The sequence below is a fragment of the Ostrea edulis genome, chromosome 4 (genome assembly GCF_947568905.1).
Source record: "Ostrea edulis chromosome 4, xbOstEdul1.1, whole genome shotgun sequence".
In the NCBI taxonomy this organism is placed as follows: domain Eukaryota; kingdom Metazoa; phylum Mollusca; class Bivalvia; order Ostreida; family Ostreidae; genus Ostrea; species Ostrea edulis.
The window spans coordinates 24094211-24166299 of record NC_079167.1 but is presented as its reverse complement, the minus strand read 5'-3'; the positions used below and the strand labels follow the sequence as shown (position 1 = coordinate 24166299).

Here is a 72089-nt window from a genome sequence, read left to right as displayed (position 1 = left end):
AAGGGGAATTTCATAAATAACATATATTTTCAAATGAATTGTAATTTACTGTACTTAACAGAATTATGATTATCACTTGGGACACGTCAATGACTTGTATTACGAGATGTTTAACACCCTTTGGATAGGAAGATTCGATCTGTTTCTTGGAACTAAGGTGATTTTGAGCTTTGTTTACAACCGATATTTTCGTGTCATCCCTTGTTAGATATTTATATATAGATTGAGAACAAAATGGATAAGAAGCCCCTGTGTTCTGAGGGAAACAGCTGCACAAATTCATTAAAGGGAGACTACTCCACACTAGATAGATTCGTTTAGAAAAAGCTTGTATCGTGTGTTGGGATACTCAATACTCACCACGACTAGACAAACGATTCCACTAACTGTAAAGGAAAACAATGATTCAAATTTACAAATATAGAATACAGACACTTTTATTGATTGATTGATTGATTAATTGATTGATTGATTGAGAGAGAGAGAGAGAGAGAGAGAGAGAGAGAGAGAGAGAGAGAGAGAGAGAGAGAGAGAGAGGGGGGGGGGGGGGGAGAGAGAGAGAGAGAGAGAGAGAATAAAGCGTAAAGGTGTTACTGTTTCGGTTTGTCTCAAATATGAATATTAATAAAAAAAAAATCTCCACAAAGTCTAGCAAAGCAACTAAACTGTATGAACATCTATTCTTTCGTCCAAAGTGTGTATAACTCTTTCGGATATTTTCTAAATTTACGCATTGCAGTATATACCTCCTGTATTCGCTGCTAATAAGTAGTATGTGTTGTTATCTTGACCTTGAACAACACATAAAATCATGGATACCTACAAAATAAAGTATGAACACATCTCGTTCTACAAAATAGGCAGCTTATCACGACAATAGTTTCACGGAGACGAATAAAAAGAAATCTTATCTTTATTTTACAATAAAATGAATTATTCTTTAAACTTTTTTGTTGTCTGTCATTTTCTCAAAGAAATAAATTTCATATGTAACATTCTAGAAAAAGAGCACCAGAAACGGTACTCAATACGCCCGTCACAACTGAATGTAGGTGTTTTTCGACAGGAGTTGTAGAACTTTACTGAAGCTGTGACATATTTTACTTTGCATCGTATGAACAAAAGGCCCAACTTATAAACTGTGACAGGAGGTAAATAAACAAACCAAGAACCCTGTGTGTACAATATTTTCCCAAAATTGACGAAGTTCAACAATCTGCAATTTTTTCAATCATCAAAGAAAATTAGAAAATTGTTGGGAATCAAACAACATGCAATACGCACATCTTCAAGTAATTTACAAAGGCCTCAACTTGAAGCATGTGAAAGAGAAAATGAACTACTACTCACTTTTTAATATTTCCTCAAGACTGACTAATTTCAACAACCTGTACTTTTCTTAAACAAGAGGCCCATGGGCCACATCGCTCATCTGAGTCACCTTGGCCCTGCCGTTGTTCAGCTGTTTTTTAAAAGATTTTTTTTTATCAATTTTTAGTCCCATAAAAATTGTTGGTCCCATATAGTGTCCCCAATCTAGCCCCAAAGGATCACAACATAACTGAAAATAAATTCACATAACACAGAAACGCCTGAACACCAATATGGCTGACATGATCTTGCTATTCTGGATAAGACCAAGGCCATAGATCATGCTATGATATGAAAGACCTTGCCAAAAGAAATCTATATATAAAACATGAAAGCTTCATCTTAAATAGTTCAGGATATATTCAATAGGTCAGATTTATATGAAAAGTATGTCAAACTTCCAGGTCAAGGTCACAAGGTCAAACCCCAAAGTATAACAAGGTCTTAACATACAGAATCTATATATAAAATATGAAAGTCCTGCCTTAAATAGTTCAGGAGATACTGTTTAGGTCAGGGTTTTCTTTAAAAGGAGGTCAAGATCCTAGGTCAAAAGATAAATACCATTGTGCCAAAAGGTCTTGCCATAAAGAATCTATATACAAAATATGAAGGCCCTACCTAAAATAGTTCTGGATACACTTAATAGGCTATGTTTTCTTAAAAGTAGGCCAAATTCCGAGCTCACAAGCTCAAAGATCATGATATCAAATGAAAAGTCTTGCCATAAGAAATTAATATACAAGATATGAAAGATTTACCTTAAATTGTTCAAGACATATTGAATAGGTCAGATTTTTATCAAAAGTAAGTCAAACTTCCAGCCCAAGGTCACAAGATTACACAACATTGCATCATATGAAAGAAATGGATATACAAAATATGAAAGCCCTAGCTTATATTAAAAGTAGGTCAAACTTCCAGGTCAAGGTCACAAGGTTATACACCATTGCATCACATGAAACACTGTGTAGAAACGAACTAGAGTAAAGTGTGTTACCCTAGTCCAAGATGGCGAGAGGCAAATACGCTTCCACTTTACTCGTTAAAATGTTTTCTGAAGATGAAAATTTTGAAAAGTTTACGGACAGACAGATAAAAAGAGATAAGGAACGCTCACTTGAGCTTTCAGCTCAGGCGAACTAAAAATTGAAGAATATCACCATCCTTGCCACATGCAAATCTTCAATACCCATACAAACACCCTGTAAAATAAGAAGGTCCTCACTTGAAAACTGTGGGATCAGGAGTTAGAAATCATGTACCCTCCATATAACATTAGATTCCAAATAAAGGGGCAAAACTCCTGTAAGACAGGTAAAAATGGATTAAAATTGCAACATGATCTAGGGTGACCCACAGAGAAGATAGATAGCAAGTTTCAGCTTTATATGTGGCAGAAAAATGAAAATAGAAACAGAAAACCTCGAACGGACGGACGGACGAACTTACAGATATCGCTGTACCATAATACCAAAGATGTGTGGACAAAAAATTGCATGCTCAAAATAATTATTGACTTTACGCCCAAAAAGACGTGTTATAAAATGCATTTAAAATACGTTATTCAGAATTTCTTGCAAATTCTATCGAATTCGATATGTGACGGTCGATTTACAAACGGATAAGATATAAATTTTATCAAACGGAGTGTTATATAAGTACCAGTGCCATTAAAACCACGATGAAGTTGAACATCCGAAGAAGGATTATCTGAAAAAAATAAAAATGAAGAACACTGCATTAACTTTCACGGTTTCCATGAGTTTACTCTATTTAAACATTAAAAGTATGAACAATCTACTGCTTATAAAAAGAATTGGCATGAACAGTTTCCTGAAATTCAACTAATTCCTGAATTTGGATCCACACTCCCTTTAATTCACCCTTTCTTTTTTAATGTGTAAAGCGAAACTAAAAAGAATCATCTCCTGAAAAATCGTGGATTCTATGTCTATTTAATTTATTTTTCAATTCTCATTGCCATATTTTTCGCTTTTACTTCATTCTTAAGTTACAAAATTTTACTATATATATTAACTGTACATAAAATCTACGATTTCTCTGTTTTGCACCTAATAGGAGGAGGATCTAAGGGAGCGTAGGTTCAACCGTCAGGAGTCTGTGGTTTCTGATTAAAGGGATTTCATTTTATTAAAAGTTTAGTATTAGTATTTAGTACAGTGCATGTTTACAAAGGTATTAATACTTGAATACTTACAATATATGGCGATACTTCATAATATATAGCTTCAACTTCAGTTGATTTCGGATCAGCCATGTTGTCATGTGATAATGAAACGCATATTGATCACATGATAGCGAAATATGGCAGACGATAAAACAAGTTTAGTGGCAGGAAATAAGAAAGATCTGGAGGGAGGAATTTATTACGAACAAACACCCGCAACAGTGTGTATTATCATTATTCATATTTCATTGTATTTTTTTTTTTCATTCTCCTTTTTCTCAAGGCAAATCATGTAGCCTAGCCATAGGTATATACATGTACGACGTTGTAAATGGAAGTTGATAAAGATAAAGATTAATTATGAAGTCGTATTAAGGTTCCCCGTATTTGCCTGTGACGTATATAAATAAACAAAGAGAGAGAGATTTCCTTGTACTTGAGATTATCTTAATCAAACACCTGTATGGGGAATACCGCGTAAAACTGTATACGATACGTGTATCTGAATTTTGATATAGACATGTCATAAATACATATTTATCACATGTTTACTCCTTTATCCAGTGGATATCACCTATATATATTACATACATCCTACGCCGTTTGTAACGTCACGAACAAACGTCAATTTTACGTAGTTTGTTTACAAAATATCAGGAAGCACCTATAATATAGTAACGTAAATGAATAACCAGGGGTGGGGGTTAACATGTCATAAAAAGAATATCCCATGGTTTGTAGTTTGATATGATTTATATCCATATAAAGGCTCGGGAATAGGAAACACACCACTCGTTGAATATAAATCGTATCAAACCATGGGAGATCCTAGATGTTATTTGTTGTTTGTTTATTTACTCTTTAAAACAAGCATGTGAATACAGGGTTGTATTTGTATGCTTGAATGCGTTCCTTTGGAAACATTTTCACTCATACAGAGAGAATTTTGATATACCGGAAGGGGCGTGGCACTTAATGCCGGCCGTCTAGCGAGGAAATAGCCACTATTTATGTCAAACGTCATAGATTTGACTCAATAGAACAAAACAAGCGCCCTAACCACTAGGCTGACATTTTTCAATACCGTACGTAGCCGGATAATGTACCACCGGTAGTTTTGGCTGATATTGAGAACTTAAAAAAAAAAAACACCTCCTTTCAGGACGAAGACTTAATTGTGAATCAATATATTTTAATTGCAAATTAGTTAGTAGAAACAATTTTACGGAAGGGTTATGGATAACGATTTTAAAAGGACTCAACTCCCATTATGATCTCAAGACCACGTGAATATATTACTAGTTGTGTGAATCTTGAATCCTCAAAATACCTTTTTTGTATTTCATGAATGAATAAATAATATAAAGAAAATGAACCTGTTTTAAACAGGTTTTCTTACATAGAAATCCTCTATTGAAAGAATTCTCGAGAAGGACGTTAAACAATATTCAATCAATCTATTGAAAGAAACAGAGGGAATATTGTTGGTCATATTTTAGATAAAAAGTGTTTTAAATGTGATTATAACTGATGATTAGTCTATGATATGTCTTTGGTTAAAATGTTAATCAATAAAAGAGGGGGGAAAAGTATAAAGTAATGAATAAAATGAATTGAACCCAAAACAAACGCAGTACAAATTGACATCTATAACGTTCATTACATTTTTAAAGTTAAGTTACAGATTTGTATGAGATGACTTTCGACAGGATTTTCTTTTATTAAAAATACACAACGGATAGACAGCTGCTATCAGAGGATTTGAACCGTTAAACAATAATAGTCGGGATTCATGGGATTGATTGATTGTATGTTGTAATTTTAGTTTAACGTCCCTCTCAAAAATCTTTCACTCATATGGAGACGCTACGGGATTGATGGGGGCTCGAAATTCTTTTGGTAAGCAGTGTTTACTGGGTTCCATGCTGCAATGTTTACTTTCTCCGCGCATGCGTCTAAATATCGAAAAGGGTGGGCTTTCAAAAAGTATTAATTTTTATGATAAAACGAGAATTTTCAACTTTAAGAAGTATTATTTTCGCAAAGTTCGTACATTTAACTATGTAACAAAATCCGAGAAAGTTGTAAAATTGTCATTTCATGATTTTTACCCGCATAGCCGTGGTTATGTGATTAAAAAATTCCTCGACCTTATGAATATTTATGTTCATATATCAACCAATCAACCTATCTGTAGACTCATTCATTCACTATTGTATAATAACACTTATCTGTTATTATACAATAGTGAATGAATGAGTTTACAGATATTTGTTATTACACAATAGTGAATGAACGAGTTTACAGATATCTGTTATTATACAACAGTGAATGAATGAGTTTACAGATATCTGTTATTACACAATAGTGAATGAATGAGTTTACAGATATCTGTTATTATAGAATAGTGAATGAATGAGTTTACAGATATCTGCTATTATAGATTAGTGAATGAATGAGTATACAGATATCTGCTATTATACAATAGTGAATGAATGAGTTTACAGATATCTGTTATTATACAATAGTGAATGAATGAGTTTACAGATATATGTTATTATACAATAGTGAATGAATGAGTTTACAGATATCTGCTATTATACAATAGTGAATGAATGAGTTTACAGATATATGTTATTATACAATAGTGAATGAATGAGTTTACAGATATCTGTTATTATACAGTAGTGAATGAATGAGTATACATATATCTGCTATTATACAATAGTGAATGAATGAGTATACAGATATCTGTTATTATACAATAGTGAATGAATGAGTATACAGATATCTGCTATTATACAATAGTGAATGAATGAGTTTACAGATATCTGTTATTATACAATAGTGAATGAATGAGTATACAGATATCTGCTATTATACAATAGTGAATGAATGAGTATACAGATATCTGCTATTATACAATAGTGAATGAATGAGTATACAGATATCTGCTATTATACAATAGTGAATGAATGAGTTTACATATATCTGTTATTATACAATAGTGAATGAATGAGTATACAGATATCTGTTATTATACAATAGTGAATGAATGAGTTTACAGATATCTGCTATTATACAATAGTGAATGAATGAGTTTACAGATATCTGCTATTATACAATAGTGAATGAATGAGTTTACAGATATCTGCTATCATACAATAGTGAATGAATGATTGTAATGAGAATTAACTTCACGATTAACAATAGAATTTCTCATCCTATTTTTTTTTTTAATTTCAGAGATGTCTCCAGGTTGGTTTTGTGGCACTTGTTGTTATAATGGTTATAGTAAGTACACATTTAAGTACATCTTTGTTGTTATAATGGTTATAGTAAGTACACATTTAAGTACATCTTTGTTGTTATAATGGTTATAGTAAGTACACATTTAAGTACATCTTTGTTGTTATGATGGTTATAGTAAGTACACATTTAAGTACATCTTTGTTGTTATGATAGTTATAGTAAGTACACATTTAAGTACATCTTTGTTGTTATAATGGTTATAGTAAGTACACATTTAAGTACATCTTTGTTGTTATAATGGTTATAGTAAGTACACATTTAAGTACATCTTTGTTGTTATAATGGTTATAGTAAGTACACATTTAAGTACATCTTTGTTGTTATGATAGTTATAGTAAGTACACATTTAAGTACATCTTTGTTGTTATAATGGTTATAGTAAGTACACATTTAAGTACATCTTTGTTGTTATAATGGTTATAGTAAGTACACATTTAAGTACATCTTTGTTGTTATAATGGTTATAGTAAGTACACATTTAAGTACATCTTTGTTGTTATGATAGTTATAGTAAGTACACATTTAAGTACATCTTTGTTGTTATAATGGTTATAGTAAGTACACATTTAAGTACATCTTTGTTGTTATAATGGTTATAGTAAGTACACATTTAAGTACATCTTTGTTGTTATAATGGTTATAGTAAGTACACATTTAAGTACATCTTTGTTGTTATAATGGTTATAGTAAGTACACATTTAAGTACATCTTTGTTGTTATAATGGTTATAGTAAGTACACATTTAAGTACATCTTTGTTGTTATGATAGTTATAGTAAGTACACATTTAAGTACATCTTTGTTGTTATAATGGTTATAGTAAGTACACATTTAAGTACATCTTTGTTGTTATAATGGTTATAGTAAGTACACATTTAAGTACATCTTTGTTGTTATAATGGTTATAGTAAGTACACATTTAAGTACATCTTTGTTGTTATGATAGTTATAGTAAGTACACATTTAAGTACATCTTTGTTGTTATAATGGTTATAGTAAGTACACATTTAAGTACATCTTTGTTGTTATAATGGTTATAGTAAGTACACATTTAAGTACATCTTTGTTGTTATAATGGTTATAGTAAGTACACATTTAAGTACATCTTTGTTGTTATGATAGTTATAGTAAGTACACATTTAAGTACATCTTTGTTGTTATGATAGTTATAGTAAGTACACATTTAAGTACATCTTTGTTGTTATGATAGTTAGAGTAAGTACACATTTAAGTACATCTTTGTTGTTATGATAGTTAGAGTAAGTACACATTTAAGTACATCTTTGTTGTTATGATAGTTAGAGTAAGTACACATTTAAGTACATCTTTGTTGTTATGATAGTTAGAGTAAGTACATTTTCTGTTACTTCCGATGACGACCGGATGTACTTTTCAATGTGTTTACTGCCTAATTCATAGCGTTTTTCTTTGTTGTTATGATAGTTATAGTAAGTACGTATTATGTAAATCAGTTGATTAATAAGCGAGATTTATGGGAAAATAAAAGACCCCAAAATTATTCAGTTTTTATCTTAAAAATTGAAGTTGCCATTTTGACTTCCGGTCAGTCTCACATCTTTTGAAACTCTAAAAAAAAAAAGAGCTGATTATGACATGCAAGTTTTGTCTCGAAAGAAAGTGAAAATTGTATTTCTTTGATAATTTCCAGTAACGACAGGAAGGGACGGGTGGCATGATTAACCCCGTAGTGCATATCTATTACTCGAGGTCTATCATCCTTCGCCATCAGCATGTAAATTCAGCATTTCGCGAATTATATGGTCGTTATAACGATCTGGTTTGTTAATACAACCTGTCATTGGGTCAAATGCTGTCTAACGTGTCTCATACCGATTGTTAGGCCGATCTTTACATGCCGAGTTTGACTACGGATTACTACGTTTACCTGATTAAGATATAGGGCTCAGTTTTAAGTATGTAGATAGCGTATGTATATATATAACATACCTTCATATACTTATAAGTTATAAACTTCGTGTGGGAAAATATGAAAACCGAGTTTTTTGGCGCGTACACGGACCCAGCTTGCGAGGTCCGTCCGCGACAAAAAACGAGGTCGTCATATTTTCCCATACAAAGTTTATAACCTTTTTATTATATACTTTCAATTTCATTTAGAAATTGTGACGTATTGTTTGCGGGCCGGAATGTTTCCGGGCATATATCGTGTCCGCAAACTTTTAAAGAAAAAAGAAGAGATGAAATTGAAAGTATATAATAATATTTTATATTGTATCTGCATAATCCTGCTGTCTGTATATGTTTTCAGGACCACAATGTAAACTACTTTTTAAAAACTAATTGTGCTATCCTGTTTATATAAAGGAGAGTATTATTTTTATTATTCTTTAAAGATTTTATTTACAAAAAATCATGAAGTTTAGAACCAAAGAGTTTATTTGTTGTAGTTTTTGATTGGTTTAAACCATTCATGTGAGAGTCAGATGAATCTCGGATCAACACTTTTGATATTGAATTCAATTGTAGATCAGCATAATACTCAGTATGGTTCGAGGAACAGATCTTGGAACGTACGGCGGGGGTCATTTTATGCTCGGCATCAGTCTCATCGGGTTCGTGGTTCTGGAAATCTGCATGGTGAAAGAAAATAGATATTTTGAATAGATTATCATGTTTCAAAGTAGAGACACAGTGGTAATAAAACAATTTACACTGAAAATCTGTTCACACTTCCAGAAAAAAGTATGATTTTAAACATTTACGTGCCTTTCATGAATAACGATTTTAGAACGGAAGTGTCACAAGATCGTGTTAATTAGCACTGTCGTGCTAATTATTTTCACTATTCGCACGGCAGTCGTGCTTGTCTGCACGATTTTTTTCCCGATCACAAAATTTCTTCTACTTGCCCATGAGTTAGATATATATATTTATTTTTTGTATGATTATACATCTTATATGCTTCTGACAATTTAAAAAAAAAATTCAAACGCTGAGATGTAGATATAAATCTTTACAAAGGAGTTTAATAAATTTCACTTCTAGTTACAGTATAGGGCCTAACATATGTACATATATTAAAGCTAGATTGTTTTTGGAAATAAAAAAGATAATAATCATAAATCAGCCAATTTAGGTTGTGCACCTCCCCCTCAAAATACCCAATTGTTAGCCAATCCATTTTCAGCAGTCTGATTTAACACCCCCCCCCCCCCCTTTCTTTACGAGTGCAAGAAGGGGGAGGGGGTCAGACTCTAAATTATTCCTGACGTTCGCTAACCATGTAAAAGTGATTTTCAAATTTTGTAGTGCGGATAATTTCAGTTTTCGGCACGATCGTTATGCGGATAAAAACCGCGATCTTTCAGAAGAGCATACATTTGAACATTACCGTGACTTGACATTTTAGTTGTTCGTCATATTGATAAAGTTTACTGTATATTGATGCAAGATATTAGAAAGGAGCCTATTCAAAACATATTCATACTTTACAATAGGAATGTTACATTTTTCTATTCCAGATCGTTTTTATTCGCAGAGGTGATTTGCCCAAAGAGAAGACCTGGTTTTTATACTTCGTTGGAGGGTGTGTTATTCTTGAAGCCATTTTTACTGATATTCTGTTATTTCAATAAAACTTATTGGACTGTACGCTATTTCATAACAGACTTACAAGTATGGTTTCCAAAGCTGAGATGTATGGAGCGCCAAATTAACATAAACTCAAATAATTGAAGATATCTTCAATTATTTGAAGATATCATCAATTCAATTATTGCTCTCTTTAATTGGATTAATGCGCGCATTAAATCAATTATTGCTGTCATCAACTGAATTAATGTGCGCTTCAATTCAATTACTGCTCTCATCTATTAAATTAATGCGCGCATCTATTGAATTAATGAGAGCAATAATTGATTTAATGCGCGTATTAATTCAATTATTGCTCTCTTCAATTCAATTGATGCGCGCATTATTTCAATTAATGAGAGCAATACTAGATTTAATGCGCGCATTAATTCAATTATTGCTCTCTTCAATTCATTTCATGAGAGCGTCAATTTAGTAGAAATATTGCTCGCAATAATTAATTTAGAGCTCGGTATAAATAATTTGATGATCTCTTTAATTCAATTGAAGATATCTTTAAATCATTTACAATGCTTTTGTATAAGGAATTAATGCGCGCATCAATTATTTTAAATAGAGCAACAATTCAATTAAAGATATCATTAATTCAATTGTGGATATGTTGAATTGAAGATATCTTTAATTATATAGTTGCTCTCTCTAAAAGAATTATTGCTCTCTTCAAATGAATTAAAGATATCATTAATTCAATTGAAGAGAGCAACAATTGAATTAATGCGCGCATTAAATCAATTATTGCTCTCGTCAAATGAATTAATGCGCGCATCAATTGATTTAATGCGCACATTATATCAATTATTGCTCTCTTCAATTGAATTGTAGCGCGCATCAATTCAATTGTTGATATCATTATCATTTAAAAATCATTAATTCAATTAAAGCACGCATCAATTCAGCTGAAGAATTAATGCTATCATCAATGCGCGCAATAATTCAGAATTGAAGATATCATTAATTATTTGAAGAGATCTTTAATTCAATTGTTGCGCGCATCAAATGAATTGAATATATCTTCAAATAATTGAAGATATCTTCAATTATTTGAGTTTATGTTAATTTGGCGCTCCATAGAGATGTATCGCGTCTTCGACTATTGTTTTACAAAATACTCCAAATAATTTTAAAAGAAGTTCGCGATTTTTTTGTTTACAAATAATACCAAGTAATGTTATAGGTTCTTTTTCACATTGATGTCGATAATTCTGTCCTGCTTAAACTCTTACAGTCATCAAAAAAGTCTCTATGGCATCTTCCAAGACTCTCTATAAATAAAAACAAAATTAAGACATTTTTTTTTTAAATCGGGACAAATAGATATATGCCATCCTTAGGTCTGATATATTACAATGCTGACTCCCGAACAAGAAACCTATTAAAGGTCTCTTATAATATTCTGTGATATCGGTTCCTGTTTGGTGTTTACCAGGTGACCTATAGATGTATAACAGCTTCCTTAAAGGGCACATTTCATGTTTTCTAAGTATACAAAATTACATGCGTTTTGTCTTCCTTATGCTTATAGTAATTAATTCTAATAGTTCGTTCGCCGAAATATTGCGATAATTATCCACAACACAGACTTGAATCTAAGCCCCGATTTCAGTCTAGTTTAAAATTAGTTAGGTAGTCACGTGGTACAGTGACGTCACATGCGCCCTTCTTCGATCAACTGATTGTGAAAGTAGTGTGAGATATAATTAAAAACTCAGCTTTTGGGGACCTGATTTATTGACTATGGACAACATTTAAATCGATGTTGATAAAGAGGGTGTTGCACCGAAGCGGGAATTTTCCCTAATCGGAGCTCGGTGCCAGCACTCGTGACGTAGAACTGACCTTTATCAATATTTATAATCTTATTGCGTATTTGCAATTTAAATACCTGTAGGATTTCCCAGTACTAAGGACAAGCCTAATACATTTTATGTGTCAATATATTATACATGTAGTCTAAACATAATTTTTGAAATCGTGAAAATGAAATTGTCTTGTTTTTCTTCTGAGTATCAGATACAATGTATACGTTTGCATGTTACGAGTGTATCAAATATTTAATATTCCATACTACTACAGTCTAAAAGCTCTTATACTCGTATGTATTATTTTCTTCAAACAACAGTTGGCAACTGTACATGACTGACCAATAAACAAGCTATGGGAAGCTCAATACGCACTAAAAAAAGTTCTACATAATTCGAAGTACATGATATGCATCTGTCAAAATTGATTCGCCATAGCAGTTTGCTACTGGAATACATATCATCTTCTCCACTCAAACTGTTTAACGGTTATTTACCTTGTTTGGCCTTAAAGTTTTTCTTCCTAAGCTTTGCAAAGTTCACAACGGGTTTTCGTGAAAGACACCATGCCTTTGTCAACAACTTTCACTCAGAAAAACACAAGTTCTCGTTAGCAACCTTGACTATTAAAACACAGGTACCTCATGCTGTATTCGGTGTGTTTGTTGCGAGTCATAATCACGAACTAAACGGTGTCCATGTTGGATATTTCAAACTCGACACATTGTAATAAACAGAGATTTGACATGAAACATTTATGAAAACTAAAATCGTGTTTTAATTAAGAAAATAAAATGTAGATGGAAAACGTAATATGGAAAAAAAAAATGTGTTCAAGAGGGATTCCAACCCGGTCTTTACATATAAAACTCGACGACCTTACCCACTGAACCACTCAGTGGACCATGCATTCCAAAGGAAAATTAACGTATAGGTGAAGTTGAAAGTAATATCAGTGAAGTCGTTTCGATTTTTTTGAAATTTACAAAAAAATGCTCACGTGAAACAAAATTTGAAAGCGACAGTTTTTTAGAGGAAAACTCGAAGAACATGTTCATGCTAATTTTAGTTTGTTTCACGGAGGCAGTTTTTCTGAAATTTTAACGCTAAAAATCATATAAATCGCTTATTGCTTGATTTAAACTCGAAATATTTTGGCTAATTTTTGTCAATACACGTCTTTTAAACTTACAAATGTATTTTCAAAAATGTTTGAATCAAAACATACGTTCCAATTGGTTTTATCATTATTTTAATGACTTTTAAATTTTATCGATCTTTCCTGCAACACCTTTAGGGAAATTAACATGAGACGTGCAACACCTTCTTTTCCGAGTTTTATATGTTTTCCCAGACCGGAAGACGCAATATACATGAGTTCGAAAACCCTGTCATTTATGACTATGCATGGTCAACGGTCACTTCCGTGGACACATCCAATAAGTCACTGATTTTAAAACAAAACGGACAAACTTTACAAATACGTATACGCAATTCTTAGGTATGATATATCACAATACTGACTCCCGAACAAGAATTATAATTTTAGATGATATCGGTTCCTTTTAGGAATTTTCAATGAGTGAAAAGTTGGATTTCCGATTTGAAACTACGTGCAACAAATTTTAATGTTTATGTCTGCGTAACTGGTGTCGCCATGACAACTATATACTAATTATTTGATAAATACTTGGTCGTGAAATTAAAAAAAATGTCGAATTTTTGCACTTTTAAAAGTGCGTTTTTAGACATAAATTCGGCAAGGGCTAAAAGAAATCATTTCGGTAAATTTCACAAGATACCCTTTCTTAAATTAGTTAAACGTTGTGTGTAATGGATTCCGGGGAATCATGGACAGCGCTCACTTCCGTGGACACATCCAATAAGTCACTGATTTATGCCAGCCGCAGAGCTGTAGCTCTCTGGAAAAAAAATATAGGGACAGGCCAGATAGCTACAGATCTACCCCTTATGGCTGAAGTCTTATATCGTTGTATTTTTGCATCGCCGTCTCAAAGTTTAATATAAAAAAATTCCTAACATATTTTCCCCACTATACTTTCAAAGATTCACTAAAAGCCTCATGCGACCCGAAAACTCGCAGCTTCAAATGGCGTAGCCATGGTAGGTACATGCAGCCAGTCAAATCGACCTTGGTTTAAAAGTCCAGTTTTAGCGAAAAGAGAAGGATACTTGTTTGCGGTTGTTTGTCCGCCTGTCTGTAACACTTAGCCTCAGGTGATATCTCTAAAAGTCCTTGAAACCTGCAATGAAATAGATCGCGAATCCTTATGACTCGTTAAAGATTCCTATTGATTAGATGGCCAAAGTAAAATAAAAAGTATTATGGCTTAAGATAATTACTCTTAAAGAAGACACTTCGTGATTTCGAGATCAAGGATCAATGTCACAAATAGGTATTCTTAGGCGGAGGAGGGGGTGTCCCTGAATTACCATCTTTGATTTGTTTCATCAGATTACTAAGAAAATATTTTAGCTGCGTATTTATGTGGTAAATCGTTTCATAGAATTATACAAACGAATTTATACTCTAAAATTCGGTTTCAGTATGACAGCATGACTTATTTTTGAATAACAATCTAGGGCTGTCTTATTTTCTACCGTCATTACTGACTTCAGAACAACAAAAAATAAAAACCTAATTAAATATCTCTTATAATATTATGTGAGGTCGGTTCCGGGGGGGAAGTTGTTTTTTGTTTTTTACCTGTTGACTTATAGACGTATAACAACTTTCTTAAAGCAGTACATGCAAACTTTTACTGACGGCAAATAAATGGGAAAATAAAAGAACATATATTTAACATATTTCTAATTGAATGTATATACATTCATAGAATCAGAGTGAATCTGAAGCAACAAACCCGTCAAATCAACAGAAAATTTGTTTTGAACATATTTTATTGATGAAATCAAAAGGATTGGGAACAAGTTCTGACAACTTACAAGTCCCTCTCCTAAAATATTACAATATGTCATGCAAGGTAAATGTCGATTTATGAATCATTGTCATCCTGTCAGTAATTCCTGCTCGTTATCTCCGATGTGCATTAATCTCGGAGATCATTAGTTCGGCCGTAAAAATCGAAAGAGGCACTGGTCACGTGTCAGATTTGTAAACAATTTAACATGCCAATTTTATAGAGAATTCACTATCAAAATTTCATTTGATGGCACATTTGCGTAATTATTATTTTCTTACACTAAGAATACTTTTTTGTCATTCGCGAAACGATCTAATATTCTAAAACGAACGACACGTATAGTTATACTCGCGTCATTTTGCGTCTTTGTAGATAAATTTCGGCAATCATCGTTGCCATGTCCGTGTATCCGACGCAAAGGCTGTTTATATACGAAACGCTCATTGTACGCATGCTCTCAAACAACATTCCCTTGTTTATTTTGCTGAAATTTTCTTCAGATCTTGGGGATTATATTTACTAGCTATATTGATAGGTATTATTTGGTGCATAATTGGATAGTTGAAAAAATACCGTCAGTTACATCATGCATTGCTTTAATGGATACCGGAAGATGCGAAATACAAGATAGATTATTCAAGATGGACATTGAATAAAGTAAATAAGGCAAGTTACATAGGCCTTGTCAGCCTCAACGAAAAAATCGGTTAAAGGCCTTATTTCTGCCCTTTTGGTTTGTTTTTTTTTTCTCACTCAGATCTTGTCAGCCTATTTAATGGACAAGGTAGGGATTGTGCTTTAAGTGAAAAGTCGGTTTTCCGATTTGCACCTTCGTATAACAGATTTTAATACTTACGTCTGCATAACTGGTGTCGCCATGACAACTATATACTAATACCAATTGTTTGGGAGCATACCTACAATGAGCGTTTCGTATTAACATTTTGATTTAAGAAATGAAACTTGTAATTCTTTATTTGATGCATGTATCAAACGAAAAATTGGACGGAGCGCATTGATGAAAAAGTTTTCCGTCCAATTTTTCGTTTCATACATGCATCAAATAAAGAATTATAGGTTTTATGTCTTATCATTTCATCATGTTTATATAATAGAAAAACAAATAGTTTCTCTCATCAAAAAGCTTGAAATAACGTTTTTGAAATGGCGTGTAGGAATACCTATACGCAACAATAAACTGGCTGTGCGTTCAAGTCAGGTAGAGTAACTGTACAGAATTAAAGAGGTTCGCACCTGACATTTGGAGTAATGACACTTTTTTGGGAAGTGTATTTTTGATTTCTACAGTCTTTCTTTCTTTCTTTATTTCCTCCAGATGGAGATTCTTACAAGTACAATAGTAGTGCATTAATCAAGACATGTGCAAATGTGCAAAATAATATAAGGAATACAAGTGATTACAATGGAAGAGAGGAAGAATACAAAAATTCCTAAAGAACATGTTAGAAGCATACAATATTTAGTTACAGTGTAACTCGAAGTTTGTTATAATACATTGCTGCTGCATCTCTTATAAAACGAAAGTTCAGAAGATGTAGTTCTGGAATGTTAAAATCAGGCAAGCTTGAGATTATGCTTCTTGCGCCGAGGATAAATAAATACAAGTCATATTGGGACAGCCCACATAGGTCGGCAGTCAGAGAAATATCAAAGTCTTCAATTAGAGTTTCCCACCAGGCGTCGCGATATAGGGTTGTTTCAGAACAGGTAGTTGATACATGTACTTGCTCAAACATATTCGTGAAAGGTCTCGCGCACAGTGAGCAAATTTCGGGTGGTGTATCCAGAAGAGTCCATAATTTTAAAATAAACTTGCACAGAAGAATCTCGTAATTATTGTGCGGAATATTCCATAACAGAGTTGGTGATTTTCCATCGCAAAGAATGATAAATCGGGTAAAGTCAGGATCAGCACGCATGCGTTGTCGTCTGGAATCGGAATGGTAAGTGATGACAGAGGATTTAACAGTTCTTTTCCACTCTGATTTTGAGGAGAAAGAACCACTTTCAAGATATCGAGTTAAAGCGGGATACAAATTGTATTTGGTCAATAAAGGCATACTGTCCTGAATAAATCCGCGATGTTTGGCACAGGGGTTCATCATATACGAGAATAGACGAGTGATGAATATGCGCTTTGTGAGATAATTAGTGTCCAGTTCACAAAGACGTCCAAAAAATTGCAGTTTCTTGATGTCAATCTCCGCAGTAATAGGAAGCAGACCCAGGAGGCTTTCACACATATCCGATCTTGTTTGCTGATGAAGACCCATTGCGTGTTTTGCAATAAAATGTTGGAATGTATTGAGGGTTTCGACATCTTTTCGTCATAGGTCGCACCAGAGTTCGCATCCATATAATACAGAGGGGAGAACTACCTTCTTATATAGCTTGGAGATCGTGATTGGGTTAAGCTGTTCGGATGCTTTTAGTGCAAAATATGTTTGGCATCCTTTCATGCAAGCATTCGAAGTTCTGCTACTGGGATCAAATGTGGAATTCAGTAAAATTCCCAGGTGCGTGTATTTCTTGGAAGAATGAATAACATTCTTGCCTAGGTGCCAGGATAATGTGTCCGTATGATTTGCCCTTTTTGGATGAAAATAGAGTACATTGGAATTGTTTTCATTGAATATAAAACGACATTTTGTTGAATACTCGTATATTTTGCGTAGAATTTTCTGTAATCCATGAGGGGTGAGGGCAACACAACAAATGTCATCCGCAAGCGTTGGATTAGAGCTTGTGATACTGAAAATACCGGTATTTGTACACAGATTTTGAATTTCGTGCAGAAAGTCGTCGATAAATACAAGGTAGGGAAAGGTTGACAAAACACCACCATGTCTAACGCCTTGTGAAATTAGAAACCTAACTCTAATCGTTTCATACTTAAATTTTCGCAAGCATTCAGTATTACCATAAAGGGGGGTGGGGATAAATTAAAATTCGCATGTAAAATTTATGGAAAAACTACATTCTCAAAACAAAAGAATGTGTGGGCCAAATTCCCCTGTTGCTACGTCGCTGTAATAATTATTTGTTTATAAAATTGCCTTACATTTGTTGATAACTGACGCACATGTTCTGTGATATAGTCTTATTTAAAAATACATGATAGCTAGTCATTGGTTACTATTTTCATCATTAAATCGTGGAACGCGATTTTCACACATAAGGAATACTTTCTTTTCCTGCATTTACACTTTAACCATCCCACTCACCGTCGGTCACTTAACATTTAGTGACATGTGCACAAAACACCGCTTAATGACTATATCCGAATCATGCGCGGATCTAGAGTGGAGGTCCGGACACCCCCTCCCCTCTGGAATTAAAGTTGCATGTAATTTGTGCACAAAGTAATGAGGACTAAACCAGAGCACAATATTATCATTTGTATAAAACTGGAACGATTGTTTGATATCCTTTTCCCAATATACATAATTACCGGTGATTAATGTAAACATTCTAACCAAGCAGTGTTCTTGGCTTTTTTCAATTTAAATTTCACTAGAAATCTTTGTGGAAATAATATAAGTTCTCAGCAAAGCACAGGAATTTGAATACAGCGCAGTAATAATATATTAATTTTAGCAAAGCATGATATTATGTAGCATTAAAGTTTGAACAGTCGATATTTTCTTTGTTGAAACTTCAAATAATTCAAATAGCCGACGTTATAGAAATAAAGTAAAAATATTGAACAATTGTTCAATGTGTTGTAATCGTACACTACCATTATTTGGAGACGGTAGTGAAATGAAGAATTCAAACAACTCTCCGATATTTCGCTGCATTTAGATAGATGAAGTACGTCAGTCGCATGTCATTTACTACAAAAGAAAATCACATATTCCCAGATCCATGGAAATCGTGCAGCATGCAGAAAGTACCCTGAATAGGTGTCTGACAAAATCAAGTGACGAGGTCCTTGTACACAACGATGGCTTCGAAAAACGTGTGCCGGTGTAGCGGTGATCGCGGTCGCTGGTGCTCAGGGTCGCTCTAAATATAGCGGTAGCCCTGCTGTTCGACGCTCGCATAATTCGACCCATAGGTAATTGTAAACATTTTATAAAACTTAATTGGCTGTTTTATAATAATTTAATTATTTACATATTGTTAAGTATAATATTTTCTACAATTTTGCGTTCTGTAGTAATTTTCTTGAGATCGATTAGGTGAAAAACGTGAACAAGCATACGATATGTCTCCAAGTAAAACATTACTTAACCGCCGAGTTTCACCTGGAAAAAAAAACTATTTGGTAAACAATGCGCATCCCTTTTTTACACCAAAAATCCTTGGAAAATAGTGCATATCATATTCGACAAAATACGGTACTATGTTACACATCGACGTATTCTTCATGATATTCAAGCATAAATATGATGGTTTGATGAGAGACTCGGGAAAAAGAGGCTAGATTTTGTCATAAAATTTTCATTTATTTGTCTCAAATGAACAATTTGCATTTAGATTTTCCCCCCGGACTCCCACCCTCTTTAAGAGAGGACAAGCCCCTCTCGCACTCTTCCCTCGTCGCATCGCGACTCGGCCGTCTACTTTCAGCAGCCGGACTAGTCACAAATCAGCAGGACTAGTAAATTATAGATTCTAGTAGTCCTTTTCACTAGTATAGTGAAAAACTTAGTGTCAAAAACTGATTAGATCTTACCTTTCATTATTTTGACAATTGCTGGAAAATATAAATATCTTTGACTGACGGCATTATATATGCTGATGCACTGTCATAGTGATTGACTTTGGTACAGTTTCTGCTTCATTCATCATTAGAAACTGGCCGAAAAGGAATTGTTGAATGATTTATTAGAAAGGGAAACCAAAGTTGTTTTCATATCTCTGACTGAATCGGCATGTATCAAAAGGTAGAAGGGGAGGGGGGGGGGGGTTAAAATATACGATCCTCTCCCATGCGGACTTCGGACGTGGTTTAAGACAATGGTATGATTTATGATTCAAACTTTTTTCCTTTGCGTAAATAATAATGCATTGAAAGATTTGTTATTTAAAGATAATTGTCAGGAGCCTGTACATTTTTTTTTTCAAATAAAGAGTGTAATTAATAGATGCAAGTGTATATGCTAAAACATTGAATATAATACCGACAAGATTATTTTTTGTTAGGTTAAGAATAACTTAAGGTAACCACGCGCTACGTACATATATGATATTCATTTCATTTAGAATAAAACAATGCAAATTGGATGCAAATGTAAATACAATGTTAAAATTGAATGAATATATATGGGTTGCTCTACAATTCTTAGATACAATTACACTAATAGTCCTTCAAATCACAGCATCCGCCGCATCGAATTATCTACAATTGATTAAAACTTTCGAAAATAGTCAATTAAACTTTTCAAATAAAAATCATAGTGCACATTTGTTTAATAAAACTTTGAGCATACGGCGACATAAATTGGATTATTTTCATATTGAGTTCATGACATAGCTTTCTTGTTCATGACGTCGCATAAAGTAACGTCAAAATGGCACAACGACTGAACGTTATCGTAAATTATACTGTATTTACATATGTATTATACATAAGTAAAGCTTTTTACGAAGACATCATAACCATTTTATGGAAGTATACACCATATGAAAGAATTTTGAGGAATATCATTTAATTTGGACGCAACATTTGAACTAGTTCCAAGTCTCAACTACCTGTATCATAAATTATAAAACTGAAATACACGTATAGGAGTATAAAAATAGACGATACATTGGATGAAACAGAAACTGTAATATCATGCAGAATTAGAACTTTTTGATTAATGAATCCTTAAAATTCCGCCACAAAATATAGTCCCTGTCAAACCCTTTCAAAATTTGAATTGACACAAAAAAATGCAACTGGATAGGGTTCAGTAATAGATGTGTAATATGTTTGCACCAATGGGATCAGTATTGAACCAGTGAATACTTAGTTGTAGCATCCTGTGCAGTTGTACTCAAAAGCTCAGGAACTAACATCCTTAAATGGATTATACACCAAAATTAAAGGTGCAATGCTTAAACGCTGAATTGGATATAAAGGAAGAGAACAAGTGATGACTGGATGTATGCTGAATTGCGTTCGAGGAGACGTTTAACACTGGTTGTGGCGTAGGGACGGTGGAATGCGACTCGGCTCCATTTTACCATGAAGTAAAAAGCTCAACACCTCTTCATCTAAATTGCCCTCGTTGACTGAGCCCCATATAACGCAGTTCATTAATATATCACAGATTAAAAGTCGCTGCTTGATCTGACATGTTATCGAACTCGTAAAGCAGACGATACATACCGGGAACTCGTGTTTACAATATGTCTACTTCTACCAGTCAGTGTCCTCTACGTCATCAAGTTGACTATTCTGCCACGTCATCACTAGGCCTATATATGTATGTGTGTTGTTAGTAATTTGTATTTTATTCATATCTTTGGTTGTGTTTATATTTGGTAGCATCAACCGAATACATTTCGTTTACAATGCTTGTTTGGAAATTCCCGTTCTATAAATAGCGCTAGAATTAGAACAGGGAAGACATTCCAGAGAAAAGTAGTCCTGCGTGCCTGATTATTGCGGACGAAAAGTCATCACTTTAAAAGTTATTAAATGATATAATTGAAAAGACCGCGTTTAATCTTAGACTTAAGAGTGGGAAAGTTGAATGTAAAGGTCACCAATTCATGTATTTATAAAATACTTTATAGTCTCATTTCAATTCTATTTTAAAGTTGTATGGTCCGAATTACAATATTTTTTTCCATCTCGTAAAATCGCAAATAAATCATCGCACGTATGTAGTTATGCATCTTCGCTAGCCAAGGGTGACGATACACGGTGTTCCTCTTTCACCGTGTATCGTCACCCTTGGCTAGCGAAGATGATATCCCTGATGATTAAAACTTTTTAAAGAATAATAAAATAATTTACAGGTAGCTATATCTGATTCTTATTTTGCAGGCTTATTATATAGTACAAGGGTTTCACGTATTGATATTATCACAAGTAGCCTAAAGATATCACTTAATTTGTTTCACAAATTCAAATTCTTAAATGGCGCAACACATCAACAAGTAATGGTTTATATTGCCCATATGTAAAACAAATAACAACAAGAGGTCCATGGGCCACATCGCTCACCTGAGCAGCAGTTCCTAGCAATAAGCAAGCTTGAGCAAAACTATTCTTATACAAGCAGCTTGTTTCATAAAAATCTTTTCAATTATAATGACTAAAAATTCAGTAATTATCAAACTTAATTTTTAAACTTGACAACAAATTCATTAGATACCATATGCCATTGTGGACGGGTATGGCCTTTCATATTAACAAATTTCATCTAAAGATTTTTTGTGCTTGGTTCCCATCACATGTAAAACTTTGATCCCCTATTGTGGCCCCACCCTAATCCCAGGGGTCATGTTTTTTACAGACTTAAATCTCCACTTTGTCTGGAAGCTTTCATGAAATTTCTGCTTTTCTGGCCCAGTGGTTCTTGAGAAGATTTTTAAATGACCCACCCTATTTTTGCATTTTTGTGATTATCTCCCCTTTGAAGGGGCATGACCCTTCATTTGACCCAACTATTGTGGCCCCACCCTACCCCCGGGGCCATGATCTGAACAAACTTAAAACTACTATATACCAGGTAGCTTTTAGGTAAGTACCCACTCTTATGAGCCAGTGATTCTTGGGAAGACTTTTAAAGATTTTCTTTATATATTCGCATGCATAACTTTGATCACCTATTGTGGCCCCAACATACCTCCGGTGGTCATGCTCATGATTTGAGTAAACCTGAATCTCCACTATTGTTAATTTCAGCTTTTATGGCCCAGTGGTTCTTGAGAAGAATTTTTTTTAATGAACTCGCCATATTTTTGCATTTTTGTGATTATCTCCCCTTTGAAAAGGATATGGTCCTTCTTTTATCCCCTTCACCCAATATCGACCAAGAAGTTATAACCGGAACTTTTTAGTCGGTGTTTAAAGTTTAAAACCGGATACGTAAAGGCACGGCCTTTCCTTAAATATAGTACACAAATTCTCAGTGTCTGTACTGTGACGTAGGGTGCAGGCACAGCACTATAAAACTCAACGATCACACTGTATATTACAAAACTAGTGTATTCAATTTACGTCTGTTTTATGGAATTTCAAGGTCCTCTGGTAAAAGAAAATTGTGACCTAGAATTAACCTTAAGGTAGTACTCTACATCGTCATAATGGCTGACTTCCTTTAAAAACATGGATGAAAAAATCGATATCAGCAGTATTGGACTTTTTCTTTTCCATTTAAATACCTAGTCGAGTAGCTGAGTAGGTTAAAATACCGACTGCTGAACGGTAGATCGCAGGTTCGAGTCCAGCAGGGGTTTTAAATTTTTTTCAGATTACCTTGTACTAAAACTGTATTTTTTTGACAAAATAAAGTAAATTTGAAAATTTGAAAATTCAAAATATTGTTGTACATATTCTCCACTTTTTATCTACATCAAATTTCTCTGGTGTAGCGTACCTCCTTAACACAAATTTCTATATGTCATGAGATTTAATTAAAATATGTCCAACAGATATGAGAAAAATCCACTTTAAAATCCGCCTTATGATAAAACACTGCATGACCATTCAGGTCGATAAGATGTTTTATGTCAGTTGAATAATTAACAGCTGAGAAAGTAGATTTCGATGCGCCAATCTCGTCCGCGCATCATCTTACCTGTTAGCGTAGCATATAAAACCCCTTTACTTCGAGAGCTGAAGCGGTAGTCCACATCGATGTATCTTTTACACAATTTAATGCCAATAACAACAGAGGTGGATCAGCGGGATTAGGTCGACGGGCCCTGAATCGGAGTGACACCAAAAGCGACGGCGATAGAGGAACGACTGTAATCCCCAGTAATTCCTCCTAACCCCTTTCACTTCAGTTTGAAATTTATCTGAATTGGGTGTGTTGGATACGAAAAATTTCTGTCATGGCCAAACTCTCTTTCCTGACTAACTTTACACTATTTCTACATTCTGTATTTGGTGCCACTGTAAAAGAACATTTTTCTGAGGATTTCTCCCCGCACGTTTCACTGTTGTCGTCTGCTAAGCCCTTTCCTTTGGATGAACACTTGGATGGAACCGCACAATTGTCGAGCACTTCCACCAAATTTATTTCCACTTTTTACCAGAATTTGCTGGATGGACATTCGCTGTCACAGGCTGCCCAGACGAGAAACAACTTAGGAGACGTCAACACCATACGAGCTATTGCACCCACAGGTTAGTTTCAGAAATTTTAAATATACTAGATAATATATCAGATAAATTTTATATCAATATTTTTTTAATGTTTATTTTCACATGAAAAAGACAAGACGGGTTAAGAGTCATATTTGGTCCCTATTCCACTTAAAAATCAAAATAGAATCAAAACTGAAACGTTTAGGAAAAACAAATAATGACAGTAAGTGAATGATTAAATAAATATTAAAATAGTGTATCTATTAAATACATTTCTAATTTTTCATAAGTATATCTGGTATATTATCCTAAACATCATATGTTTTGAATACTATGGAAAATAAGCTGCATGTTTGTATCACTTTTTTGCTATGATGTAGCTGTGAAAGACCTGCAATGCATCTGCATGTGTTCTTTATTTCCCGAGACAAATGCTCATATTAATGAAATATTCTAGAAAAATTAGAAAATTCGAATTTCCATTAAATCTGCTGTAAGATGCGTTTAGAATATTTAATCTGGTTTGTTTTTAAAACAATGAACTATGATATGTTGTATCATTTCATTTCAAATGGAAACCATCGGATGCTTTTATACGCACAACATAGTTTTTACGACAAAAAATCGACTAGTTATTCAAGCTACTACAACTAGACTTGTATTTTTATATAATTTTTCAAAAATAGGATAAAATATAAATTTTAAAAAACAACAACATACAAAATAAAAAAAAAACAACTGAAAAGTGTAACAAGCTGACCTAAATCCTGCTAAAACAAGGGTGGTCAACACGATTTATTTCCCGAGAAAAATGCTCATATTAATGAAATATTCTAGAAAAAATAGAAAATTCGAATTTCCATTAAATCTGTTGTAAGTTTGCGATCACTTGATCAGTTCATATTGAATGCACCGCGGAATGCAAGACACTTATATGGAAGAGCTCTAACTTCTATTTTGGAATACATTTAGCGATTTTGCAATATTTGCAATGAAACAAAATATGCTAAGGTGTTTGACCAAAAAAAAAAATTCATTTCTGTTGGAAGTTATAAGATAATTTGATTCCCGCCACACTACCCCTTTGTTTATTTATTTATTTTGCTCTTTGATTAGAAAACGGGGCGGAGTGGTTGGAGGACAGACTAGTATTAGCTCAACTGTTGTGTGGAAAAATTTTCATTCTAATATTCTGAGTTTGATTTTCTGAATGGATGGCAAGGCTTCATACCAATTTCACTGCCATGGACATTTCTTAAACCAAATTCCATGTTTCACTGGGTAAAAATAATAAGCAATATTTAGTAATCCTGTATATCTGAAGAGTTTATTAAAAGCGAAAAATAACATTGGGAATTTAAAAATAACTGAATAGTTATAATAGACATAGAATCCATGCATTTACAGGAAATACCCGTCATTAGTTTTATTTTACACATTAACAAAAAAAAGGGGGGGGGGGGGGTAGGCGTGTCGGTCCAAATGTCGGACTACTCCAACATAATCAAGAATGTAAGCTTTTTACATGCAGGACTAGAAGTGTGAATGAATGTCATATTTTGGAAGTAGAATGCACATCTTGGAAATACTGTCATAAAACACAAAATGATCACTGCGTTGAATAGTTATTGGTAGTTCCAATTTCCTCATATCCACACTCATGGATCCGCTCCATTAATTACGTTACTATTCCAGCTCAAGCGAAAGTGTATATATATGTGAAGAACTCGTATTGTGATAATTTCATTATCATGTGTAATTAACATGTATGTTCTTGAGGATTTAAACAAGTCTAAATGATAGACATATAAAATATGAATATAAAATGTTCGTACCGTTTTCCATCATGTCGAAATGCATTACATATTTGTAGGATTAGCAATATATACAGAAAAAATGATATTTAAGATTACATAAATGTCAAACACTTTAATGAGCTATTAATGAGTCTGCGATTTTGAAAATTTTCGCACGATTTCGGGGCGCGAGACAGCTCATTTTTCTTTCCAGTAATCCTCTTATTCCATATCAATGTGCTCAACGCAAGGTAATCAGACGCCCCTGTAATCTTTGATCTGTCCACTCGTCGCCTTATAGCTTTTATTGTCATCAATCCAGTCTTAATTCGGGCGATTGTATATACAATATAAATCTAATACCTCTAAATTGTAATCTTATTAATCTGTGTCGCAGCCAACCTTCACAAACATCCGGCGACTTGCATCAAATACACTATCGTAGAAATGAAGAAAATTGTGCAAATTTTCATATAATTGTGTGCTATAATAAACTAATTGCCAAATGATAAAATCATTCAGCTGGTCTCAGGTCTAGACATTATGAGTCTACCCCCCCCCCCCCAATTCTTTTGGTGAGTGCAATTTTTGGTACAGATTAATTAAACCATCGCTAAAGCTTTAGCGCTTTCATCACATCTTCAGAAGCTTTACACAAATGTATACATTTTTGTAAAGCTTCTGAAGTTGTAATGAAAAAGTTTTACGGAGGATTTCTGTGTTTTCTTTTCATATTTTTAAAAAAAAATATTATTATCCGATTACGGAGACTCTATTTAAATTTTGGATATATATATATATATATATATATATATATATATATATATATATATATACATACATACATACATATTACAACAATTCAATGAGCCCCCCCCCCCCCCCCCCCCCCCCAAAAAAAAGCTGTACGGTATGACAAGTACTGGAATATAGCTAACCATAATTGGCGTTGATCTTAATTTGTAGGTGATTTAAGGACTGCCGTTTTTAAGATTCCAGCGCTTCAGCCAGAGGAAGATATCCACCACATCGAACTTCGCTTTAATTCCAATACAGCTCGCGGGAGATGGTTACAAATAGAGATCAAGCGAAGTAACAAAACTATTCGAACACATACATTCCGTGTTTCAAATAACAGCGACATCACCGCGGTCATACAACCCTGGGTGTCTAAAAACGAGGACAAATTGCATGTTGAGGTCAAACAAACTTCAACTCCGAAAGAAAATGGTATATTATTGATATTCTCAAACGACAAATCACATCTTAACAAACTTTCGGCCATCAGTAATGTATCCTCAGAAGTAGAGAATGAACTTCATTCACGGAGCAGACGATCAACCCGACGACGCAGAAAAGATTGTCACTTGTCCAATATGCATATCAATTTCAGTCATCTTGGGTGGGGAAAGTATATAATTTTCCCAAATGCTTTCAACGCCAGGGTGTGTAAGGGTATCTGTGCCGCGAGAGTAGCGGAAGTGAAGGCAGTGACGAACCACGCCATGATGCAAAGCCTCCTGCGGCAGTATAGAAAGGGGAAAATTCCCCTGCCCTGTTGTGTGCCGAAGGTTCTAACCCCCCTAAGTATGCTTTATGCAGAAGACGGTAAAATCATCGTGAAACATCACAAAAATATGGTAGCGAAAGAGTGTGGATGTGAGTAAAAGATAAAAAGTTGACCGTTTTGCATCCACCAGCTTACAGTATCAATCAGCATCGCGCCCGTGTATTTGCATAATGACTTTACTTTCTCGCAGGGGAATCAGGCTATAATAGAAATATATCAATCTCATGTTGTTTTTATTTATATTCTGTGTTGTTATTTGTTGTTAAATTTTACTGAATAAAGAGATTTATTCACAAAGACCTCATATTTCTTTACCATTGCTATTAACATCACCCCCTCCCCTGTCCTATGTACTTATTCGATGACACATTGGGCTGAAAACTGTTCGGTAAATTGCAAGTTCTCCATGCTTAAAGGACACATCTCATGTTTTCAAAGTATATCATATACCTAGTAGTGTATCAGCCCTGATACACCTATCTTGGCTAGGGTGAGACAGCTGCAAGTAGGTAGGGCTGTCTCGCCCTAAGGGCCGATATATCTCTGTCTTGGCCCGTTGTCAAAGGGTTGTCTCGCCCTCAAATTTCAAATGGCTATTTCTTCTTTAATCTTTTGAAATCTAACATAACTACATGAAAAAAAATGATGTTAGAGACAATTTTTTTCAAATATAATACTTTCTTCCACGACAAAATTTAATTTAAGCAGAAAAATTAAATAAAAACGTTTTCAAAAACATCTAAGCAAAGGGGGGTAACCCAAGTAATAATTGTCTATTTAGAACAATAACACGTTTAACTTCATTTTAAAAAAAAACAATCAACGTTCATGGCGACAGAAAACAGTAGGAGGATTATGGAGGGTGATACTGAAGCATTATTAGAAATTCCCGGTCCTAATGGAGATCAAAATGTTAATTTACGGCAATTTTGATGTAGAAAACTGCTTTAAAACGATCTCTGAAATCTAAAATCCCGAGGACTTGGCCACAGGCACTGTGGACTTGGCAATAAAACGAGAAAAGCAGAACCAATATCTTCCGACGTTTTTCAACGACTTATAGATGCTTAACAGATGGGAAACGGTAAAAAAAAAAAAAAAACTTACTTCAGTATAAGGTAACATTCCCTAAGCAAATAAATAGCAGCATCAGATCTGTAGACATTCCAGTTCATACGAAGACGTATTTGAACAAATATATATTATATATATTATGATCGGTGATATGACATTTTTAAAAACGGTTTCTATGCGAGATTTGTGTATTCCATTGAAATAGATAAACTCTGAAGTTACATATTTTATCAAAAATACGTCCGAAATACCCAAGGAATTGAACATTTAAAAATAAAAGAAGGGGGGTACCGGAAGTCCTGTCCACAAGCACCTGTGAAACTAGACAGTAATACATCATGTTGGGATTCCCCTGACGCGCGTGGGTCTATTTAAGGACGTCTATTCTGGGATGATTTATATATGTAGCCACCATATTTACTTTCTAATAATATTCGCACTGTTTTCTTTTACATGCAGATGTTTTCAAGCATGTAATTAATGGAAAGTTAATAACTTTATAAAGTAATGAATCTGCTTTAAAGTAATTATGTACAAAAATAATACACATCGGGTCATACTGTATGCAGCTTTAAAAAAAATGAAAGCATTATAATTCAATTCAAAGTTTGGAAAAATATCATATTTTATTATTCATAATTGAAAGTTCAATTATCTTTTATCTTTAAATTTCTTTTTTAAAACTACCAGTTGGTAGAAACTGCGATTCACAGTTTGTGCCTATATGTTGTTACAAGGTGAAGATCGGTTGGTGCGAGTGTGTATTGAATATTGAGAGCAGAACGGAAAGCATATGCCGTAATCCTATATGTAACAGTGCGTAGCTTCGATAGAACAATTTTCTCGCAGTTTATCTACGTCTTTGTCCAAGTGCTTGTTAGAAAAAGTACAGGGACAAATTCTACTGGGGTTTTTTTTATGGCAAAGTCATTGTGCCGACAAAAAATATTCACGTCTTGTCCCTCATACTTTTCTTCGAAAATTGAAAAAAAACAAAACACAGTCCAAATTCCTCTCTACTGACAGCAAGTACACCCTTAAACGACACAAAACACCCTAATGCAGTGTTATTTACAAGCTGTTAAGGTGATAATTATTTTGTTGTCAATTAAATCTAATCTGTTTATGAAATGGCTAACAACTGTTTTCAATTCTTCTCGCTTGAGGTCGCATATGACGTCATGTAAAATATCGAAGAAAATATGCATATCGCAAGATTTGATTTTCATCGCTTTCAAACTCGAAAACTACGCAAACTGTTTTATTTAAAACACATGTAAAGTAGTTCTAGGCATGAAATGAATTAATTTTGCTGAAAAAATTTAAAAGTTTAGAATTATGCGATGTGTCCTTTAACCAAAATTTGTTCAAATATTCTCAAAATTATTTGGCAATTTCTACAGTATGAACAGTTATGGATAAGAGAGGAATGAATGATATGGAACAAAGCTGATTATGGACAGACACCAGTAACATTCTAAATTCAAACACTTTTCAGATATCTAGATACAAACTAAATATACCTTGAAGTATGATTCCGACCGACTTAGAAGCATGTAATTCTATTACTACTTAGACCATGATTTGTTACATAGGATTTTGGTTTTTTGGGAGTTGAACTATGTTCAATCTCCCTGGGTCATCACGCACTTTTCTGCGCAGTAATTTGTATTGATTTGTATAGTGGTCGTCAGTGGGGGTTCTGTGTCAGCTGATTTACTCCTAGGTAAATCAACATAAACTTTTATAAACATCCGCCATTAAATAATCCATGTAACTTTTCTGAATTAATCTAATTTTGATAATTGACATGTAAATAAATGCAATGATATTGTATTTAAATCAATTTGAATACAAGATTTCGATCAAATTGATACTGATAGACATAGAAAAATAAAAGATAAGGTTGAAAATTGTCGTTTGTAGCGCAGCGTCACCTATAAACATTGATAGCGAAACTGCACACAAGCCCTATTGACACCGTGGCGCGAAATATCGAATATGGTGCGAAACCTCAGAAAATTTACAAGAAATAACTCTACAACATTGTGTATGTGTATATATTTGGGATTTTTTTTAATGTGATATAAAAGATGCTTGATGTTACATGTAGATTGAATTAAAACACGTCATTCCCAGTCAACAACTTTCGATTGGAATCGGAATACGAAATAAAATTTCTTATATCCGGTGGCAAAGTGAAACTGCTTCATGCTTTAAGTTATTGAATTACGTAGTAATTGCACGTTACACATTAGAGAACTGTTCCTTGTAATAAAGAAAGTCACAAAATAGATACAAAATGAGTGTACCTTATTCATTACTGTTACCGAGCTTTCGTCGACTATAATCTCGAAATGGCGTGTTTCGCTGCGCTTGATGACGGTAAGGTCCACATTTTCTACGTGAGTAGTGTGATATTTGTTTATGAATTTTTTGCGCATACATGGTATGTCTCGACTAGGAATAATGGAAACTTTCTCACCTATGTATGTAAAGACATATTAATCTCTATTTTTAAAAATGTAGAACACTTTTATCAAATGACAATGTTTGAAAACGCTTAGAGCCCCGATGTCAGAATTTCCTTTTCCAAGACATCAATATGTCAAATTCATTATCCTTTTTGAATAGTATGTACCATATTTTGTACCAGTTATCCATTTTGAATCCCCTATTACAATGGGATTTTGCTGCACTCTCTAATGTTTGAGTGGATGTCATGAGTGTGTGTCAAACAGAAATTTTAAGAGCATGGGATAAGGTGCTGCCATGTATTACTTCACTATCAAAGTTTAACCCAGTTGCCACAATGTTGAATTTATGCTGCAAAAAGGATTGGAAATTGCTCTGGTCAAAACACATTGTTTATTTGTCTACTGATGAAAGAGACATGAGGATTCTCCCTCACAAACTGAAAAAAAAAATAGTTATGGATCTTGTACATGTATAGTTTATTAATCACTATAGATTTCCAGCATCACAAGTCTGATTCCACTATATGCTTTCCATACTGTCAGGTTCATTCACCCCCTGTTTGAGCCACAGTATAATATCCCAAATACCTTGGCAATAAATAACATTATTTGACTAGTGTTTCATTTTTAGCGGAGTTGCGATGAAGTCGAACTCGGCTTATGATCTGATGAAGTGCCTTTGGGCGGGCAGGCGGGCACGCATCAACATTTCATTTCCGCACCATAGCTCTTGAGCAAATTATATGATCTCATTCAAACTTAGATGGATTGTCACCCTCAGTAAGATGAGGAAGCCTATCGATTCTGGGGTCACTAGGTCAAAGGTCAAGGTCACTGGCTATAAATAGACTGAAATTTGGAGAAAATTTTGTTTTCGGCACTATAATGTTTTAACAAATTATAGGATCTCAATTAAACTTAGATGGATTATCGCCCTTGATGAGACAAAGAAGCATATTGACTTTGGTCAAGGGTTAAAGGTCAAGGTCACAAAGGATTTAAGTCGGCTGAAATTTATGTACGCAAAATTTTGCTCCCTGCTTGATAATTCTTGAAAACTTTTCTGCCGGTTCCCTCTATGCCCATTCCTTGCGCAACTCAGCTTGTGCATTTCCGATGCCCGACAATTTTTAATTTTTTTGCATTTCATTTATTTTGAGTTATTATACAATTATTTTCCATTCCATTGATCCTCTACAGGACTGTAGTATACTCAGGTGACAGTTTAGCATATTGGACTACCTTTTCAAGTAATGAATCTCCTTAGAATTAGCTATAACTAGGATTAAACTTGAATGTATATATACAGGGGAAAAACTTCTTCATAACTGCAAGGCATTGATAACCATATTGATTTGAATGTTTGGGCCATAATATGTGGTCACATTTTTCATGAGAATATAAAGGGGTGAAATTCTAGAAAACAACAACACGACTTCAGTTACTCGAGGATCGTTGTGGTCCATGGGCCTTCCATTATCCATGTTTGCTGTTGTAACGCTTTGAAAAACAACAACAGTTGATTTGTATCTAAAATCATGATAATATTCAGTCATTTATTCCCCTCCCCTTCCAGTGCTGTCTGTTCTAACTGAATTTCCACAATGTTCAACTCCCACGAGTACTTTAAGTACTTTGATTTCGTTAATAATCCAGTTTAGAAAAAAAACTTTTCCGTGAAGTCGAGAATATCTTCTCTCTCTCTCTCTCTCTCTCTCTCTCTCTCTCTCTCTCTCTCTCTCTCTCCCACTCTCTCTGCTAGAATGAAAGTTCCGACTGCGGTGTAATCTGTTTTGTAAGAAATGTGATGGATCATAAATTCTTTACTTGGAAAGGTGATACAGATTGTATATAGGGCACCAAATCAACATAAATTCAAATAATTGAAGATATCTTTAATTGTTTGAATATATCATCAATTCAATTGACGCGCAACAATTCAATTAAAGATATCTTTTAAAAAAAATTAGAGATATCTTTAATCCTGAATTATTGCACTGCATTTATTGAATTATTGATAGCAATGATTACTCGGCTCAATTGGTGAACACTATAATTGAAATGTTGCTCTCTTCAAATAAATTGATATCAACAAATAAGTTGATGCACGCATCAACTCAGTCAATGAGCGCAATAATTGAATTAATGATTTCATTGATTCAATTGATGCGCGTAATAAATCTTTTAAGGGGAGCAACAATATAATTAGAAATATCTTCAATTTAACATACCTATTCAACTGAATTTATGATCTCTGTAATATAATTGAAGCTCTTTTTAAAAGAATTGATGCATGCATTAATTCCTATACAAAAAAGGTTATAAAATGATTAAAGATATCTTCAATTGCATTAAAACGATCATCGGATCATTTATACCGAGCACCAAATGCAATTTTGCGAGCAATAATTCCACCACATTAACGCGCTCATCCATTGAATTGATGCTAGAAATGATTGAATCAATAAGCGCATCAAATCAATTATTACTCTCATCATTTGAATTAATGCGCGCATTAAAAATCAATTATTGCGCGAATTGAGTATATCTTCAAATAAGTAAAGATATCTTCAATTATTTAATGTCGTGGATCTTTGAATTACATGGGAAGGTGATAGAGAGAGTGTGTGCCTTCTTTTTTTTTTGTATTTTCTCAAAATTAGATTAATTATCGAAGTCGTCTTCCTTAGCGCACCCTCTTTCAATAGGTCTCCGGAAATAAAAGAAAAAACATCCTTCAAAATATATGTCAACGCCTACTTCAGTACTGTTTTGTATACGTTATTATTCCCTGTGAATTTATCACAGTTTCAACTTACATGTGAACAGAAAAATATGTGGGCCTGTTTTTAATGTCACCTTGCATTTTCAATATACAGAGGATCGACCGACGTGTTGAAATACGACCATGCTTTTCTCTTTACACTCGATGATTTACTCTAGATTATAAATTAGGATTCGACGTACTTACATTTTACACCTTTCTCCATTTTGCTGAGCAATCTTTGACCGCGATATTATATGTGCTAATGCATTGAACTTTTGGTACTGTTTAGACTGTCATTACTTCGTTCATCATTAGAAATCGGCAGAAAAGAAATTGTAGAATTGGGAAACCGGAGAATATTTCCATGAAGTCTCTTAGGCTAAATCAGGCATGTTGCAAGAGGTAGAAGGGAGGGGATCTGCCCCCCCCCCTCCCCCCAAAGCATAGTTTATTTTTCTGTTAATTTTACATTTAAAGACCGTTATATGTTACTTGTACATGTAATGTTTGATTCACCAACTGGCGAGTTCAAACGCGTCAACCATATTGAAACGTTAAAGGATGAGGTGAAACAGCTATTCCATGGTCAATAAAAGCAATTCTACTGTACAAAAGTTAAAATTTCATACATAGACGCCTCAGACGATGGTTTCTGAATAGTTTCAATAGTTCCCTTTGTTTTTGGTCATGGGGAATGTCGAAATAGCAATTGATTTTCAAACCCCATAACAAGCAGTTTTCGCCATGGTACTCCTTCATGAATAATGATAAACAAAGTAAGCGGGTCTTAACCATGATCTTAAGGTATTCAATGTATAATGACCATATTTCATATCTGATAAATGGATGGCGGAATATTTGTAATCATGGTATCATTTTGAAGGGTTCATCAAATAAAAATAATCCACCATAGAAATTTTCAAAATTTTGTTTACTACCTGATTTATTTCACCTAGAATTTAACATTGAAGTATATGGGAAAAGCATGTTTTATTACAATATTTTACAAACAAATTATGTTTTCATAATTATCTCTTGGTAAAAAGTTACATACACTTTCTTTTCATGAAAATATGAAATAAAATTCATCATTGACCACACACATTTTTAGAAAATTAGATTTTTCTTATATTTACAAAGGGCAGACAACTCTTCCAAAAAGTCTTAAGTGCAAAAAGGTCAGCTTCTAATCATTTACCAGTTTTCATCTGCTTCACTTTCATCATTATTTAACAATACACTTTTATGTTGATCTAAATCCTTCAGAATTGTTCATTATCCGTTCATTATACTTTGATACACGGCCGAGTGACAGTTGTAGGTATTTACACATTCCTTTGTTTTGCACGTGATCTAACGTAACACGTTCTCTGATTGAGCAGGGGACTTTCCCTGTGTCCAACCATATGCTGAAAGTAGAGGCTACGAACATCGCACTAAATCTTCCAAGGGTTTGTAGAGAAGCGGAACGGATCGTAAACCCTTGGCTAGCAAAGATAGGGGTCTGTGTATGCCCAACTCTTTTTTTGTTGTTGGTATTATGAGATTGATCACTGTTTGTTATTTTCACCTTTCATGTGTAATTCAAACCTGGGTGTCATGAATTTGTGGAAAAAGGGGGAACAATAAATCAAGGAAAACTGAGTTACCACAAATATCGTTGATTCTACAGTGTATATTGATATACATGTATACAATTACACATCACGTATTGATTGTCTTCACATTTAGACCTAGAGTTTCAACACGAAGGAGAGGGGTACAAGGACGTAGCATTATTTTTTAAATTAGGGGGAGCTATGAAAAAATATATCTCGACAAGCCTACCCTCCAACTTTAGGGTGTGGTACAGAGCCGTCCAAATGTGTGGGGGTGGGGATTGCTTTGTTTCCGGGGGATCCAGAAAAATAAGATGAAGAGAACTTTTTAAGTTTTCGGGGCTGATGACACATTATTCATAAATGTCAGCATTATTCATAAATGTCAGGATAACTTGAGTTACAGTGAACGCGCTGTAGTACACGATATACAGTAAAGCTTAAATCCACTCTTTTTTATGGCAATTTTCTGGGTCCCTTTATGCATTTCTCATGCAGCTTGTCATTCGCAGTTAACAAAATTACATTTGAAAATCGATAAATTTAACTTAATTAAAAGTTGAAACGAGTACTGCATTGCGAAAGTGTCGAAAAGATGTAGAAGGAATAAGCTTGGTTGGTTGTATATTCTTTCAAGAATATTTCACTCAGATGGAGATGTCACCATTGCCGATGAAGGGCTGCAAATTTAGGCCTATGCTCGGCGTTTATCGTGCCACACCTGCTGTAACACGGGGCCTCGGTTTTTGCGGTCTCATCCGAAGAACAGCCCCATTTAGTCGCCTCTTCCGACAAACAAGGGGGTACTGAGGACCTATTCTAACCCGCCACAAGAGTTGTTAAAGAGTTTTCAATACTTTATTTATAAACATAATTGTCGGTTTTGGTGTTTATACTGAAGCAGTCTGTATATTTATTTCGTCCAATTTCTGTACTTGGAGTTGATCCCTTTAAATTATAACGTCGATTGTAAAAGTAAGCCTCTTCGTAAAACTTCAATAGTCTGACAATATAACCAGCCTTGTGTAAAAGTATGTCTCTTTTGTTCACTCAAGGGTGTCTTGTACAGCAGGTGTTTTATATTCAACCTATCATTGGGTCAGATGCTGTCTGACGTGTTTCGTACCGATTGTTAGACCGTTCTTGGCACACCGATTTTGACTACGGATAACTCCGTTCACCTGATCAAGATATAGGGCTCACAGCGGCTGTAACCGGTCGATAGGAGATGCTTACTCTTCCTAGGCACCTGACCCCACCTCTGATGTGTCAAGGGGTCCGTGTTTGCCCAACTATCTATTTTGTATTGCTTATATGAGTTATGAGATTGATCACTGTTCGTTATCTTCACCTTTCATTCACTCAAGCTAGTTTACTGAGTCATATCTAAACGCCTCCCTCTGATAGGGAGAGCATTTTCATTGCACAATAAAAATTGAATTATGCTAATTAAAGTACTGTGAATACTGTCCTAACGAGTTTTAAATTGTGGATATGAAGGGCGAGTAAGCTATGGGGCCAAATTTTGATCTGAAGAGCATTATTTCCGAACATATTGGATGAAGAAATAATTAACTCCAGCCGAAAGAACCCAAGATGCCCATCTCGTGAAATGAAATCATTAATAAATGGAAGCGAAAATGATAAAAGAATTTGGAGATGTTAATTAAGAAACATCAAGTAAAAGATTGTTTCGGAATGTGCCTGGATTCAGCGAAATTCAAGCACAGCAATGAAATATGGCTTTCAAATTTAAGTTTTGATGCGATATGATAATGGCCGATGGAATTAAAAAAAATTGTTAACCTTAAAGTTGGAGCAGAGAATTATGCTAATAAAAAATTCGTTTAAACGTTTCAGTGATTTTCCTGTATCTGTGTTGATTTAGGGAATTTGAAATTAAAATATATATGTTTCTTTTTGACAAATGTATTGTCTTTCTCTTATTTTAAGCTTATCTGTAGACGCCTAATTAATAAGTTATTGGGTTTACCTGGCACTGTCCAATAAGTTGACAAATTTTACTGTCCATTATTTTTAATAATAGACAGTATTTGCCCTTTCTTAAACTTATTGGAGACCTATATATAACGTTTTATATACAAGTGGACTCTCTTTTTAAAAGCCTAAAATAAGAAGGGATTGTATATAACAAAAATGTTTTAAGGAATATCATTTAATTTGGACACGGGGCCGAGTTTGGCCCCAAACTACCGAGTCCTTTTGCAGTACTATTTGAATTGGAAAGGTTTCCTCTACATAATGATTGTGAGATCGATAATTAAAACTTGGTATAGATTAAAGAATTTGACTAAAAACATTCCTTACTCAAAGATAAACATGAATGAGGCAAAAAAATATTTTCCTTACCCGCAAGAATTGCATTTATACATAAATCACATAATAGCAAGCGAAGCTACAAGCTCGCTCCAATGATTACGCAATTGAGTCACGTGGTTTGCTCTTCCAATCGGAACTCCTCGAATGTCTCGCGCACTCGACATAGATTATGTCGAGTGCGCGAGACATTCGAGGAGTTCCGATTGTTTGCTCTTCATCAACTGAAAAATGATGGGGACTACCCAAACTTCCACCAGAGTTCGTTTGCTCACAAACCAAACTCTTCCACTTAGGCATTATGGGATAGCGATTTCTTAGGCCGCGTATACTGTGACGTCACTGTAGAATGACGAAAAAATATAACGTCAAACGTAAACAACTTTCAAAACAAGAACGTAAACATCAAGTTCATTACTTTACACAATAATTTGAACAGAGTCTCCCTACTTTATAATGATCTTTTGATCATTTTATGTTTAAAATAAAATCCATACTTTTATATTAATGCTCTTAATATTAATATCTTCAAACTTTTAACTGCGAACTACTTCTTTAGTGTAATTTGTCTGCGTGATAATCGCGGACTCACAATATACAAATCTGTATATTGTGGTGCGTCACATAGGAGAGGTCTATTCGTAGGTGACGTAATGAGGCTTCGGCGGGGAGTTTGGGGGACTACCCATAACGCTTCCGGAAAAATGTCGCCGTCACTGCGGTATACTTCATTGACAATCCCGTAATTAAAATAATTAGATTGTTTAGAAAGTACAATTAACGTTTTTAAATTCCAGACAAGCTTTCTCATAGCTTCAAACGTTTTGTTTTTGCTTGGTTTGAGAGAAGAAAACACATTGCAGCTAATATGACGTCACAATTTGTAACTGTTTACACCAAGCGCGTTATATTTCCCGCGTTAAATGAAGAGGCGGATTAGAGTCGGAAAGTCTCGTCATGTGACTCGCGAGAAATAACGTGAAATCGTACTTCCGGGCAGTTGTCAGGATGGCATTATAAGCATTATCAAAAATGTACTAGACTCGCTACGTTCAAAACCACATAGAGCTTACTACAAAAAGCGAGAAAGCGGTGGATAACAACTGGGTTTAGAAAATTTGTTCTAGATAGAGCTCTGAGTTAATATGATTACGGTGTGACCGTTGGGGCGAGCGCAGCATATCTGAATACAGTACATTTTCATAAAATTTATATTGAAAACAAGGAAAACTGATCTCATTCACTGTCAATACGTAGGATTACTGTCTTGCTCTTCTCGCCAATGTAGGAACGAAACAGTTTAGCGGGAAATGCAACGAACGTGTTGTGACGTAGCCTGGTAGTTGTGACGTGACTGTTTACATTTCTTTAGACAATATTTTAAAAAGAAAAAGAAAGGGGGAAGAATATGATTGTCATCCTTTCCTTTCAAATAAGAAAGGTTTGTAATACTTCAAAGATTTTTTTTAATTATTATTTTACGAATCGAACCATCCGCCATATTGTACGAGGGACTTCTGGGATTGGCGTCAAAAAAAAATTCTTGTTAGAGGTTGAGATTTAGCTCGGATTATTTCCCGCGCTCTAGTCATTAGAGCTCGCAGTACGAGCCAGCGCTATTACAGCGGTTGTTCAAATGTCAATACGAGACATTTTTCAACAAAGTACAGGTATGTTTACGTCATAGAGTCGTCTGCATCATATGCACTGTACAGTCGTTTGCATCATATACACCCATACATCTATATCTCAGAGTTTAGTTCAAGATATCGAAAGTCCTCGATCAAAATCTCAGCAATATATTTGCGTAGTTCTGATTAGACTGATTCTTGATTGATGTTGTGGTACCCCCCCCCCCCCCCCCGTAATAATCTGCATTGAGTGAAAACCCTAGAGCCTAGAAAAGAATAAAACCTTTTCCTGTTGTGCATAACATGGATATATATCCCTATTTTATTCTATGATTTTAAACGTTTTACAGTTTCATTTAGAAATTTATCTAAATTATTTCATAAAGATATTTCTATAAAATGAAGACAGAACTTTTTACTGACACCAATCATATCAGTGACATATGGAAGTCCCATGAGTCAGTTTTGTTTTCACTATGTAGCTGCAGTAATTTATAATATTATATTATATACATTTGGTATGTAAAACTGCATACAGGAACAGATCCAGAAATTCGGGGGGGGGGGGGGGGCTATAAATCCGCGGCCGCCAATGGCATATTTCATAGATTGTAGATATAAATACATGTATATCTTATGAATTTTGGTTTATCTGAATTTCAGTTGAATTGATAGAAGATGTTATATGTCTATTATGAAATATTGACTAGTCCAGATAGTCAATTTGCAGTTTAGTGTGCATAATCTACATGTTTTGTGTGACAATGACTTTAATGTTAATTTCTTAATCTTTTAGATATAAAAGGGCAAACAACACAGCTGGATAAAGCATCTTAAGTCTGCACCTCGTAAAGCTATGACAATGAGAGAAATGTATCCACCCAGGCAATCAGAATATTGGTAGCTCTTTATGCAATATATGCTCGTCAAGCTATCAATATTAAATGGTATTAATTCTGTAATTAGCAACAACCACGCTCGCTAGGTGGCGCGTCATGTTCTATTTTTATTTCTACAGGAAAAGTGGGACGAGGTTCCACCCTATTTTTTACGGGCTAGTATGGATAAACCTAGAGCCTACGAATGATGCGAAGTTGATCGTTCGGATCTAAAATAGCTATATTTAGCGTATCTCACGTGATTAGGCACATTCCAGAAAATCCCTTTGAGATTGAAGCGATTAAGCAGAGCGAGTATATGTAAACATTTATTTAACGGTGAAATACGCAACAAAGAGTGACATATTAATACATTTTATGCATGAATAAATTATACTGAGGTTAAACATGGACGATAATTGCCCGTGTTCATATAGTATTTGATTGATTTAGATATCCAAGGAAAGATAACTCCCATTATTAACGTACTCACAACGTACCGGTGGTATACAATAATACAATGTTTATACATTTCTGAATGATGAGTGAATCTTTATTTTCATCAGAATCTTTTCCATCACACTCACAGACCAGGTCCCCGTACCCCTACCAGTGTCAATCTGTGACTGATAGCAGTGCGGTATTTAATTTGATATAGTCTAGAGGAAATTCGAAACATGGTAGTGACATTTCTTCCTCACTGAATTAGCTGGATTTTTAACGTTTAAAGAAAAGTGGGGTGTGGACTGGGGGGTTAAAAATGCTATTTGCCAAATTTACAATAATATTAATTACAAGGCAAGGCAAAAGGGGTCATAAGCTACAGATGATGCAATTTTCACTTGCAAGTTGCACTGTCACTACTGGCATTAGTTACACTTAATTAGTGACTTACTTACAGATAAATAAAGTAACTTACATTTTATTTATTTATTTATCTATCATTTCATTTCATTTATTTTTAATATCCTGGTTTGTACTTGAAGAGTCATCGCAATAAAGGGATTACTTAGTGTTACAAAAAAATCTGATCATGCAGTTTTTAAATTTCTGAATTTTGAAAAAATAAAAATAAATAAATAATAGATTCTGATACCACTCAGCCCCCCGACTGGCCAGAGAGTTCTGCTTCTGTCAGTTCTGATGAAACTACCTCAGCCCCCAGACTGGCCAGAGAGTCCACTGTTTCGGTAAATTCTGATAATGATGTGACTGTGACTGATAGCAGTGCGGTATTTAATTTGATATAGTCTAGAGGAAATTCGAAATATGGTAGTGACATTTCCTCCTCACTGAATTAGCTGGATTTAGCGTTTAAAGAAAAGTGAGGTATGGACTGGGGGGTTAAAAATGCTATTTGCCAAATTTTCAACAATATTAATTACAAGGCAATTAAGGCAAAAGGGGTCATAAGCTACAGATGATGCAATTTTCTATAGTGACTTACTTACAGATAAATCAGGGACCTACTAGTTAGTATATAGGTCCCTGGATAAATAAAGTAACTTACAAATATTTTATTTATTTATCTATCATTTCATTTCATTTTTTTTTTAATATCATGGTTTGTACTTGAAGAGTCATCGCAATAAAGTGACATTAATTAATTATTAGTGTTACTAAAAAATCTGATCATGCAGTTTTTAAATTTCTGAATTTTGAAAAAATAAATTTATAATAGATTCTGATACCACTCAGCCCCCCGACTGGCCAGAGAATTCTGCTTCTGTCAATTCTGATGCAACTAGCTCAGCCCCCAGACTAGCCAGAGTCCAGTTTCGGTAAATTCTGATAATGATGCAACTCAGCCCCCCCCCCCCCCCCCCCCCCCCCCCCGGACAGCTCTACCAGAAGTTCTCGGAAAAGACTTGCTGATGTTTAATAAACCAGTTTTCCTATTAATTTTACTTTTGCTCCTGTTCATCAGTTCATTAGGCTATGGCCCAATCTGATTAAATTTAAGATCGTTGATCCGCTCCGTATTCCTCTTCCTTTCCTGTATCTGTGAAGTCCAGAGGTGAGATATATTCTTTCCAAACAACTAAGAATGTTCATGGAACAATTTAGTATTAATTGTTTTCCTTTTCTGTTGTATGCCTTATTTCAAGAAATAACTTTCAGGTCACTTTTTAATGTGAAACGGAACATTTTCAATTTTTGACAACCTGACGGTAGGGGTGTTTAAGACACTATACCTCATTTTCTGTAAGGAAGTGGAGTAAAAGGAATTCAAAATTGGATTCAGTATACTCAAAATTGGTAATTACGCTTGCTTTTTATTGTTTTGGGTAATGATGTTTCAAGAAATAAAGTTGGGTCACTTTTTGATGCGAAATGAAACATTTTCCGTTTTTGGCAACCTGACGGTAGGGGTGTTTAAGACACTATATCTCATTTTCTATAAGAAATTGGAGTAAAAGGAATCCAGATGTGAAATCAGCATACTCAAAATTGGTAATTACAACTGATTTTTATTGTTTTGGGTAATTTTTAAAAAATGGGTGGTGGTTGCTACTGTGATGAATATTTGTATACATGTAAATTCAGGTGATCCCAAAATATAAAGGTTCACCAAAAATGAATGCATCTCCAGACAATATAGAAATTTTAAAAATATCCTTTCTCTGCAACAGCAAAGGATGTCTGTGCAAACATATAGGGATTTTTTACTAGATAAATGCAGATATCATTATAAAGTTTTTCTTTACAAATTCTATCAGACAGCGGTATAAGTAAATAAATTTTATTATGCTATAAGAAAATGTTGAATGTCCAAATAAGAATTATCTAGCATTGGTATTTTTATGAAAGAATATATAGGCATAGTGGATGTCAGTCTCTTTCAGTTTTTTTTGGGGTAAAATTTTCAGAGTGCAGCTCAAAGAGAGCCATGGTTATGGGCATCAAGTTCTCCATCAGCTTTACCTCACAGGCACCACTTGTGATTTCATAGTTTGAACACCAATGAACATGGAAGTGATTCTCATCCTTCGAGATGAATTATGGGAATTATACTTGGCACACATGATCGAGCCTTTGTGCCCTCTCTGCAATAACCAACTAGATAGACTTGTGAAAATTCAAATGTCTTCCATTAGTTTTATTTTGTTTTTGCTACAAATGATCAGTATAAAGATGTACATGAATCACAATTGTAACAATTTCTTTGACTAGCAGACGCTGCAGCCTTAAATAAATGTTCACTTTATCATTTACTTGAATGCATTTAATACAACTTGACAATGCAGAATAATGTGAGTAAGAAGTTGTACATTTATAGTATCTTAAGTCCAAAGGTAAGATTTAATAAATTGTGGAATTCATATCAGCTATTTCCTTCAGTAGAGGATTTGCAAATGTACAAGAGTCACACAGAGTTGAAAATCTTAGTGGACAGATATATATGTCTGTATTGTGAAGGTATATGATTTAGAATATGGGTGTTTTTAATTATTAAATTGCACACTCCACATGAATTTGACTCTTCCTGGTCTTGTAACAGTTGTGCTTCATCCTTACTGAAATGAGATTTTGATGAAAGAAAAGGTGATATGTTCAATGTCACTCCTGATTAAAGTTTATCAAATATATCAAATCCTTTATTAGCAAGAATCATATATCATCTGGCTTCAACATCTCCAATACACCTCAGTGATCAACAATGTCACCATCAAAGGTGGATCCAGGATATAATTCAGAACAATTGTGCTACACAAGTGATAGCCTTTGCTGTGTGACAAATTTTGCACAATGTAGTTGCTGTCAGATAATGACTAGTTATTCATTTTTAAAATTAAATCCAGTGTTCTGTTTGTTGTATCCATTGCGATTCTTTCAGAGGTAAATTCGGCATTGAGCCCTCTGGTCTGCTAAATGTAGATCCCTTAGATTTAGGTGCAACTTCATAAGAGTCATGACAAATTGATCACTGGTATGAACCCTTGTACCGCCCACCCTAGAAGTTGTTAAAATGGGCCCATTCTCTTCATAACAGCCACCAGCACATTGATACATCTGAAGGAAATGATGTATATAACAGCATCTGTAACAACCATAGACATCAAGTGAATATCATTAAAAGTATTGCAGGGGTGGATCAAGAAAATTTGCAAAGGAGGGGAGGGGGGCAAGTGTAATTTATACTACCCCCCTAAAAGAAATGTGTGTAAATTAAAATTATCAAAATTGCAACCCAAATCCCCATATTTGTTACATATGAACTACCAAATGGGGGATGGCACCACCCCCACCCCCTCTTGTCCCACCACTGCATTATTAAACAGTAAATAAACATCTTGTATCAAAATTTTCATTTTCAAGAAGAATTCAAACACCACAATCTCAATTGAATTAATTTAAGATCTAAATGTATGGGTGAATGTTTACTATTTCTTTGTTGCCACAAGAGGCATAGTGTTTTACAAATACATATACAGAAATGAAGTATATGTGTATCAAAAACTTTTTCTAGGTCCTCTTTTATGTTTCTTAATGTAAATATTGTAAAAACATGTAATTTCAGTGATCCCACTGAAAATTTTTTGTTTCCAAATTGGTAGCATTTTCCGTGAGGGTCACAATAAAAACATAAACAATATCATTATTGATTAAAAATTAAAACATAATGAAAGTGAGAAACTGCATTACCTTGTAAATGTGTGTCCCCCCCCCCCCCCCCCCCCCCCCCTTAGCTATCAGCATCCCATAAAAATGTGTTATTACAAGTTTATATGATCAACTATTAATCAGGGAGATTGACAAAACATGGTACAAATAGATACCTGGATATATTTACTTTACCCAGCTAATTGTTTTATTCCCGACTCCCCGGTCGTGGGTAGAGCTCACTGCTTCTGAGTTCTCAATCGGCGATTTAAAGGACACATCGCATGTTTTTAAACTTTTTAATTTTTTCAGCAAAATTAATTCATTTCATGCCTAAAACTACTTTACATGTGTTTTAAATGAAACAGTTTGCGTAGTTTTCGAGTTTGAAAGCGATGAAATTCAAATCTTGCGATATGCATATTTTCTTCGATATTTTACGCGCCATTATCTGTGACGTCATATGCGACCTCGAGCGAGAAGATTTGGAAACAGTTGATAGCCATTTCATAAACAGATTAGATTTAATTGACAAACAAACAATTATCACATTAACAGCTTGTAAATAACATTGCATTAGGGTGTTTTGTGCCGTTTAAGGATGTACTTGCTGTCAGTAGAGAGGATTTGGACTGTATTTTTATCAATTTTCGAGGGACAAGACGTGAATATTTTTTGTCGGCACAACGACTTTGCCATAAAAACCCCCAGTAAAATTTGTCCCTGTACTTTTTCTAACAAGCACTTGGACAAATACGTAGATAAACTGCGAGAAAGTGGTTCTATCGAAGCTACGCACTATTACATATAGGCCTACGACATATGCTTTCCGTTCTGCTCTCGAATTCAATACACACTCGCACCAACTGACCTTCACCTTGTAACAACATAGGCAGAACTTTGCTAGCAGTGTCTACCAACTGGTAGTTTTAAAAAAGAAATTTAAAAATAATTGAACTTTCAATTATAAATAATAAAATATAATATTTCCCGACTTTGAACTGAATTATAATGCTTTCATTTTTTTAAGGAACGCGTACGTGTTTACAACAACAGCACGCCGCGCTCCCACTTCCTACGTAACAACGTGTTGATAACAAAAAATAATAATTAGGCCTAATAAAATTGCTTTAATAAAATAATTTAAAAGTATTGTGATTTTCACAATAAGTTTGATCATTATTATTATTTTTTCTTTTTCGAAATGCACCCGTGACAGTAGGCCTAGTTGTCAATGATACATAATCGTATCATAATTTAAGCCTATCCAACTTCTCCAAAAATAAATTTAATAATAATTGCACTGTTTATTTTAGAAAAGCAACAACGCTAATTACAGTTGTTTACAGAAATGGCATTACCAAATTGTGTTTAGACAGGGATCCGATGTAAACATTATTTACTCGCAAATTTATGCAGATTTCATACTCGCTTTTCTCGCTACATTTGGGTCGCTATTTGTATGCACTGGTGGCTAAAAGATATAAGACTCGGGAAATTTGTCAACATCGAAATAAATGTTATCCATGGTAAATAAATTAGGCCCCTAAAACCCGAGTTTTTAAAAATATCTAACACTACTTTTACAACAAGTTGATCGACGAAGGTCGCATATGACGTCACTGTACCACGTGACTACCTATCTAATTAACTAGGCTTTTTGAAATCGGGGCTTAGATTTAAGTCCGTATTGTGGCTAATTATCGCAATACTTCAGCGAACGAACTATTACAATTAATTTCTATAAGCATAAGGAAGACAAAATGCATATAATTCTGTATACTTTGAAAACACGAGATGTGTCCTTTAACTATAAAATATAAGTATTATGATTTGTTTACCTGCATCTATAAATCCACTTCTTCCTCTTTTTGCATAAGTTGGGAATCTATATTGGCTGTAGGTTCATTTTAATGCTGTCATCTGAGCATAACCAAAGCAAAACAAAGTGACATTTATCGACTGCTGCCCGGAAGTAGTAAATCGAAAGTGAAAGTAAACGAGACTTTCCGACCCTTCGCTCGTCTCAACGGTCACACCGTACAACATATTAGCGAGCGAAGCTCGCATCGCGAAGCGACGCGACGAGCTCGCTCCAATGATTACACATATGAGTCACGTGATTTGCTCTTCATCAGCTGAAAAAAGATGAGTAATATGTATACGGTGTGAACGTTGGACCGAGCGAACCATGTAATGGTCATTGGAGTGTCCCAAGTGGTAATCATAATTCCGTTAAGTATGGTAGGTTATGATTCATTTAAAAATATATATTTTTAATGAAATTTTCCTTGCGCTAAAAACCCAGTAACATCTCAATATCAAAGGGGTTTATATGGGGACAACAGTTTTACAGGACCCGCCTATTCATTGAACGCGGGAAATAAAACGCAAGGCGACGTAAACTGTGCATTGTGTCGTCACATTTAGCCTCGACTTTTTTTTTCTTTGCCAAAGCAAACAATTATAAACAACAATAATACATTCCGTATGCAATGAAAAAGGCCGTTATAAAACTAAATAAAATTAACCAATAAATTCAAAATGGTAAAAATGATACCGTAATTTTTATCGTATATTCTTATTTAAAGAAACTCATGAACTCGTTCATCTATTTAGTCGTATTACGGTTTTATATGTAATTATTTGTTAAAACCTGTTACATTGATAATTATACTATTCACTTTAAACTAACTGAGTGTTTAAATTACGAATTGCACGTCAGAGTCTTCTATTATTGGCATTCAAAATAAAACACGAATAACTGTTGAAGCAGGTAATGAAAAAATAAATGGCGGCGCCGATATGGATCACGAAAATTTCAGTGAACGTATATAGAGATTGTCTCTTTTTCTTTTGCTGATTTTGACTTTTTTCTTTTACATACGTGTTACCTTTAGAGCCTTGCTTCGCGGACGGGCCTTTGGCCCGTCCGAGCTTCGCTCGGTATTACCCATAATGCTTTTGAAAAAATGTCGCCGTCACTGCGGTATACTTCATGGACAAACCCGTAGTTAAAATAATTAGACTGTTTAGAAAGTACCATAAACGTTTTTAAATTCCAGACAAGCTTTCTTATAGCTTCAAACGTTTTGTTTTTGCTTGGTTTGAGAGAAGAAGAAAAAACATTGCAGCTAATATGACGTCACAATATAACTGTTTACATCCACCGCGTTATATTTCCCGCGTTAAAGGGACTGGTTCACGAATTTTGATAAAAATATTTTTCATTTCTGATGTTAAACATTAAAAAAATAACTCATTTAATATGGACAGCCAAAATTTTGACTTTCTGAATGCAGGAATAAAAGCAATATTTTAGCCTTAAATCTGTGTTATGTAAACAAAGACTCGAGTCTTTTTATGTATACAAACAAACATAAATTCAGATCGATATCCATTTCTTTTAAAAATTTCGTAAACAATAACATACCGCAATCTCTGTTTACAAAACAAATAATAAACTCTCTAAAATGAGCTTCTGTGATAATGTATAACCTTAATTTTTATGTGAACTCTTTTAAACACATTAAACAATAGATTTTGATCATTAAAAGTGAAAAAGAAAATTTTGGGGAAAATCGTGAATCAGTCCCTTTAAATGAAGAGGCGGATAAAATGTCTATAAGTCGTGTTTCAAGATGTTAATGGGCTTCGCTCGTCTCAACGGTCACACCGTACAACATATTATACGGTACTAAATACCAGAAATAATCTTGTTTGTTATAGGGAAACATAATTTCAATTTAGTCTGTCATACTGGATGATTATGTAGTCACAAGACTGGGGTTTATAACATGACCTCAAATGCAATCTCCAGTGTAACTGTTAAAGGTGATCTCATTTTAATTAGATTGAGATTGGTATACAAGTTTATAAAACTATACTGACGGCACATTAAGGACGTATGCTACACCAGAGAAATTTGATGTAGATGAAAAGTGTAGGATATGTACAAAAATATTTTGAATTTGAAAATTTTCAAATTTACTTTATTTTGTCAAAAAATACAGTTTTAGTAGAAGGTAATCTGAAAAAAATTTAAAACCCCTGCTGGACTCGAACCTGCGACCTACAGTTCAGCAGTCGGTATTCTAACCTACTGAGCTACTCGGCTAGGTATTTAAATGGAAAAGGAAAAGTCAAATATTGCTGATATCGATTTTGTCATCCATGTTTTTAAAGGAAGTCAGCCATTATGACGATGTAGAGTACTACCTTAAGCACATATGTGAAACTCAAACAAAACTGATTATGAGAATTATTTATCAGTAGTCAGAAATTTTAAGGAAATCCCTGAAAGATGTTAGAGTTTATCGCGGAGCAGACATCAACTCAGATTCTTACCTTGTAGTGCCTAGAAGCCATGAAATCAAAGCTGAGAAAGAACCTTACAAGCCAACAAACTAAGAAACTGGACATCTATAAACTAAGGTCCGCTTTAGCAATTCCAACTGGAACTAAGGAACAGGCTTGAAGCCCCCCCCCCCCCCCCCCCCCCCCCCTTGGATAAAGGAAATGCTTTAAAATGCTGAATGGGAAAACACCAAGACGGTGTATGTTAAAACAGCAGAAAAAGAAGAATAGATGCAAAGAAGGATAACTCCTGGAACTCTGACAAATATCTATCAAGGAAAAATTGCTGGATAGTGAAGTGGATACCAAACAGGGGTGGATCCAGGAATAGCTGTTAGAGGGGGGGGGGGGCAACTTTATGAGGCAGTGTGTCCTGAGGGGGGGGGGGGGCGAAGCCCCTGGATTTTACAGATTTTATAGGGCTTGAAATATGTCTCGGAGACATATTTCATTAGGCCCTATAGGAGGCTCCTATGTAGTCATTTTTAGACGGGGTCACGTTAGTTTACTAGCTGTCAGTCGAGGCCTCAAAACGGAAGCCGTGCCGAGAACACATGAATTGGATATACGTGTGTACACAGCAATCGGCAATACTCGGCTGATTCCGCTACGCTCCATACAAACGTGTGCGCGAGACATCCAAGCAGCTCCGAGTGGTGTACACAGATTTAAAAAAATTAAGATCAATATTTTGAAAAAAAACCAATCTTTTTATTTTTCATTGATTTATTAGATGAATTTGAATTATCTTTCAAACACAAACGATTGTTCTTTTCATGAGCAAATATTCTTACTTTGTTTACATCCGGCCTTTTTTACGGAAGAAACCGAGAATATGCGAATGTATCCGGAGTTTGTCGTGTTATTTATTCTATGCACGCAAAAAGTAGTTTTAATGCAAGCCAACAAGGCGAGTTTTTGTGTGTGGACGTTTTTCTTATTTATTTTCAGGTTAAATGCAAGGTGAAGATAACGAACAGTGATCAATCTCATAACTCCTATAAGCAATACAAAATAGATAGTTGGGCAAACACGGACCCCTGGACACACCTGAGGTGGGATCAGGTGCCTAGGAGGAGTAAGCATCCCCTGTTGACCGGCCACACCCGCCGTGAGCCCTATATCCTGATCAGGTAAACGGAGTTATCCGCAGTCAACATTAGTGTGCCAAGAACGGCTTAACAATCGATATGAAACACGTCAGACAGCATTTGACCCAATGATAGGTTGTATTGATGAACTAGATCGTTATAACGACCATAGAATTTGCGAAATGCTGACTTCAATCGAGACTGTTGAAATCCCTGTACCATCAACTTGTTTGTCAGTAGCTTACCTCGATTTAAAAACTGACTATTCGCAGAACAAGCTCTTGCATATCGAATCAGTTGAGATATATAAACAACATATGCAGGTGATAATGAAATATTGCTACATAAATATGGGAAGTTGACGATGGAGAAGCTGAAATCATCCCCCTTAAATCCGCCACTGCCAAATCCAACAGACTCAACGAGAAACTGCAATATGAATACTAAGGGGCCGATGAGGAGGTGAAAAAGAGTGCACAAGTGACAACTGGACAAAAAACTTCCTTGATGAACAATCAATCGAGGCCGATACAGCTGCTACCAAAGGGCAAATGAGAGAAATCTTTATAAGATCATTATAAAACCCTATACAGAAACAACAACACGACCATCTCCAATATTAAATACAAGCAGGGAAGTATCCTCACAAGTGAAAATAAGCAAGCTAACAGATGGGTTCAGCATTTCAAAGTACTTAGTTTTAAACCACCCATATCCTGGGCTGCGTTAGGGGCTAGGTATGGCGGCTGCTTTGTGCTATATTGATAAAATTTCTGATTGCCCCCTAACTCCAGATTATTCACCTGATTCTACGTTACCACGCAATAACACTGATAATCATACCAATCTACATGGTGAACGCTTAACTACTCTTTGTAAAACCTTAAACCTTAGAATTCTTAATGGAAGATTCCTGGGTGATTCTCTTGGTTATTGTACATTTTATAATTTTAATGGTTCTAGTTGTATAGACTATATGTTGGCCACCAGTCATGTTTTATATAATGTGATGTATTTTAGTGTTTTACCCCCTACAGAATTGTCAGATCATAGTATTATATGTACTAGGCTCAAATGTTGTCCCTTTGATTATCCACTCATATGTGAACCAAAGATTATATGCAGATCTAGTCCTTTGAAAGGACAATATATTTGGTCTGATCAATGTAAACTTGCTTATCAAACAGCTTTAGTTGATGTAGAGAGCACTAACTGCCTAGTTGAACTTGAAAACAGCCTTAGTAGTGAAAACATCAGTATTAATGAAATTAACAATAAATTAACTCATATATATGTAACAGCTGCATCTAAAACTCTTCTTTTTAAACCACCAATAAATAAGCATAAGAAAAACAAACCTAAACCAAAACCATGGATGTTTAATGATATAACCCAATTAAGGAGGGAGGTCCAAAGACTTGGAAGAAGAGTGCAGAGCAAACCAAAAGACTGTAATCTTCTACATGCTTTCAAAAATGCCAAACGACAATTTAACATTATGAGAAAGAAATCAAAACATGAATTTTATAAAACAATCACTGATAAAATTGATAACTTGAATCAGAATAACTCAAAAGATTTCTGGAAAATTTTAAAGAAAAGTAAAATGCACTTTAACTCCAATTCTTCTTCCCCAAGTCTTCACATGTTTGTGGATCACTATAAAAACTTATTATGCTCTATTAGTTTAAGGGAAATAATGCCTATGAAGATGTAGTTGACTCTGGAATACAAAACCTTAATCCCCTTGATTATCCTTTTACATACAGTGAAGTTAAACTTGGTATTAAAAATCTAAAATGTGGTAAATCACCAGGACAAGACTTGATACTCAATGAATTTATTAAAAGTAGTTCAAATATACTTTTATCTGTAATAACAAAACTTTTTAATAAAATTCTTCTTTCTGGGGAAATACCCGAAGACTGGAATTTAGTACAAATATCTTCCATTTATAAATCTGGGGACCCCTGTAACCCAACCAACTATAGAGGATTAAGTGTTACTAGCTGTATGGGTAAACTTTTTAATGGGCTTCTACAGTACCGCCTAAACTCATACTTAGAAACAAATAAACTACTTAGTAACTACCAATTTGGATTCAGGAGGAATCATCGCACTGCAGATAACATATTTATCTTAAAAACTCTTATTAACAAATATTTAAAACACAAGAAACAAAACATATATGCATGTTTTGTTGATTTCACCAAAGCTTTTGATACAATTGGTATAACTTCTTTGTTAACCAAACTATACAAAAAGGTGTAGATGGGAAATTTTACAATCTCATAAAACACATATATTCAAACACTAAATATTGCTGCAAAGACGAATCTAGATATAGTGAACCATTTGTGGCTACGCGTGGGGTTAAGCAAGGCGATAACCTTTCCACTACTCTCTTTAATATATTTATTGATGATTTCTACTCACAACTTATGAATTTTAACACAAACCCACCTAGACTTCAAAATGTTGAAGTTGGTCATTTATTCTTTGCAGATGACTTAATTCTCCTCTCAACTACAAAAGAAGGCCTTCAAACTTCGATAGACTGTCTTTCAGAATATTGCATGAAGGAAAAATTAACTGTTAACCTTAATAAAACTAATGCAATGATTTTCTCAAATAAGAAAATTGACACAGCCCAACACTATTTTTTATTATAATCACTCAATAATTCATCTTACACATGAATATAAATATTTGGGAATTATTTTCAGCTGTAATGGTAAACTTAAATACGCAGCTGAACAGCTAGCTGACCGTGCAAGGAAAGCTTTTTATGCAATTAAACATTACTTGCTCTTTTATGATAAATTATCTGTAAAAACTCTTTTAAAAACTTTATTCTGCTCTTATTGAACCTATAATTTTTTATGATTCTGAAATTTGGATTTCAGACTTAAATATTAACATTAACAATTGTGACCAACTACCCTTTGAAAAAATACAGCACTTAATATTTAAAGACAATTTGGGTGTACAGAAAAAAGCTTCAAATTTAGCCATCAAATATGAACTTGGAACATTCCCCATCTGCTTTAAAGCTCTCCTCTCTATGTTCAAATTTTACAAAAGACTAAAAAGCTATGATGATAAAAATGGTATTAAAAATCCAATACTTATGGCTGCTAAACTGGAAGATGATAACCTTTATAATACTGGCATACAGGAAAATTGGCAAGGACAAATAATAAAGTTAAGAAATAAGCTAAATCTTCCATCATTGGATATTGATAAAAGCACATTTTACAATTACTTGAAGAATTACTATATTGATAATATTAACACGCAACTGCAAAATACTGAATTCTCTAAATGTGGAAAGTTGCTATTCTACAGTAATGAATTACAAGACTATTTGAAATTTCCAATTGCGAAAGTAGTACGCTCTAGATTAACAAAACTAAGAATATCTGCCCACCCTTTAGAAATTGAAACTGGTAGATATTCAAAACCATGCATTCCAAAAGAATGTCGTTTTTGTCAGTTTTGTAAAACTACTGTTGAAGATGAGTTACATTTTTTATATGACTGCTTCATGTATAAAGATATAAGAAAGAAATATTACCCTTTGAACATCTACAATTCAGATGATGATATATCAAAGGAAAACCATTGTAAAGTACTATGCAACCCTGTCAATGTAGTTCATGCTAAAAGGTTTTGTGAATTTTTACATGAATGTTTTGAATTGCGCACCAAAAGTAGAGTGCTATAACTACATTTAATTTATGTAATATGCAATACTAAATTGCATACATAGTCTAATATCACAGGTACACATCAATTATATACTTGTACTTACATATATGTAAATGAACTGTTAGCAATTAGTTTATTGTCATTATATATCTCATATTGTGTAACATGATTGTATGCCAACATGCTTGGTGAATCAATAAATAATAATTGAAATTGAATATTATACTTTATTGTCTTTCTGTTATTTCGAGGCGAAAAGACAACAAAACTATATTTAGCGACTTTTCGTCACGAACTAACGAAAAACCGACAAAATGATAATATTCGAAACTTTTCTCCTCAAAATAATGAAAAGACATTAAAGTGTAAAATGGCACAAATCAGCCACCATGCTTAGCCCCTAGGCTTGCCGCTACGATCTTGAACGCAGCCTGGACGAAAAAGCTGACATTGAACCAGTAGAAATGCATTTAGATTTAAATGTACACCCTCCAACAGAATTTGAAGTGAGGGAAGCCATTTTATTGCTAAAAAATGGGAAAATCCCAGGAATATACCCGATCCATTCAGAAATGTTAAAAACAGACATAGCAACATCAACATCAGTGCTAACAAGTCTACTCAATAATTAACGAATGGAACAATGACACCATCCCAAATGACTGGACAAAATGACTAATTGTCAAATTGCCAATTGCCCCCAAAAGGAGACCCCAAGTTTGTGATAATTGGCGGGGTATTACCCTACTGTCAACACCCAGTAAAATATTTTTGCAAAATACCTCTATCCGGAGTAGAAGCAAATATCGATATGAAACTCGGAAAAGAGAGAACAAGGTTTTGGAAAAGGGAGAGGCTGTGCCGACCAAATCTTTACTTTAGGAACGTCATCGAACAGTGTATAGAGTGGAACTGTCCTCTTTATATCAATTTCATTTATTTCAAAAAGGCATTTGATAGTGTCAACAGAGAAATGCTATGGAAGATAACTTTATGGATTACCAGTAAAGTATGTCACAACCATCATGAAATTTTATGAAAATTAGGAATGCAATGTAATACTAAATACACATGTAACATCAGATTGGTTCCAGGTAGAATCTGGAGTGAGACAGGGATGCGCCATCTCACCTATCATCTTCCTCGTAACAATTGACTGGGTAATGAGGAAAGCAATATCAGACAAACCAATGTTCTTGAGGGATACAATGGGATCTGCACTTTATGGCAGATTACCTCATACTCTCCACTAGCCACTCTCCACCAACTTTAAGAACATACAAGACAAATCAGATAGTCTAAAAAAAAATCAAATCAGACAGATCTCCACATCTGCACAACAAAAACAAAAGCCACGAGAGTTAGTTAACATCAGTTCTACAACACAAGCTAACATACATATAGGAGCCGCAACAATTGAGTATGTCGAGAAATTCACTTACCTAGGAAGCCTTATCAGTAGTGTACAGACAACGCAATCCATAAAAAGACATCAAAGCTAGACTAGGGAAGGTGAGGACCTCTTTTACAACCTCACATCCATTCTGGAAATCCAACCTTTATTCTTTTAAAACAAAGTGCAAGCTATCTAACAGTTACAGATATGAGTATTGAAGAATTATACAATATGACATGAAGAAAATTGAAAGTTTCTATCACGGATGCCCAAGGAAAATCTGTGAAATATTTAGGCTTAACAAAATTTCAAATAATGGTCTACCAAAGAAAACAAACTGCAGGAACATCAGCATTGAAATAAAGGAAAGACTGTTGAAGCCATCTTTTCGAATGGACCAGCAGCGACTGCAAAACGTTGCTCTAAGATAGATCCCACCTGGAAATAGAAAACATGGCAGGCCAAAAACAACGAGGCGAAGAACGGTAGAGACTGAACTAAAAGATGGTAGGCTCACATGAGGAGAAGCACAGAAAGATGGTGGGCTCACATGAGGTGAAACACAGAAAGATGGTGGGCTCACATGAGAAGCACAGAAAGATGGTGGGCTCACATGAGGAGAAGCACAGAGAGATGGTGGGCTCACATGAGGAGAAGCACAGAAGCTGGCAAAAGGAGGACCCAAATGGCGAGAAAAGATTACCAGCCTTATGTCTCACTACAGACGAAGACCTAGATCAGTGTGTGAATTAAGAATTTCTTCTCACAGGTTAAACATTGAAGTGGATAGGTTTACCAACACTCCTCTAAAGGGCTGATTGTGCGCCAAATGCAAATCTAATACTATAGAAGATGAAATCCATTTTGATATTGTGAAAAATATGATAACCCGGCAAAGAAAAGAAATATTTCAATTTATTAAAAACGAATAATAATAATAAAAAAATCCAAATATTTCTCTACGTTAGTCAACGAACAAAACCTATTTATATATTCAACTTGGAAGAGAAAGAGATTCTTAATCATCGTGTGCAGAGATAAGATATTATGATGTAGTAAGATATTATCATATGTGTAAAATATCCTCATAAAACTCGATGCTTTAAATTGTTATTAGATATCGACTGGCATTTCTTCGCTTGATTATTGTAATAATCTTCTATTTGTTTATTTTTGACTCTAAATTAGAAAAATAAATTCTGTTCTTTCATTGCATCAAAATCAAACGAGAACTATAATTCACCAACATCATTACTACGAGGAGGTACTCAGAGTGGAAAACACCAGTTATCCCCCTTTACATACTCTTCTGTTTTGAAAATCTAAAATGTCAACTCAATACACGTCATTTTGGTCGCTGTAGTAAATTGACATTCACAGTCGGTGGTTATATATGTAGTTTGTTTGTTACTTCATTGCATAGTTGAAGAAAAGATGAATTTACCAAGATAATTTGTGTCGAACAGAGCAAGAAAAGAAAAACAAAAGGGAAAGGATCGGTGTTATTTTGTTTGGTCTCGAGCTTACTGTGAGTGTGACTCTCACAACACCAGTATAGTCAGGTATATAAATTATATGCATTTGATTTATTGGTCACTATTCAAGTAGTATTTTGTGTTAATACAGGTGTCAGACAATAGACGTACCATTAATTGTTACTGAAATGGATATGTTTCCTAAAATCGCTGTAATTAAAAACACGAATCCTATGCCTTCCCATATGCATGCCTCCTGTGTTCGATTAGATAAGTATCCATCTTGCTTAGGGTGCACATTTTGCAAGTTTTACATGAAACGAGGCACTATCAATCAATACAAAATGTATTGTTAGTCTTAGGCTTGTGTAGTTCCAATTGCAATTGTGATTTTTACATGTGATTCACAGTTCACAAGTCATATTCAGAAGTGAGACTGTTTATATTTCACTGTATGAGAAGACGAAGGGCCACCTATTTTAAATCACGTGTTCTCACCACATATTAGCAATCTTTCTGTATGTTTTTGAGGTGAAACTTGAAACTCCCATTTTGATAAAATTTACATGCATGTTCCTGATTTATTGGTATATATAATAAAACCCAATATAATTATTAAATTTGATATCGGATCATATCAAATTTTTCTGACCAATACTTGGCCCTAGTTGACATGAAGACTGATAAATTATGATTGTGAAACTCTTGAATTGTAGTTATTTGTATTATTTGGTAATTTATCTCTCTCTCTTAAACTTGAGTAAATTATGTCTTACAATATGAAGATTATCTTTTTTTGCTGACTTCTACAAATCTTTTATACATGTAACTTAGCCTCCAAAGTTTCTTTCATATTTGTATTGGAGAAATATCCATTATTATTGTTTTAGAATAGATATTTTAGTTCATAGGTGATATATTAATCCCTGCCAGGCATTTTACATTATCATAATCAGGGATTTATTGAGATTCTATTTACTACCGGTAAAGGGTACCTTTCCCCCTTTGACAACAAATGAATATTTCCCCTTCCACAGGTAAACATTCCCCTTGAGATGTAGAAACTACATGAAAGTGTATAGGAATTTTAAGAAAAAACATTTTATACGTGTGTATTCTAAATATTTTTTTATAATTAACAAAGTCTTGCAATATAGACAAGGATCAGTAATCAATCAATTGATGTGCCTATTTGTAGGTATTATGATCTGAGATTGTCCCCCTCCTCTCTCCTGGAGGAAGCTCATGACTGCATTGTCAAAAATTCCCCTTAAATATGAAATGGGTTATAAGATACAAAAGCTGGATAAATCCCTGATAATAAACATATGGATGATAATGGCCTAGATTGAATATGCTCTGACAAAGTTACTATAATAACTTCAATGAAAAGAACTTAGAATTTGTTTTAATCATACAGTCAACAACTAAACAGGTTGGGAAGTTGAACTGTTTCAAAATATTTCTCTTATTTCTGCATCTAATGAGTATCAACCAAAAGTTGCCATCCATGGAAATTTGAGAAAATTTATCCTGATGTCAGATTCACATATTTGGCTGTATATGTATATTTTGACAGGATGGGTAGACCACAGAATGGAATCTATATCATTCAGGGAGAGATCAGCCTGGTTGTCACTGCGATGAGAAGAAGCTCTCGATGGGTGAACCACACACAGCAGGTTTGTCAGTTTCTCGTCTCTTCACTATTAGTCACCTACCAGCTGAAACTTTAATGTTTCACGAGGAATGGTGGTGTAAAGTCTTGAAAAGTCGTACATTTTGATACTGTTGATTTTGGAAAAAATTTGTAATAGTTCTTTAATTATCGCAATATTTATTGTTGCAAGTGACGCATCATTTCAGCCATTTATCAGGACAACATTTTTGTATTGCCTGTAAAGCAGTGTGAAGTAGATTAGTTTGAAAGTTGATGCAGTATTGATAGTTTAGCATTGATATGTGCTTTTAATCGCCTTGTAGTCTTTTCATTGTTTTCTATTTTTAGGATGAAGAAAGTGACCCCCTTCTTAGCAGTTTTTCTCAGTTAAAAGACATACTGAATAACATATCTGGTATGTCATGTATATCAAGTAGACCACTGAGTCATTTGAGTTTTGTTGGATTGATGATGATGATTCTTGATTGAGATTGGTTGAAAATTTTTCAAATGAAAACGTATTATGATGTCTCACTTTTGTTAAAAAACTTTTTGAAATATGTGACATCACACTGTGGGGGCTGTCAAATAGCATTACAAGACACCTGGGACAAATGCTTTTGTAGGTCACCTGAGTCACTCAGGTGACCTATTGCTATTGATCTGTGTCCGTCATTGTCCACTTTGTTTCGTCTGTTGTGTGTTAACATTTGAACATTTTGAACTTCTTGATAACTACCATTCCAATTTTTTTCAAATTTGGAATGTAATATTTTTAGCTCACGTGAGCTGAAAGTTCAAGTGAGCTTTTCTGATCGCCTGTTGTCCGTCATCTGTCTGTCTGTAAACTTTTTACATTTTCGACTTCTTCAGAACCACTGGACCAATTTCAACCAAACTTAGCAGAAAGCATCCATGGGTGAAGGGCTTTCAAATTTGTTCAAATGAAGGACCATGCCCCCTTCAAAGGGGAGATAATCACAAAAGTGTAAAAATAGGGTTTAGTGATTTAAAAATCTTTTTAAGAACCACTCAGCCAGAAAAGCTGAGATTTACATGAAAGCTTCTTGACATTGTGCAGATTTAAGCTTGTTAAAATCATGATCCCTGGGAGTAGGATGGGGCCACAATTGGGGATCAAAGTTTTACATGCAAATATATATAGGGAAAAATCTTTAAAAGTCTTCTTCTCAAGCACCACTGGGCCAGGAAAGCTGAAATTTATATGAAAGCTTCCTGATATAGTACAGATTCAAGTTTGTCAAAATCATGACCCCCGGGGTTAGGATGGGGCCACAATAGGGGATCAAAGTTTTACATACTAATATATAGATCTTTAAAAATGGTCTTCTCAAGAACCATTTGGCCAAAGAAGTTTGCATTTACATGAAAGCTTATACCTGACATAGTGCAGATTCAAGTTTGTAAAAATCATGGCCTCCGGTGGTAGGATGGGGCCACAATAGGGATCAAAGTTTTACATGTGAATATATAGGGAAAATCTTTACATATGTCCCAAGGTGACTCAAGTGAGCAATGTGGCCCATAGGCCTCTTGTTGAGACAGGAGGGACATAAATTGTGAATTTCATGACTCCTGCACCATGGGGCCTTAAGGGTGGAGCAAAAACTGCCAAAATTTATTGATTTTCAAAAATCTTCTTCTCTACAACTGCACATCTTTAAAAAAAACTAAATGCATAGTCATGTATGTATAGCAGGAAGGCTTTTACCAAATTGTGAATTTCACAATCCTCGGGGTAAAGGTTCTAACTCCAGGGTGAGGCCAAACTTGTTATGTAGTATAATAAATAACATTTTCATTAATTCTGTTGATACTAAATTGAAAATAGATTTCGGTAGATATTTAGAAGGAGCAGGTAGCCCTTTATCAAAATTGTAAAGTTCATGATCCCAGAAATAGGGTTTTGGTTCCAGGGTGGGACCAAAATTATCATATTGATTATTGTCTTTCATTTTAAAGACTTCTTCTTTAATTTTGCTGATACTGAATTGAAACTAAATGTAGGAGAAGAAGAGAGGGGTGCACCAAAATTGTGAATTTTGCAGCCCCAGGATTCTGACTCTAGGGCGAGTCCAAAGTAATCATATAGTGTTAAAATATAACATACATTATATCATGTAAAGTCTTTTGTGTTTTAAGAACACATCTTGTTTTATATTGTTGCTGAATATTAGAATTTAGCTTAGATATTCAGAACAGGAAAATTATTATAGATTTCATAGCCCTTAAGGCTAATGATGCTTTTAACTAATACTCACGTGACCAATAAGGCTTGTGGGCCTCCTGTCTTTGCAGGCAATTGAATTTGGAGTAGCAGTTACCTGTGGGCTAGTAAATTTTTTAACAAAGAAAGTATTGCATGAAAATGAAAGTAATTTCTCAGATGAGTTAATCGTAGTACAAGGTCTTAGTCATAAAAACATTTCCTCTGTAAAATGACTCGAGTTCCAAGCACGTAAAGATATAACAATGATAACATTTGGCAGCATTGTGAGACTCAAGTTTTGAATATATATTTTAAATAAAACTGCACAGCTTAAGTTCATGTATATGATACTGTTTTGAGTCACTTGTGAAATAATTCTTCCTCAAAATTTATGTAGTAAGACATGCAATCTGTATCCCTCAAACTCAAGTCCCAAGGTAATTCATCCTTTAAGCAAACTCGATTTATGTTTGAGATTGAAATGAAAACTGTAAATTTCTGTGTAACTATATTTCCTGTCTGACTCTTTGATGTATGTTTCCTGTAGATTTGGATGAAATTGAACCCAATGCATTCTTGGGACCTTTTCTGGAGGTGATAAGATCAGAGGACACAACTGGACCAATAACAGGTTTAGCTTTGACTTCAGTGAACAAATTCCTGTCCTACGGTCTGGTAGGTAAGTTCTTTTGGGTGATTTTCAATCGTACAAAGATGGTACATTCAATGTGAAAAGGTCCAGATACTGTATAAGTGGACATTTTAGCGAGACACATACTTAGGGATTTTCCCATAAAAGTGGGTATATATGTTTAGCGAGAGCTAATTTCCGCGACTTTATAATTCCAGGAAAGATAGATATTACCTCCGATATGGAATGAATTATTAGCGGTATTCAATTTTGGCGATCTCATCACTCATGCTAATTATGCCAAAATTAAATCCTTGTTAAAAATTCTGCTTATATGGTATGTTAAAGGTGCCACCAGTAAAGTGACATATACAGGTACATATACATGTGAGGATCCAGAACTTTTTTCTCATGGGAGTGGATTTCATCCAATGCAAATTTTTCCAGGGGCTCTGATCTATACTTGGGATTTCTATTATTATTTTACAACTGCAAGTGCATAAAAGCAAATATGAAATCTATGTCTTACCACACTTGGGGGGGGGGGGGGGAGGGAATAAAGATGTTTAGTTGAGAAAAAAATGTATACAAAACACTGTAGTGTAATTAAAATTGTGCAATACATGAAAAAATCTTTTTAGATTTTTTATGTGATAATCCCCATGTAGCATACTAAACTAACCTAAGACAATAATGGGGTGGGGGGTGGGTTGTCACTATGTTTCACATCACAGAGTATACCAAATCATCGTCGCGAGCTACGATTGCTGAGTCCTGTGGGACCTACCAAACGGAGACAATAGGCATGGCTTGCGACGATGGTAATGTATATACTCACATTTAAGTCAACCTGCATATAAGTTGAAGTAGGGGACTCATTTTTTAGAGGAAATTTTTTTAGGAATTTTACATTGGCCATCTTATACATGTAAAGTCAGATTGAATGATCAGATTGCCTGTCAACTCGAATACCTATTTTACAGCAAGAGTTGTCTCTCTTTGATGTCTATATTTTCTGAATGTTGGTCTCACTCTTTATTACCGATAAATCCATGTTAAACGCACTGAATGAATACAAAAATGATTTTACAGAGATTCATTCTTTGTCTCTTCTGCATGGTGATTGGAGTGGACCTATAATTTTACCACATAACATTGGATATCTGAAATAGACATATACAGTAGTTAGGATATGCTCACTGCCCAAGCTATTTAATACAAGCCATCCCTCCAGTAAAGAATAGTCAAATAATTGGATAATCAATTAATTACTGTATCTTAATTATAATATAGAACAGGTATCCATCTCACTGCAGGTGCCCCTTTAATTGATTGACAATGACATACCATCTTGCAGTATGTGTTTATTTAATGACATGCACCCCAATCATTAATTAAAATGATTTTTTCAGGTAAATGAAAGAAAGAAAAACGTCCACATTTATTTGCAAATTTAAATATGTAGTGGATACAGTCTACTCCTCTTATATTGATATTGAATATCAGATATACTGAAGGAAAAATAAATCCCCAGTAGCATTATTTATATGGTCCAACATTGGTTATAATGAACTTTTAGATATAATGATTATCAGGTCTGTCCCCTGAATTTCAATATATTCAGAGTAGACTGTGTTTAGTGCAAGGGTTCCATACAATGATTAAAGAAATACAGAATACCGATGTACTTTACTATTGGTAATCAGGCTTGTTCATTCATGAAATGTTCGCATCAAAAATGCCGTATGTTGACTTTAATCGACATGTAAAAATCATAACTTAAATGTAATTTTACTTTTAAAATTGCTGTGGTAAATACTAAGGATTGTTATTTTGTTATATAAATGATTACTCTTGGTAAATAAGTTACTGATTAAACAGATATAATCACTTGAAAAACATCGTCAGATGTCACAATATGATAAGTTGTATGGCAAGAAAAAAAAATCCGGTCATAGTATGCACCTATAAATCAGACATAGACTTCTGAGTCAAAATTTTACTCCCCAAAAAGTAACTTATATTTGAGTATATACGGTACACTCAAACTGTGAGTATATACGGTACACTCAAATTGTTTTTCTTCTTCAGATTCTTCTTGTGAGACAGCTCCAGCTGCTATAGAGAATATTGCAGATGCTGTCACACATGCCAGATTTGTAGGCACGGATCCAGGATCTGATGAGGTGGTCCTCATGAAAATTCTCCATGTAAGACAATTTATTTACATTTTGTACTACAGAATGAAAAGGACAATTGTGTAAAAAAAGAAGGAATTCATTTATAAAAGTTGAAATATTAGCAATGATAGCTATACATAAAAAGTTACAGAATTGGTGTTTGAACTGTTGTGTTTAGGCCTTCCAAGATATGATTTACTTATGACGGCTACACTGAGGGTCTTTTTTTTCCAGGTTTTACGGACTCTGCTGTTATCCCCAGCAGGGGTCCTCCTCACTAACGAGTCAGTCTGTGAAATTATGCAGTCATGTTTCCGAATTTGTTTTGAAATGAGACTTAGTGGTGAGTTGATAGGAAATTGAATGATTTCACAAACATATTTCAGTAACAGAAATTTGCTGAAAGTACTTCTTTGGCATTTTGGAATGATGGTTAATATAAAAAGATAACCCAAATTGTTGTTCATTAGGGACAAGATCAAAAGACTGATGTTGGATAAGAATCTAAATTCAGATAGTTAGGGGGGGGGGGGGGCATAAATTTTCCGTAAGTTTCTGTTATCGGACATCAGTTATACACTTTAGAGGAAAAAGAAAATAGACAAGTGATTGTTAAAAACCACATACTGATATTACATCTTAATGAACATTTAATAGTTTGAATGTGCACTTTCATTTGTGAATTAACAGTAGAAAAAGTATATAGGGTGTTATTTATAATTGTATGCTTTTATTTGTTAATCGATTAGTTTCAACATTCATCATATTTAGTTTTAAAGGGGGATTGGGGAATCTTGGTGAAAACTACGTGAATTTAGTTTTTTGTCAGACACTGAACTTTTGATGTTGCCCCTTACACAGTATCAGTGCTATGTTTATTCACTATGTATGTGTATTATTTTGCTCTAAAGAGCTGTTAAGGAAGTCTGCAGAGCACACACTTATGGATATGGTGCAGTTATTGTTTTCAAGACTTCCACAGTTTAAGGAGGATCCGAAATGGGTAGCCAACATGAAAAAGGTATTTAGAGATATATGTGATCTATCCTCTTCGAGCCATGGTCGGCTCATAAGGTTTGAGATATATGTGATACATTGTAGCAATTCATGCAACTTCAAATGAAAGACTCCTGTGAGATTTTCTGATCTAAAGTTATTAGCAACAAGATGGTTTGTCTTATTAACCAGATTCTTATGTGGAAAGATATTAACATAGTTTCAGACACAGCTGAAAAGAGTGCTATATAAGCATAGGTCTCAAATAAAATTTCCTCAGAATGTCGGTCAGAGGGCAATGTCTCATAGTATGAGCAGTAATAAATGTGCATGTGCATAAGACAACCAGTTTGTGGTTGTGTGAAGTCTATTCTATTTTAGTTGTACTTCTATGAGGACCCATTGCTGTGAAATACATGCAATATGTTTCAGTTGCAGTTGTGTACAATCTCTTTTACAATGGAATATTCTATTAAAATGTGGTTGTGTGAGGTCCCTTACGATATATTATATGGAATAGTATATTTTGAATTTGAAGAAATTGTGTGCAATTCCATGATAAATATCGTATTACAATGTCCAGATCAATGAAATATTTCAATTTTAATGGTTGTGTAGATTCCTTATTTTTGATCAAATGGTGTTTACATGTATTTTTCAGCAATATAAAAATTTAGAATAAGAGCAAGTAATTGTTTGTTGTTAGCGATTCTTCTCGTTGAATTACACGATGATAAAATCCTTGCATATATTTAATAATTTACAATGTTCAGTTTCATTTGTGGTTGTATGAGGTCCTTACAATATATTTAGGAAGAGAATGTTTTAAGTAAAATTCCATTGTTATACCCCCCCCCCCCCCCCCCCCCCCGAACAAAGTTCAGGGGGGGGGGTATATAGGAATCACTCTGTCCGTCCGTCTGTCTCCAGATTCGTGTCCGGGCCATAACTTCTTTGTTCTTTGACTTAGGCATACCATATTTGGCACACAGGTGGATCACCATGAGACGATGTGTCATGTACCTTCATGACCTCCATATGACTTTGAACCTTGACCTCAAGGTCAAACTTAAAGGTTTTTTACAATGGATTTGTGTCCGGGCCATAACTTCTTTGTTCTTTGACATAGGCATACCATATTTAACACATGAGTGTATCACCATGAGACAATGTGTCGGGTACCTTCATGACCTCCATATGACCTTGACCTCAAGGTCAAAATTAAAGGTTTTTACAATGGATTCGTGTCAGGGCCATGACTTCTTTGTTTTTTGACATAGGCATACCATATTTGGCACATGAGTGTATCACCATGAGAAGATGTGTCGAGTACCTTCATGACCTCTATATGACCTTGGACTTTGACCTCAAGGTTAAAATTGATTATAGGGTTTTTGACATAGTCATACCATAAGACATGGGTGTATCACCATGAGACTATGTGTCATGTACATTCATGACCTCTTTATGACCTTGACCTTTGATCTCAAGGTCAAAATTATAGGTTTATACCATGGATTTGTGTTCGGACTATATCTTCCATTTTCTTCTACAAAGGCATACCATATTTTTACACTCAGGAAAGAGGTAATTTATACCTATTAACAACACCCTTTGGGAGATTGGGGTAAGCGGGGGGGGGGGGGGGGGGGTATTCTTAGTGAGCATTGCTCACAGTACCTCTTGTTACTACAGAGCTCCAGATAATTTTTTAACACAAAGAGTATTATTTACCCCCTGATTTTCTAATCAATGAGTATTTCGCTTTTCAGAAAAAGTCAAAAGAGTTGTTTTGTTAATTTACTGATTTTCCTTGCTGTTTTGCCACTAATACAGAAATTGATCATCTAAATATAATCAGATGTTAATATGTGACCAAGTACCTGACATATACATGTATTAAAATTTTATACCTCAATGATAAATTTAAAAATCCCAATGACAATGTAGAATTTATGATATAAAAAAAAAACTACAAATGGTTTTCACCTGTAAATTTTCAAGTATTTATTGTACAGTATTGAATAAATTTCATAAACACCAAACATTTGTCATAGTGTAAGTTAAACTGTTATAATTGAGAAACAAAAAGCTTTTTTACCCAAATAAATATCGGTTTCAACGTCAAAAGATTTTGTGTCTTTCTATAGTATTTTTAAAAATTTAGATGAACCTAATTCTGCTCATATATATTGTTTGCTCTTTGTTTTCACTGCAAATTACTGTCGGATTCCCCTCACCTTGTACCGTTAACCAAAAACGAGTGCATGTTTGATGGAAGTCGATAAATAATTGCTTGACTCCCAATCTCACAAATGCTTTTAAAAATACTTAGTGAGGCAATGCTACTGGAGCGCCCTTTCAGTAAAAACTTTGATTAAGTTGAAGTTTAACGGAAAAAGTATCGTTTGTCATGTGACATTTTCTGTGCCATGTTTCAGAGTTGGACACTTAGGCACGTCCGACAGACCGAGTCTTCTAAAGGTTTGGTAAAATGTTGGTTTTCTAATCTGACTGGTCGTGTTAAAAAATAAATAGAAGCTTCATTTTAAACCATAAGATATTTTATTCTTCATTAAATTGTAACTGTAAAGACTTGGTGAACAATTTTAAACCGTGTGATGACATAATCTCTATTTTAGTTGTAATCTACTCAATGTTGAATAAATGTGTGAAAAGTTTTGTTTCGGTTAGTAAGTAGATATAAATTTAATTCATTTTAATTTAGAAAACAGTTTATATGAATTAATATAAGAAAGTTTTCATCAAATTAATAAAAGTACATTGTAAACAGTCGTTTTTCGGTGCTGACATGTGTGGGAATGTCTCTATTGAAATAGGACTTTTTGTCCTCAATGAAAGATGTCCCAAGAGAAAAAAAAGAAAAAGTAGAAAATAAACAATGCAGAGCTTTGAAATAGAAATTTTAAAAAAACTGTCGATGTTGTTTTATTCTAAATGAACCGAAGAATTTCCATGCCGTGTAGAATTCAAAGAGACAGAAAAATTGTGTTTTAAAATAAAAGATGAGACTTAAGACTTTTTATTAGACAATTAAATACATGTACATTATAGATCATACTTCACATTTGTCATTTGAGTTAAGTAATTAAATATGGAGAAACTGTCGGTCAAGGCTAGTGGATGTATGGTCAGGTCTAGTAAAAATCGTTTGAAGTAGCCCGACTTGTCTAGTGCTAAAAAAAATAAATGTCAAACCCTGTGTTTGTAGCTACAAGCAATCGTCTAAGATTGAAAATACAAGTTTAAAGCACTCTACCTCTATAAGAAATGAGTATAACAAGTAGGCCTTTTTAGTTGTTTTTGAATTATCTCTAAGCCATCTTTCAAAATTGTCATCTAAATGTTTTTCATAGCATTTATTTCATGTAAGACCAAGCGCTGAGCTAACCTCAATTCATATGAATAGAAAATTAGTACTTATATTATACTATCACAAGTACGCATTACTTTGGGACTGTAAAGCTTATTTTCATTCGCTAATGTGTAATAGTACGCCTGATTTTCAACTTTAATGGGTACTTGGTAAAAATCAATGAGTATTTATGCTCACGTTATCTTGAGCTCTGATTGTAAATATGATATTATATTGTAAAATTCACTAAATTTTGATTACGCTAGTATAGGTACAGTGTATTTCTAAAGTAGCATTCCATTCCCCCCTCCAGAGATAAGCCATTGAGTGGATTCTTATTCTTGATTGTATATTTGTAGCTAAAGATGAGAACAGGTGGGGTGGATCCATCTCGTTTGGGTAGGAAGAAGAGATCTCCTAAACCCAGACCAAAACGTCCCAAGATGAAGCAGCAGGACAACACGACAATTCGGGAGTCCGAAAATGTAACCAGCTCCCGCGAGGATGTGTCTGGGGGTCAGGAGGCTTCTCCAGAGAGCAATGTAATTGAAGGAATAGATTATGTCAATGCACCCAAGGAGAGGTTAGCCACGACCCCGGCCACCCCAGGGGAGGAGGGGGTGGTCGACATCAGTCGACGCTTCCAGGTAATGGGGGATTTGAAGTAATAAATTAGAAAACTTAATTTGCAATATTAAGGGTATGCGTTTAATTTTGGGTATGTTTTCAGTCACCAGGTGCAAGTCTGATTTCAAAATGCTTAGAATTCATAAAAAATGATAAATTTTTAAAGTGTATATGCGAGTCTTCTTGATACCAAAGTGATGAATCATTTTAAGGAATTTTGATATTTTATGGGTTTTTTTTTTATAGGAGGCAACAGACAGAGAGAGAGAAACTTCTCAGGACCCTTCAGAGTTTTCAGAACTTCAGACAGAGGAAAATTCTGCTAATGTCGATGAAGAAGCTTTTTGTTTATCATCGGAGCCATCCAATATAAATTTAAGTATAGAAAATCCTGAATCCACCCCACAAGTTCTGCTATCAGTTCCAGAGAGTGAAGACATATCACAAGTAAGACTCATGCATGTGCTACAATGATAATTACAGGGAATGGATAGGGAGTTTCTGTTGAGGAAATTTATAAAGTATCTTGACATTTCTTTTAAGGATAAATGTGATGTTTCTCAATGATACATAATATTTTGTGACATTTCGGGTACAGTTCACTTACCTGGAATGTCACTAAATTCAAAGATGGAGTAAAACTGGAACTGTATTTACCTGGAATAGAATATGTAACATAATTTGATTATCAGGATGAGCATTAAGTAGGTGTGCAATTCAGTTTTTGTATTTGTAGGGATGGATTTTAATTTGTTATGCGTATTGTAAGTATTTTTGTCTGATTACAGAAGGGCTGTGATTCACTGGGCATGAGCGGGGAGCTGGACCGGGCTAGTTTACAGTCTGAGGACACAGAGTCTGTACACAGTACAGCAGAAAATTTAGAACCAGTGATGGTGGATGAAATTGTAAATCCACAGGGGGTTAGATTTACCCCACATCACCAATCCAAGGAAGGTAACTATTGGGTTTTAATGAGTTTGTGGGACAGGTAAGGAGTTGTTGCAATGCCGAGCATGAATATAAGATTTATTTACTAATTTGTTTTGAAGTAGGACTAGGGGTATAATAGGTCATCTGTTTTATTGACCATGCATTTAAAACAAATGAATTGATAAGTAAATTATAAAATTTCTTATACACTGATAAAGAAATTTAAACCTGTACAGAATTTTGATAAAGTGAAACCGAGTGTACATGTGAAAACTAAAGGTAAATTATTTGTAGGCTCTGGACCCTTGTTGCCATACGGATTGCCATGTGTGCGTGAATTGTTTCGATTCCTGATCTCTCTGACTAATCCCCTGGATCGTCACAACACAGATGTAATGATACACATGGGTCTTAGTCTTCTTTCCGTAGCTTTGGAATCTGGAGCAGATCATATCGGCCATTACAATTCTTTACTTTATCTTGTTAAAGATGAAATGTGTCGACACCTATTTCTGGTATGTTGAATCTGGCAAGGCTCAGAGAGTGTTTTGTGAACATACAGTAAACTTCTTTTATAATGTATTCAGATATAAAGTATCTCCAGATATAATGTAATTATAATGTATTCAGATATAAAGTATCTCCAGATATAACGTAATTATAATGTATTCAGATATAAAGTATCTCCAGATATAACGTAATTATAATGTATTCAGATATAAAGTATCTCCAGATATAACGTAATTATAATGCATTCAGATATAAAGTGTCTCCGGATATAACGTAATTATAATGCATTCAGATATAAAGTGTCTCCGGATATAACGTAATTATAATGTATTCAGATATAAAGTATCTCCGAATATAACGTAATTATAATGTATTCAGATATAAAGAATGTATTCAGATATAAAGCATCTCCGGATATACTGTAATTATAATGTATTCAGATATAAAGTATCTCCGGATATAATGTGATTATAATGTATTCAGATATAAAGCATCTCCAGATATAACGTAATTATAATGTATTCAGATATAAAGTATCTCCGGATATACCGTAATTATAATGCTATTCAGATATAAAGTATCTCCGGATATAATGCAATTATCATGCTATTCAGATATAAAGTATCTCCGGATATAACGTAATTATAATGCTATTCAGATATAAAGCATCTCCGGATATAACGTAATTATAATGTAATGCTATTCAGATATAAAGTATCTCCTGATATAAAGTATCCCTGTCAAAGTTTCTGTATAATTCTTTATAAAAGACACTGCATACATTATATTTTTATGTAACATAGTACATTGTGTTACTATAAAGTAACACTAAAATTGGTGTCATTACATAATTACACCTCTTATAACATAGGTGTCATCCCGACACCTGGTTTCACACCTCTCTGGTCAGTTTGGTGATCCCCGATTAGTCACGGTGTGTTGACGTCATACAACCTGACTTCTGTATTGGTTGTTTTTATGCCCCCGAGATCGAAGATCGGGGGGCATATTGTTTTTGTCCTGTTTGTCATTCTGTCTGAAACTTTAACCTTGCTAATAACTTTTGAACAGTAAGAGATATAGCTTTGATATTTCACATGAGTATTCCTTGTGACAAGACCTTTCCGTGGGTACCAACATTTTTGACCCCGTGACCTTGACCTAGGAGTTTGACCTACTTTTTGAAAACTTTAACCTTGCTAATAACTTTTGAACAGTAAGTGATAGAGCTTTGATATTTCACATGAGTATTCCTTGTGGCAAGACCTTTCCGTGGGTATTGAACCTTTTGACCTTGACATTTGACCTACTTTTAATTTGATTTTTACATTGGTCATAACTTCTAAATGGTAAATATTAGAGCTTTCATATTGTACATGAGCATTTCTTTTGACAAGATCTTTCTACTGGTACCAAGATATTTGCCCTTGTGACCTTGGCCATCTTCAGAATTGGCCATTATCGGGGGCATTTGTGTTTCACAAACACATCTTGTTTTTCTAATGAGATGACAATCCTGTCACTGGGGTATCTCTTGGATGTGTCGGGTAGAAGTATTTATGACAATTTTTAAAAATAAAATTCATCGTTGAGTATAACGTTTATCAATTTAAAATGGTGACTCCAACTCAGAGAAAGCTGTTTCACTGAATAC

The 72089-nt window shown here is 34.4% G+C and overlaps 4 protein-coding genes and 1 long non-coding RNA gene across 8 annotated transcripts in view; 3 read left to right on the top strand and 2 right to left on the bottom strand.

Annotated features, from left to right (window-relative positions):
• LOC125668672 (uncharacterized) overlaps window positions 1-3699 on the bottom strand; it is a 30911-nt gene extending 27212 nt beyond the window's left edge. The window contains exons 1-4 of one of the 2 annotated variants that reach the window (XM_056162311.1): window positions 3593-3699; window positions 3037-3084; window positions 747-819; window positions 361-386 (exon numbers count right to left, since the gene is read on the bottom strand). In XM_056162311.1, coding sequence (XP_056018286.1) covers window positions 361-386; window positions 747-819; window positions 3037-3084; window positions 3593-3652 — 207 coding nt within the window. In that variant the 5' untranslated portion in view covers window positions 3653-3699. The remainder of the gene's footprint in view (window positions 1-360; window positions 387-746; window positions 820-3036; window positions 3085-3592) is intronic. The other variant, XM_056162312.1, reaches the window with a different exon arrangement.
• On the top strand, window positions 3673-10506 carry LOC125668673 (uncharacterized). Its single transcript, XM_048903008.2, has 4 exons — window positions 3673-3783; window positions 6809-6856; window positions 9382-9492; window positions 10377-10506. The coding sequence occupies exons 1-4, from the start codon at window positions 3700-3702 to the stop codon at window positions 10488-10490; spliced, it is 357 nt and encodes a 118-aa protein (XP_048758965.1). The 5' UTR covers window positions 3673-3699; the 3' UTR covers window positions 10491-10506.
• A 13705-nt stretch (window positions 10507-24211) lies between these two features.
• Window positions 24212-28106, top strand: LOC125668675 (nodal homolog 2-A-like). The gene is made up of 2 exons (XM_048903011.2): window positions 24212-24569; window positions 27293-28106. Exons 1-2 carry the CDS (start codon window positions 24275-24277, stop codon window positions 27991-27993), a joined length of 996 nt encoding a protein of 331 aa, XP_048758968.2. The 5' UTR covers window positions 24212-24274; the 3' UTR covers window positions 27994-28106.
• Window positions 28107-43731: 15625 nt separating this feature from the next.
• LOC130054052 (uncharacterized) lies at window positions 43732-47367 on the bottom strand. The gene is made up of 2 exons (XR_008802314.1): window positions 47105-47367; window positions 43732-44700 (listed from the first exon to the last, which is right to left on the bottom strand). It is a non-coding gene; the product is annotated as an uncharacterized LOC130054052 (long non-coding RNA).
• A 9761-nt stretch (window positions 47368-57128) lies between these two features.
• Window positions 57129-72089, top strand: part of LOC125668664 (Golgi-specific brefeldin A-resistance guanine nucleotide exchange factor 1-like) — a 44151-nt gene continuing 29190 nt past the window's right edge. For 2 of the 3 annotated variants that reach the window (XM_056162305.1, XM_056162303.1), the window contains exons 1-11: window positions 57129-57379; window positions 58872-58974; window positions 59301-59367; window positions 61730-61861; window positions 63905-64023; window positions 64228-64336; window positions 64905-65014; window positions 68725-69012; window positions 69239-69439; window positions 69781-69949; window positions 70220-70440. In XM_056162305.1, coding sequence (XP_056018280.1) covers window positions 58873-58974; window positions 59301-59367; window positions 61730-61861; window positions 63905-64023; window positions 64228-64336; window positions 64905-65014; window positions 68725-69012; window positions 69239-69439; window positions 69781-69949; window positions 70220-70440 — 1518 coding nt within the window. In that variant the 5' untranslated portion in view covers window positions 57129-57379; window position 58872. The remainder of the gene's footprint in view (window positions 57380-58871; window positions 58975-59300; window positions 59368-61729; window positions 61862-63904; window positions 64024-64227; window positions 64337-64904; window positions 65015-68724; window positions 69013-69238; window positions 69440-69780; window positions 69950-70219; window positions 70441-72089) is intronic. The other variant, XM_056162304.1, reaches the window with a different exon arrangement.

Bases quoted from the DNA above. Each gene is read 5' to 3' on its own strand.
- LOC125668673 (XM_048903008.2), top strand. From the start codon at position 3,700: ATGGCAGACGATAAAACAAGTTTAGTGGCAGGAAATAAGAAAGATCTG. The intron at 6,857-9,381 runs GTAAGTACACAT...ATTCAATTGTAG, and splicing joins TTGTTGTTATAATGGTTATA to ATCAGCATAATACTCAGTAT. The intron at 9,493-10,376 runs GTGAAAGAAAAT...TTTCTATTCCAG, and splicing joins TGGTTCTGGAAATCTGCATG to ATCGTTTTTATTCGCAGAGG.
- LOC125668675 (XM_048903011.2), top strand. From the start codon at position 24,275: ATGGCCAAACTCTCTTTCCTGACTAACTTTACACTATTTCTACATTCT. The intron at 24,570-27,292 runs GTTAGTTTCAGA...CTTAATTTGTAG, and splicing joins ACGAGCTATTGCACCCACAG to GTGATTTAAGGACTGCCGTT.